At 36.3% G+C, this 72,089-nt stretch overlaps 2 protein-coding genes across 3 annotated transcripts in view; one reads left to right on the top strand and one right to left on the bottom strand.

Annotated features, from left to right (window-relative positions):
• Nucleotides 1–16,828: 16,828 nt before the first annotated feature.
• On the bottom strand, nucleotides 16,829–46,049 carry LOC136035016 (interferon-induced very large GTPase 1-like). The gene is made up of 5 exons (XM_065716598.1): nucleotides 45,927–46,049; nucleotides 35,377–35,490; nucleotides 25,971–30,825; nucleotides 22,504–22,666; nucleotides 16,829–17,309 (listed from the first exon to the last, which is right to left on the bottom strand). The coding sequence occupies exons 2-5, from the start codon at nucleotides 35,470–35,472 to the stop codon at nucleotides 16,970–16,972; spliced, it is 5,454 nt and encodes a 1,817-aa protein (XP_065572670.1). The 5' UTR covers nucleotides 35,473–35,490; nucleotides 45,927–46,049; the 3' UTR covers nucleotides 16,829–16,969.
• Nucleotides 46,050–58,198: 12,149 nt separating this feature from the next.
• The window catches only part of LOC136035012 (cystathionine gamma-lyase-like), a 46,503-nt gene continuing 32,612 nt past the window's right edge, over nucleotides 58,199–72,089 (top strand). Inside the window, exon 1 of one of the 2 annotated variants that reach the window (XM_065716592.1) lies at nucleotides 58,199–58,290. The gene's annotated coding sequence lies outside the window, so the exon portion shown is untranslated. Of the gene's footprint in view, nucleotides 58,291–69,756; nucleotides 69,836–72,089 lie in introns of those variants that run through there. The other variant, XM_065716591.1, reaches the window with a different exon arrangement.

Raw genomic sequence — 72,089 nt, 5'->3', positions numbered from 1 at the left:
AGATACCACGATAGGAAGACTCTACACCGTTCACCCCAATCAACATGAATGCTTCTTTCTACGCCTGCTTTTGGTGAATGTACCCGGTCCGACATCCTTTGAGTATTTGAGAACTGTAAACGGTACTATACATGACACTTACCGTAGTGCATGCCAAGCTCTGAATTTATTGGAGAATGACCAACACTGGGATAACTGCATCAATGACGCGTGCGAAACGTCAACCCCAAGTCAAATTCGTGCATTGTTTAGCATCATTTTAACAACTTGTTCTCCATCAGCTCCTACAGAGTTATGGGAAAAATATAAGTCAAAAATGTCCGAAGATATACTCCATCGAAAACAGTTAGAGACGTCAGATATGACTTTTGATTTTACATCAGAAATTTATAACTACACTTTAGTTATCATAGAAGATTTGTGCGTACGTATGGCAAACAAACCTCTTCAGGATTTGGGAATGCCTTCACCTAACCGTATCGCTGCTGTTTCGACATATGTAGAATTGGATCATGAACAAAGTTACAGTACGAGTGATATATTGTCGTATGTACAAAATAACATTTCCAAGTTAACGTCGGAACAAAAAGACATTTATGATACGATAATGCATTGTGTCGATAACAACGTTGGAGAAATTTTCTTTTTGGATGCGCCAGGAGGTACTGGTAAAACGTTTGTGATAAAACTGATTCTGGCATCAATTCGATCAAAAAATGATATAGCGTTGGCAATGGCGTCGTCCGGAATAGCCACAACATTGCTGCCTGGTGGAAGAACTGCTCATTCCTTTTTGAAATTGCCTCTGAATTTGCATTCTACAGAAACTCCCACGTGCAATATTTCCAAATCATCTGGGATGGGTAAAGTATTGCAGCAATGCAAACTTATTATTTGGGATGAGTGCACAATGGCACACAAAAAATCGCTCGAGGCTCTGGATCAATGCTTGAAAGATTTGAGAGGCAAGTCGAAACCCTTTGGCAGCACATTAATATTGCTTGCGGGAGATTTCAGGCAAACATTACCTATAATACCTAGATCAAATCCTGCAGACGAAATAAATGCTTGCCTGAAAAATTCTAATTTATGGGCACACGTAAAAATATTAAAATTAACTACAAATATGCGTGTCCGATTGCAAAACGATGACTCTGGTCAAACATATTCAGATCAATTGCTGGCAATTGGAAACGGAAAGCTCCCAGTAGACTCAATTTCAGGACGTATACAACTACCTGCTGATTTCTGTAATTTAGTGACGTCGAAAAATGAATTGATTGAAAAAAAGGTATTTCCGAAATTCTAAAAAATTATAAAAATAATAAGTGGCTAAGTGAAAGAGCGATTCTCGCACCCAAAAATATAGACGTCCACGAAATCAACAATATTGTTTTGACCAAGATTCGAGACCAGGCAGTCCTTTACAAGTCAGTCGACACAGTTTTTGAACCAAATGAAGCGGTTAATTATCCATCTGAATTTTTAAATTCCATAGATCTTTCAGGGTTTCCACCACACGTGCTACAACTAAAAATAGGCGTACCAATAATACTTTTAAGAAATATCAACCCACCAAAGCTTTGCAATGGCACGCGACTTGCCGTAAAAAAAACAATGGAAAACCTAATAGAGGCCACAATCTTGACAGGGCCTTTTCAATATAAAAGATTGCAATTCCCAATTCGATTAGCATTTGCAATCACCATTAACAAAGCTCAAGGTCAATCATTAGAAAAATGTGGTATAGATCTTAATACTGATTGTTTTTCCCATGGACAATTGTACGTTGCATGTTCGAGGGTCGGTAAACCTGACAATCTATTTATATGTAGCGACAATTTGACAGCGAAGAATGTTGTATATTCGCAAGTTTTACGCAGTTAATTTGTATTGTATCTATCTATCTATCTATCTATCTATATAAAAACGAGTTGTGTGTATGCATGTTTGTTTGTTTGTAAAAAGAGCGTTTGCATATGACGTCATTATTAGTATATAAGGCTTTGTATATGCACAGACAATGGGAAAGCCAAGAATGTTGTATATTCGCAAGTTTTACGTAGTTTGAAACACATATATAAATCTATCTATATTCACAGGTGGGACACAGGGACACAACTACAATGGCACGTAACTAATAATGCGCGTAACGACTTACGCGCGCGGGGGGGCTTGGGGGGGCGCGAAGCGCCCCACTATGGACAATTGTACGTTGCATGTTCGAGGGTCGGTAAACTTGACAATCTATTTATATGCAGCGACAATTGGACAGCGAAGAATGTTGTATATTCGCAAGTTTTACGCAGTTAATTTGTATTGTATCTATCTATCTATCTATCTATATAAAAACTAGTTGTGTGTATGCATGTTTGTTTGTTTGTAAAAAGAGCGTTTGCATATGACGTCATTATTAGTACATACGGCTTTGTATATGCACAGATAATGGGAAAGCCAAGAATGTTGTATATTCGCAATTTTTACGTAGCTTGAAACACATATATAAATCTATCTATATTCACAGGTGGGACATAGGGACACAACTACAATGGCGCGTAACTAATATGGCGCGTAACGACTTACGCGCGCGGGGGGGCTTGGGGGGGCGCGAAGCGCCCCACCAACTAGGTGTTGGGATGGCGCGAAGCGCCACCCCAACAGCTAGTATATATATATATATATATATATATATATATATATGTTTTTAACTATGTAAAACTTGCGAATATACAACATTCTTCGCTGTCCCATCGTCTGTGCATATAAATAGATTGTCAGGTTTACCGACTCTTGAACATGCAACATATAATTGTCCATGGGAAAAACAATCCGTATTCAGATCTATACCTCATTATTCTAATGATTGCCCTTGAGTTTTGTTGATGGTGATTGCTAATCAAACATTCCCAGTGTCCCCTTCGTCATTTATATATCCCCCTGTGCCCCCCGGCGTCCCCGTTGTAGTTGTGTCCCTGTGTCCCGGTCGTCATTTATATTCCCTGTGTCCTGGTCGTCATTTGTCTTCCGGTGTCCCAGTCTGTAATTTCTCTTTGAGTGTCCCGGTCGTCATTTATATTCCCTGTGTCCAGGTGTCCCGGTCGTCATTTGTGTCCCGGTGTCCCGGTCTGTAATTTCTCTTTGAGTGTCCCGGTCGTCATTTATATTCCCTGTGTCCCGGTCGTCATGTGTGTCCCGGTGTCCCGGTCGTGTCATCTATGACCTGACGTCATATACAAAGCCTTATATACTTATAATGACGTCATATGCAAACCCACAAACAAACAAACATGCATACATACAACTTATTTTTATATATTTTATTTTATTATAGTTTTTTCTTAGTTTTTCTTTTTTAGTTTTTCTTTTTTTTAGTTTTGCAGCTTTTTTAGTTTTTTTTAGCTTTTTTTCTTTTTAGTTTCTTACCTTTTTTATTTTTTTCCTTTTTTAAGTTTTTTTCTTTTTAGGTGTTTTCTTTTTTTTAGCTTTTTTCGCGCCATATTAGTTACATGCCATTGTAGTTGTGTCCCTGTGTCCCACCTGTGAATATAGATAGATATATATATGTTTTTAACTACGTATAACTTGCGAATATACAACATTCTTCCATATTCAGATCTATACCTCATTATTCTAGTGATTCGTCATAACAAACATGACGTCAGTCGACAGACAACTTCATGACGACATACAGCTCAATCCTTATAATGACGTCAGTCGACAAACATGACGTCAGTGGACACACAAACATGACGTCAGTCGACACACAAACAACTTATTTTTATATATATAGATATCTGCCGATGCATAGTAAACAGTACGGCATAAAAGTCACTTACATAAAGCAATATTATAACAGGCTATAAAACATATTTAAACATACACGAATATATGATAAAACATCGCTAAAAGAAAAAAAAATCTAGATACTCCGATACAAAAGCAAATTTGATCGCGCAAAACTGTAAATTAGGCAAATTAAAAAAAAGTGTTTTGAATAGTGAGCCAGCCGATAAGGACCTTCTTTATAGTCTCTGCTAGTATTGGATCTGTCCTTGCTCCAATGATATATTCTTTCCCAGGAGACTCTAAGTTAACACCTGCATAGGTTTTCGAGACGACGTAGAGGAGGAGAGAGGTTTGTGGCAGCTTTTGTCTGCTGATGATTAATTGAGATAGTTCTGTTCTAGGATGCTGAGCTGGTTTATAAGTTTAAGACAATGTTTTTCATTCCCTGATGGGTCTCTGAGGACGGTCGACCTCGATTGTTCTTAGGCAGTCTCTTGCGTTTGCTCACAGCTAGTCTAATTTCCATAAAGACTTTTACCAAGAACAGATCCGAATCATCTTTTAAACAGGCCTCAGGTCCTCTGTGTACTCAACATTACTAGCTCCTGAAAACAAGAACTGGTAAATAGGTAAAAAATCTCTGGACATTCGAATCATAATGTATAAGGACTTATGCCTGAACAATGTATCGGTTACCACGATGTAGTCTGCTTGAGCAAGTTCGACCAGTCTACCTTTGTCTGCCCCTTGCTTCTCCTTGCAATTCGGCCAAACTCACCGTAAAAGCACCCGCTTCTTGTTTAGAAATGAACCTTGTTAGAGCTTAGACTGATGGTACTGTGATACTAAATATAGGATTCGGAATATAGTTGCAGCAAAGCGGGATTGTATTAATCCTCATTTGAAAATGACTTTGTTTGTAGTAGTATAAAAACGAAACCCAGCTCCTGCACTTCCATCGCCAAGTCATTCCCTGAATCTGAGGTCGTTCTCCGTTCTCTGAAGAAGGAGCTCTCCTTCTGAATCCGGCATTGTAAATGGCTGATTGTCAAGGATGCTATTTGTCATTCTCTTTTACTCGTAAAAGATGCCAAGCACTAGCTGACGGAATCAAGCAGCTCTGAACATCTGGGTGAAATACTGTAACATAATTGGCCTCACATTGATCAACTCTCTTCATAACATTTCATGGGATTATACATAACAGACAGGTCTCAGTCCGACCAACCCCCAACATTTTAGTTACTCTTTAACTGGGCGTATACCCATGTGGAGTATTCACCAACTTGAGGTAGTGATGACAATTTCCCGAGGGCAAACTGAAGACGAAGTTGAAACTTTAACGCACTAAAAGGCGTTAGCGACTGTCAATATTGTCAGTAAATCTGTTTGACAATTTGGCACACTGATAATAAGATATTTTGACAAAACAACGATTTAAATTTTGTCAAAAGAAGGAAAAAGCAAATTCTGTTGCTTTGGTTTTGAGCTTTAAACGTGTCATAGCATAATATATTTTCAAGGAACAAATGAACGCTTACAACTTGTTCCTATGCCTAGATAACTGTCAAATTTTGATTAAAAGACATTCCTACATAAGCGTACTATCAAGCAGTATTTAAACGTAAAATATATTTGGTTAACTCAACAGAAAATAGCTTAACTCGTTACCACGTGGGATACCCTTACATAATTTAACTTGTTTCTGTGGCCATAAATTAGTTTGCATTTAATTAGGAAAACAAATTCCATTTAAGTATGAGTAAAGAGAGATGAAATGAGAATAAGATAATAGACAAAAATACCATGAAACAATTTAGAGGGGGAAATAAGGAATTTCGTCATTTATTGTCAAATGTTTTACATAATTTGACTTGTTTTTACGTGAGAGTGAATTTTACCTTCATTTTCGAAAAAAACAAATCTTCTCGGATGTTACCAAGGACAGATGATAAACTTGAAAGAACAGACGGTACAATTATTTAATTAACTAAGGAGAACAAAGGAGAATGAATTGTTGGATTCAGTTATATCTTCTTCAGAGAGCTTAAGATGTTAGATTTAAAAGAATCAAAATACGCAGGAGGGAACAGCAGTTTGAAGCAGGGAAAGGCCATTTTAGGATCCAATATTCGAAGTTTTATGCATTTCACTATGATTTTCCTGGAGGCGTAAAACTTATATCGTACAGTAGACAACAAGGTTTTACGCGAGTTTCATGCACTTTTTCTTCCACGCCATCAGTTAAAGTTAATTTTTAGTTAGAGGTGGGCATAGCTAGGGTTTTCAGCTCCCCACCCCTCCACCCACAAAATATCAGAAGATCATAGAATTCAAAAAACCCTCTGTTTCGCACCTCCTTAGAGGCTTCGACCTTGGACCCTCCTTAACTCCTCCGCTAACTCCCCCCTGTTATGACACTGTTTAAGAACTTTCCTATTGCTAATCTTCAAAAAGGCACTAATCTGTTGTAGCCACCACACTCAAGAAGTGAGATAGGCGAATCCAAATGAAATACACCTAAGTATGATGAAAATGAAATACTTTAGTAATAAAATTATAGAAACTACAATAGAAAACTATGGAAATTAGGCCCCTAGAACACATTATATTCAATGGTTTCTAACATAACCAGACCTAAACAAAATATCAACTAAAACATTTAGTTAAAATAAACCTATATTGTCGTGTATGTCGTCTACTCTCTCACGGTAATCTGATTATCACCGAGTACAAATGCAGAAAGAAACTGGTCTTGTCAGACCAAGAGCTTGAGTGTGTGAAATAAAAACACATGACTTGAAATAAAGATTGTTTTCAGTAAAGTGCAAATTATTTTCTGGTCTTTAAAAGGAAAGGTTGGGGGGGCATCTATCCAACTCCTCTTAGTTTCTGCTGATCGTTCTGAGTTTGACTTGATTATTTATTGTAATTGTGTTGCGAGAGCAATACTTTGGTTTTGTCCCGTTTTTTTTTTTTTTTGTTCTTTTTCCTATGTCGCCGATCTCAGTTTAATCTTGGAAACTGGTAAGGGTCTAACCTTTGCGGTTTTTACGGAAAGTTTCCACGAGCCAGAGCCTATGATGTGCGAAGTGAAGTGGATTTATATAGCCTATGTCGGAGAGGAGTGTCTGAAGTTGTGCAGCCAAGCTTTCGTTTCATCAAAGCATGTTTCTGCTTTCGAGTGGGAAGCTCCGTTCTAGCAGGCAAGCAGGCAGGCATCACTTTCAAATTGAAGATGGACTAAAATCTGTAAGTGTTAAATATATGCGGCAGTTACCCGGCCCCACGGCCAATATATCTTCTTTGAGTGATAAATAGAAAAAATTACAGAAGCAAAAATGTGGCATTTTCCTACGGGTCCGAAAGTGCTGCCATCTATCTTTTCTATCCATTTCTGTTCGTGATTTCAGCTGAGTTTATCGTTCAGTTTTTCGGACTTGGGATTGTGGTAGAGAAATGGTATCACATGTGCCTACTAAACTTTAAAAGTTCTCTCATTGCTAAAGAAATTGGAGCTTATCCGTTGCTCCTTTCTAAGTGGTGACGTTAGAAACTTTTGAACTAAGACAGATAGAATTTTTTTTTCGACGGCAATCGATAGCTCTTAATGAGCTGATTAAAGTATATGACATCCATTTTTTGGTACAAAAATTCCTTCATGAGGTATACCTGTTTGAAAGTTTCAAGGGGTTGACAACTTCAGTAGTAAGGTACACACTGAAACTAAATCTAGGCTGATACAAATTGTGAGACATATGGAGGACTTGTTAGCTATTAGGTAATAATCACCTAAGACAATGAGGGGTTAGCAACTTTTGCTAGTTGGTGTATTTATTATTTGTTTCCAGTGTATTTGATGGTAAAACCAATTTGGTTCCAGTGGTAAGACATGTAGGGGACCTGTAAATGCTAATCTGCTGTTAGGCTACAGTGAACTTCAACGATGAGGCGTTTGCAACTAGGTTAGTTGGTGTACCCATTTATTTGTTTCCGGTGAACTTGATGCCTATCACGGGAGAGGGACTTATAAATAAGAATCGGTTCACTTTAGGCGAGAAACGGCTGTTAGCTCATAGTCATCTTCACAAAAAGGGGTTTGCCACTTTTGCTAGTTGGTACACCTATTATTTGTTTCCGGTGTATTTGATGGTTAAACCAATTTGGTTCCAGTGGTAAGACATGTAGGGGATTTGTAAGTAATAATCGGCTGTTGGGGTACAATCATCTTCAGCGATGAGGGGTTTGCAACTTTTGCTAGTTGGTGTACCCATTTATTTGTTTCCGGTGAACTTGATGCCTATCACGGGAGAGGGACTTGTAAGTAAGAATCTGTTGACTTTGGGTTGGAAATTTGTGCAAATTGGTGCACATTGTGCTCGATCTCTTTAAATCTGACAGAATTAAGTGTTTGCACAACGGGTACAAACGATAACGTAAAACAATGAGGCAGCTTCGTAATAATTAGTGTCACCTATTGTGTTTTAATCCTGAAAAGTTACGGATAGCTTTATAATACCAACTAGATTAAATAAGATACTGTTCCAAGTTTTCATCCGTCACGATGTCTACGATTGAAAAGAATAAAGTTCAACTGGCTGCAAAGTCAATTAAGTCCCTTCTTTCGATATTATTTTGTAGTTGTTGTTTTTTCAACGCTGAAGAATAGCCTTTGGTCATGTGATAACTGATTACATTCTTGTTAGAACATACCGTTTTAAGAACTTCGATAGGCTGACAACTTCATCATTTAACCGTGAAGAAAGAATAGTGAAGAAACAAGCACAAACGAGAATGTAAAACAATGAGATAGTTTCATAATAATTAATAGAATGTCATCTATGGTATTTTGATCCTGAAAAGTTGGGGAGAGCTTTATAATACCAACTAGATTATATAAGATATTGTTCCGAGTTTTCATCCGTCACGATGTCTACGATTGAAAAGGATAAAGTTCAACTGGCTGCAAAGTCAGTTTAGTCCCTTCTTTCGATACTATTTTGTTGTTGTTTTTTCAACGCTGAGGAATAGCCTTTGATCATGTGATTACTGATCGATAGCGAAGAAACAAAACCAAAGTGTTGCTCTCGCAACACTTTAGCCGACGAAGCCGGACAAAGGTTGCCGCAACACTTCACGTTGCCCGGGCAACGTAGGTATAGTTTCTGTTCGTTTTGAGTTTCATTATTTGTTGATTGTTGTTTGTGGTAGTTTTACGCTTGAAACATTATCTTTTAACTAGTTCTTCAAATTGTGAAAAAAAAATAGAATTCGATCTAATTTTCAGTTTCTACTTGCCCTATGGCGGGACAAAGAATTAATCTGTGCCTGCATATGCATGTTCCATGGTTCGATCCCAGCTTGCGCAAAGATCTTTGCTATCCAGAAGTGTCTCTAATCAATAGACATTCACTGTCAAAAACTTGCTGAAGAAGCACATCAAGCGAGAATTTTTAAACACACATTACCTAGTGAAATGCCAATGTAATAAGTTAAACACATCCTCTTTGAAAATATTCCCTAGAACAGCATTTTTAAAGTTATTGATTAAACTAAAAACTGAGTGATCGAACTGGTGATTGATTTTTGCCTTTTTGACTTAAACTTCTAGGATTTTATGGCCTATGGGAGTTGCGAAGGAAACAGATTCCAGTAAGATCGACAGTTTTCACAAAAAAGGGTAAATTTTTGTTTAGCAAGCCCAAAGATTACATGGCAAAGGTTCCTTCAAGTTATTGGTTGTAATTCACGTTGCATAGCTTAAAATTCCATAATTAAGTTTTAAACGCAGTTTTATTTGTATGGGGTTGTTGCTTTGTTTCTAAGCTCAATTTAAAATCAATCTTCAATCGAATACACATTTTCCGGATTTTTACACAAAATGAAAATGCACCTTCTTTACTTTCCCATCATATTAGTGTCATAAATTCAAAATGTCTGGCTCAACTTCTGCTGCATATCCTACATTTAATTATGTAGACATTCATAAAAATCTCGAACTTCGGTTAATCCGAGTGAAATCACCTAAAATGCTGCTTGCTTTTATTTTCCTAAAGAATGTCATTCCAGTACAAATGGGGATTCCAGAGGTAGTTTTGCTGTATCTGGACATAACCCCCCTCCTTTATTAAAGAAAGATGTTCTTTAATAAACACAGGGAATGTTCGATTAGTAATCACCATCAACAAAGCTCAAGGGCAATCATTAGAATCATGAGGTATAGATCTGAATACGGATTGTTTTTCCCAATTATATGTTGCATGTTCAAGAGTCGGTAAACCTGACAATCTATTTATATGCACAGACAATAGGACAGCGAAGAATGTTGTATATTCGCAAGTTTTACGTAGTTAAAAACATATATCTATCTATATTCACAGGTGGGACACAGGGACACAACCACAATGGCGCGTAACTAATATGGCGCGTAACGACTTACGCGCGCGGGGGGGCTGCGGGGTTGGGCGAAGCGCCCCCACCAACTAGGTGTTGGGGTGCGAAGCGCCCCACCCCAACAGTATATATATATATATATATATATATATATATATATATATATATATATATATATATATATATATATATATATATATATATATGTATATATATATATATATATATATATATATATATATATATATATATATATATATATATATATATATATATATATATATATATAGTGGGTGAGGCTCAATGCTTAACAGTTTGATCAAATGAGCTGGATCCAAAGCGCTATAAAAATAAGTCTTTGTAGTAGTTAATTTGAGTTGAGTATTCAGCTAGGATAAAAACGTTATGGAAAAACTCTTAGCATTCATTTAGTTTTGTGAGGTAGTTCTGTATAAAAAGTTAGCCCCTACTCTCAAAAAAGTCCTCTGTGACAGAGCCTCTCTTTCATCTCCAAAAAAAGATTGGAATTGTGCGTTAAATCAAGGCTTATTCTTGTCACCTATATAAAGAACAAAAATATTGCATAAGCAGAACTGAAGACGTTGCAAATACGCTGGTTTACGAGTTCTGAAATGACAGAGTTTATGGGGTTCTTAGAAGAGTGCTCCAAACAACATGTAATTGGATACTTGCATTTCAGCAAATGAAACTATATAGCAAATAAATTTTATTGTCTTTCTGGACAAGTCAGCAGATTTTAGTTGCTGTAGATCTTGATAGGTAAAGCATGAATTAGCCTTTCAAAAGTGAAATATACTTTTATGTCACATCCTGTGCGGGTTTAGTTGGAACTCAATTTGCTACAGGGCAGGGAGGGCAGCTACCCCCTCCAGACCAAAGTTTGTCCCACCTAATACATTATTTTACCCCCTAACCAAAGCTGAAATTTAGTTTCTGCAATCAATCTTGTCAAAATTAAGATAAGCCTGCATAATTCAAGTATCCAGAGAAACAGGTCAGCTTTCTTTAATACATCTTAGCCTTTGTGGTAATTAAATAAATAAAAAACACATTTTTTTAACAGAATGTAAGGAGCGAAATTAAAACTTGAATGTAAGGAGAATGAACAGAAATTATTCCGTACATGAAAGGGGCTGTCTCCTTGTCAACACCCCGCTCTTTATGCTAAAGTTTTTTATTCTTTAAGAAGTAGAGTTGTGAGAACTTTAGCGTAAAGAGCAGGGCGTGGAGAAGAGGACAGTTCCTTTCATATATTGAATAATTTCTGTTCGTTTTAAGTTTTAATGTCGCTCCTTACTTTCCGTGAAAAAACTTGTTTTTTTATTTAATTTCTGAACTTCTTTGAATTAGTCCAGATTTTGATTTTGGCTCCCATACAAGAATAGTGACAACATAATTTCCATATTAATTTTACTTTTTTGGCCAAATGGCTTTCTCAAAATTTTGATCGGACACTTTCGAGAAAAGAGGGGCAGTGGAGGGGGCCTAGTTGCCCTCCAATTTTTTTGATAACTTAAAAAGGCCACTAGGACTTTTGATTTTATTTATGAAAGTTTTCATTAGTAACAAATATACGTAACTTACGAATTAACTTGAGTAGCGAACTATATATTCGTATATTTTTATTGCGCATATGAGGGGGTTCACCTCCTCGTTAATGCCTCGCTCTTTCCGCTAAACTTCGAATTCGGTGTAATTTTTTAAGAATGATCCCTGAATCACTAAGGCTGTTTAATTAGAATAAATAGCTCTTTTGAAATTACTAAAAATACTTTAGCGCTAGAAGTGAGGTATTGAAGAGAGGACTAAACCCCTCATATGCGTAATAGTTCCTGTTTCTTTTAAGTTTTGATGTTGCTCCTTACCTTCAGTTTAAAGAAAAATATTTTTTAGGCTATGATAATATCTTTTTCATGGATCCCCTCGCGGTGGATTTAGTCGTCCTCAATGGCATAGTTCTTAGATTTTTCGACTATGCTGAATTGATCCGGTGACTTTGGGGAAAAAATTAGCAGGGGAGGGGGCCTAGTTGCCATCCAATTTTTTGATCACTTAAGAAGGGTAATTGAACCTTTAATTTCCGTTAGAAAGAGTCCTCTCGTGACGTTTTAGGACCACTGGGTCGATACGACAACCCCTGGGAAAAAGAACAAAAAACAAATATATACGCATCGTTGATCTTTCTTCTGGCGAAAAACACAAAATTCCACTTTTTTGCAGATAGGAGCTTGAAACCTCTACGGTAGGGTTATCTGATATGCTCAATGTGATGGTATGATTTACATTAAAAACCTGTAACTTTTAAGGGGTGTTTCCCCTTTTTTGAAAACAAGGCAAATTTTCTCAGGCTCGTAACTTTTGATGCGTAAGACAAAACTTGGTGAGACTTATAAACTTAAAATAACCACATAAATCCAATTTTTTGATGTATCAATTAGCATGAAAATTCCGTTTTTTCGAATTTCGGTTACTATCGAGCCGAGTCCCTCCTTACTTACAGTTCGTTACCACAAACTGTTTGATATATTACTCATTTTTCAGTTTCCCCTGCTATTTTCACTTGATTTGGGAAAATTGGCTTTAACATTGCCCCCTCCAGGATTTTGACAAAATTGCACCACTAGGTTTTAGCCCCAAAACCACTGATTAAATTAGTTTTATCCAAGAATCAGTAACTTCATAAAAAACTGCGGCGAGGGTGTCAGTATTACAATTGAATTAAGTCACAAGATATCACCAGAGGTTTTCTCTTTGGGACTGACGAATCACCTACGAAAGATTGGGTTGTTTATAGGAAAAAAAACATACAAATGATTTTTTTTATATTGAAAAATATTTTTCTGCAAGTAAGCTCGCTGGAATATGCTTCATGGGACGTGGCTAATATCGTCACATCAACCAAAATCATAGGACATCGTGGGAAAAAAAGCTCCAATTGAAACCACAAGACTCTTCCTACTGCATAAGGTCTCACAGTGAGTCACGTGAGCCATGAGCTTAGTGTAAACTAGTGATTGAAAAATCACTGGCAATTGGGAGGTGGGTATTCAACAAAAATAAAACACACTATGTGCATACTGGTTGTCAAAAGGGAGTATCTGCGATATTTCAGGGACACCTTAGCGTAAACTATTAAGCTGAAGCTTTCAGGGCATGTTGAAAGTGATCATAGTGCAGAAAGTCTCTCCCCCACTTACCCCGTTTGGATGCCCCTTCTCCAGCACTGAGTGTAATTTTGAAAAAAAAAGTGTTTGTTCAAAATAGTCAAGGGGTCTAATAACTATGCCTCTGGGGATGCCAAGTCCCTACAGCCTCCGGCTAAAGGGTTTTAAATTATGCAACTTACGCATAAACTATCACGTGGCGTGATGATTACAACTATTCTCATTTCTTGTAATTCCCTAATAACCGTTTATATTTCAGACCTTCTCAGTGTTTTTTTTTAGCTTGAGGTTAAACTTTGGTATTATCTTCTTAATTTCTTTCCGTTCCAATTCTGTTCCGTCTTCTCAAGGTTCCATCTTCTGATATTCTCTTTACGACATTTCTTAGAGTTGAGAAAATAAGATCCTGGTCTATAACAGGTCATGGATGTTTCAGTCTTAGCTACTGTATCTGTCATGAGCTACTTCAGTGTATGTATTAGTGTAACACTAATGTTACACTAAATCAGTGCAATAAAGATCAGATCAGTGTCTGATCTGATCTTCAGACCAGATCAGATACTTCTGATCTGAAATCAGTGTAATAAGATCAGAGTCGTTCCTAGGGTTGATGGCGTCGGGGTCAAAATTAATTACAGCGCCTCTCTCCCGACTCAAAAATAGGAGAAAAATTTGATCAAAATGAGTATCCCCCCAGCCACAGCACCCAGGGCAGCTGAACCCCTCCTTTGGACAGTTCTGAAAACAATCAGTGGGAGATACTCTGTTTAAGATTTTATGCATTACTCCAACTCACTTTTTTTTGTATACTCTTAAGATTCTCAATAGCCTTAAGGTATGATTGATTATCAGAAAATATGCCTATGCTCCAACCTGTCCTATTTCTACCCTAGCATTGTCATAGTCCTCCAACACTAACAAAATAAATATTATCATTACCATTTATCTTTTTTTAATTCAGCAGAAGCTGAAGAAAACAGAAATAAAACCCTATTACGAGAAAACATATATTTTTGAGCAATTAGTGTTAGGCACAAACATCTTCCTCACATATTAAAAACCAAATAGCAATTCAGATAAAAAAAAACTGTTTTAAGCTTCATTTATTAATAAAAATTCTCAATAATACAAACTTCTGTCAAATCTCTGGCGGACATCAATCAAATATATATGCAAGCCAAGACAAAAATACCAACAATGCACCTATGAAGTTAAAAAATACCAAATGAAATAGGTTAAAAACAGAAAAAATTACCTCCAAAGGCAATAAAACTGATATAATATTGATAAAACTGAACACTAAGGAAGCTCATTTAGTTTTTCGTTTATTGAGATTTACTTCAGGTTTTAGATTGGTTTTCAATGGGGTTTCTACGACTTGCAAGAAAAATAAAATTCTGAAAGAAGTGGGGAGAGGAAACTGTCCCCCATATATACATAAATGAACAAACAAGGGAGAAAAATAAGGGGAGACGGGAACTTTCCAAGCAATTTAAAAAGGGAAAATATGCTGCTAGTCAGTTTGTCTGAGGTAACTAAAAAGGCAGTATTTTACACAACACACATGTTACAGGTGAGCAAGAACACAGAAATATGTTTTGTCTTTTTTATGTGTTTTAATGCACCTATGAAACTAACAAAAACGAAATGCCAAGAATAGATTGAAAACAGAAAAAAGCATTTACCTTCAAAGGCAATAAAAACACATTTCGCCTAGTCTAAAAAAAAAAAAAAAGTTATCAACAGTCTCTAGAGTAATAAAAAAAACTAAACACTAAGGAATCTGATTTAGTTATTCGTTAACTGAGATTTACTTGGCATTTTAGATTTGAGTTGGGGTTTCCGCAAACTGCAAAATTAAACTAAATTAAAAATCATGAAACAAGAGAGGAAAATATTCGTTAAAAAGGGAAAACATCAAAAAGGGGAAAGCATCTAGGCAGTTTGTAACTCAAAAGGAGTATTTTACACAACACTTACGTTACAGTTGAGTGAGAACACAGAAAAAAGGTTCGTCTTTTTTTACTGCTTTTAATGATTTTTTTTACACAAGAAAACCTCTATCTAGATAAGATAAGAACAATTTTGAAAAAGATGTTCAAATTTTTGACTATTTTTGCATTTAAGAAAGGAAGATATACATCAATATAGATAATATCAGAATTTTACTTGTTTTAAGATATAAATCAGATACAGGAAACTAAACGATTGAGCGCGCAAAGAAACAAAGTCTGATACAACGAATTATGAATATCACTGACAAAAAGAGCTACAAACAGAAGGTTGCATACATATTAAAGAATAGAAAGTATACAATAAACAAAAGTTTAACACTGATCGCAAAAAGGTTCAAAAAGGGGTTATGACGTAACATATCCTAAATGACCTTGAATATTTAAATTTCAGATATAAAATAATGAAATCAAGCACAAAAGCTCACCTATAGACCTGAGAATGAAATGAAACCGAAATACCATAAACAATAACCTTACAGTTAAAAAAGAGCACAAAATTGCCCTTTGCCCAAAATCAGCAAGGGTTTAGACAATTCAGATTAGGATATCAAAGGAAGTGCAAACAAGTTCAAAAAGGACATGATACAATGTCTAGCCCAGATGAACTTTGAGCCTTAGCCTGGTAAAGAGATGCCTTTATACAGTCAAAACCAGCGGTGAATACACTTGAAGCCTCTATTTCTCCTCTAACAGATAATTGAGGCATAGCCTACAAATTTGACGTCTAAAAAACCTTGGTTAATGTAAACAAATAAAACTGAGTGACGTGCATCAATCTATGTTAGATTATTTTACTTGTCCCGTTGTGACTATATTCGTAATTTAGACTCAAATTTTTCTTATTTAGTAAATCTATAAACCAGGAATAATATTAGTCTGACTCATAACCGTGAATAAACGCTGAACATGGATTTTGATTTCAGAATGATCCCCCTTTTATACTTGGGAGGAAAATATAGAAAGAAGAAAACGTTATATCTCCAACTGTAGATTAAAATACAATGAGAAGCCTGAGATGGTTTATATTTCCCGTGATTAAACTTAGCATGATTGGCTATACAGGTATCCTAAGGTATTTCTCCTTTTCAGATTATATATAAGCAGGGGCATAATTTTTATGTCGCGGTAGTGGGCAACTACCCCCCCCCCCCCCCCGCCGATCCCAGTTTGCTCCCCCAGCTGAAATTTAGTTTCTTCTAAACTCTTGTCAATACTAAGACAAACCTACATAATTCAAGCATCAACAGAAAGAGATCAGTTTTTTGTACATATTTACCTTTATAGTACTATAAAGTACCTTTATATTACTAAATAGTACATTTATAGTACCAAATGGCTTGTTTTTTGTTGTTGTTTTTTACTGTAATATTCACTTGATTTGGGAAAATTGACTCCAAATTGCCTCCCCCCTACCTGATTTTGACGAAATTACGCCACTGTGTATAAGGTATAAACTCCTCCATAAAAAAAATACCAACGGTGACTACTTGAAAAAGCGGCATTCGGTATTTAGCATTCTAAAGTCTTTGGTAAGAATTGGCAAATCATTAGGTTTTTCACTGACTAAACATTTTAATATGAAATGAAAAATTATTCACTTTCTTCGCCTTCATCTTCACCAATTTTTTGTAGTTGGGACTCGAAGTCTCTCTCCACCGATTCCCATGTAATGTCTCGCCACTCTGTTGGGATACTATTTGAATTAAATCCATAGTAGAGTTCGAATTCACAAGCCTTTTCGACAAGGACCCACTTCCAGAAAATACCAGATTCTATGCTGAGACTAGGCATAATGTTCCAGTTTGGGTATATAGTTTTATAATCCTTGTAAGAAACAAATTGCCATCGAGAGTCTTGGTTTCGAAACGACGTTCCTTTTGCAAGATAGGCTGGGCAATTTTCAATCATGGCGTCATTGGATCCCTCATAGCTGCAATAAAAAATTTCATGAATATAGCCTACAACTTTCATCTTAAAGAAATCTACCACGCATGTGTAGGGCTGAGGCTAAGTGCAATCTTTCTTTAGAATTATTGCCTGAATGGATCCTAGATAATAAAGAAAAGCACTGCAATGCTTGAGCAGGTAAGCAGCAATCAAGCATCTACAAAGAATGGCGGAAATAGAGAACCTGTATAACCGGTTCTGCCTCATTCAAACCCATTAGGAAACCCTTGTTTGTGGCATTAGTTATTAATTATAAATTATTAATTATTAATTATTATTATTAATTAGTATAATATATAATTATAAATTATTAATTATTAATTAGTTATTAATTATAACAAAAAAAAACAAGTTTTTTAACTGAAAGTAAGGAGCGACATTAAAACTTAAAACGAACAGAAATTACTCCGTGTATGAAAGGGGCTGTTCCCTCCCTCAACGTCCCGCTCTTTACGCTAAAGTTTTACTCTTTCTCTCAATTCTACTTTATTACAGTAAATAACTTTAGTGTAAAGAGCGGGACGTTGAGGCAGGAACATCCTCTTTCATAAACGGAGTAATTTCTGAACATTTTTGAATTAATGCATGTTTTTTTGGCTCTCCGCAAATGAATAATTAAAATGAAATTTCCACTTTTTTTTTTTTTTTTTTTTTTTTTTTTTTTTTTTTTTTTTTTTTTTTTTTTTGCTAAATGGCTTTCTCTTAGTTTTGATCAGACGATTTTGAGAAAAGGAGTGGGAGTGGAGACATAGTTGCCCTCCAATTTTTCAGTTACTTAAAAAGGCAATTAGAATTTTTAATTCTTAACGAACGTTTTTATTAGTAAAAGATATACATAACTTACAAATTAACTTACGTAACGAACTTTTATATTCGTATATTTTTATTATGTATATGAGGGGGTTTGCCCCCTCGTTAATACCTCACTCTTTACTCTGAAGCTTTAATTTTGTCCCAATTCTTTAAGATTGACCCCTGAGTCACAAAGGCTGTATAATAAATAGTTGAAATTACTTAAGATACTTTAGCGTAAAGAGCGAGGTATTTCGAAAGAGATGAACCCTGCCATATGCGTAATAATCTCTGTTCGTTTTATGTTTTAATGCTGATACTTACTTTCAGTTGAAAAACTTTTTCATATTTATTTTTTCATTGTTTTTTTTTTATAATGCTAGAAAATCCTGCGCCCCCTTCATGCAATTTCTCTTCTCCCATGACAAATTCCTCCAAGGGAAGATCCTCCCGCGTAGCCACCTCCCCTCAACCCCCCAACCACAAAATCCCCCTGAAAAGGTCTGTACACTTCCAAATAATCATTACTGTATGTAAACACTGGTCAAAGTTTGTAACTTGCAGCTCATCCCCTGGGGACTGTGGGGGAATAAGTCAACCCCAAAGACATAATTATTATGTTTTTCGACTATGCTGAACAAAATGGCTATCTCAAAATTCTGTTTCGTTGACTTCGGGAAAAAAATGAGCGTGGGAGGGGGCATAGGTGCCCTCCAATTTTTTCGGTTACTTAAAAGGGCACTAGAACTTTTAATTTCCGTTAGAATGAGCCCTCTCGCGACATTCTAGAACCACTTGGTCGATAAGATACCCCGACTGATTTTTGGCTCCGACAATTTTCCGCGAATGGGAGTTTTTTGCAGGAGGAGGGGGTTCAGGTGGAGGAAATTTCCTCTCTTCTGGTACCAGAGAAACGCATGACGGTTGGGCTAGCTACAATATAAATATTATGTTGCAAAAGCAACTACTTCAAATATTAATGGCTAAATAACTGAAAGATACAAAAATAATTCATTTCACTGTAAGAAAAAACAAGAAAACATTGAAAAAAAAAGAGCACTGATTTCAATAATGAATGCGACTTTTAGGTTTTTATAGTTTAGTGAACTGGAAAAAGAGTGTAGTATCTTCAAATTTGGAGAGAAATTGTAGAAAAGAAAAGAAGTAAAAGAGAAATTGTAGAAAAGAAGATCAATATGTAAAATAGCCCCTTCACATAAACGACCAAGCTATAACGAGTTAATTGCAAATACACGATAACGAGTTAATCACAAATATACGATTCGCCACTACTTCCTTATCCCTGTTTATTATACGTAACATTATTTATAAAATATGAATTATTATTTATCTGATATGTATCAATTTTTTTATGCTATTACGTGCATACTTTCCTAAGACTCAAACCACATTTTTCTGAGTTACTCCCATAACAAAGGTCTTGCGCATCAACGCTGTCTTACTAAACGGTCTTTTTCAGCAGTTGACAATAGATTTCAATGTATGCCAAAAATTCTTCAGCGTAATCGGCAGATTGCTCTTCCTAAATATATGTGGAGGTTTCAGGCACACTATATCTGTGCCATAAATACTTCGTTTGTTGCAATAGTTGAATGTATTTTAGCATTGAGTCATTCCAATTAACCCACTTGCTTATCTACTTTTTCAGATTAAGGGGGAAATTTTAGCGTAAGATCAGTGTGCGAATACTTCATTCCTACAAAAAAGTAAATCTAATATTACAGATTTACCACAAGAATCCATCTCTTTACAAGCTGTCATGTGGGCAACAATTTACACATGATAATTAGAGCAACAGACTGCGAGTGCTTCCAGCACTTCTTATTTCAACTCGTGTTATGAATGTTCTGGAATGATTGGCTTCAAACATTATGTTAATAAACGAACAGTTAATACTGCTGTTTTCAAGTTGATATTTTATGATCAAGAAAATGGATTAATTAGCCAACCCCACTCTGATTGGGGTAAAAAGGTAAAGGTAAAGGATACGGCATTAGACTTTACGGTCCGTACCGGCGGTGCTGATCTCCGTTTCTTGGCCCTTCAGCCAGGAAGTGCAATGGGGGGTTGGGGGCCAGCCATCTTGTGCTTTCGCACACCCTTCCTGTTTACCTTCCCCAGGTTTCTCCAGGTACCCATTTAGAGCTGGGTTGACTCTGGCTAAGCTTACAGAGTCACGCCACTGACCTCCGTCCCAAACTGAAGAATTGGGTACACCGGGATTCGAACCCGCGTCCTCTCAGACAAAACTGGTAAAACTGGTATTGTTCCGAATATTTAAACTAACTAATTGTCATCGTTTTCCGTAAAAGTGTCAGATCAGGACAAGTACTTAGAAAACAAAAGGAAAGATGGGAAATTATGCTCTTTTTAAGCAACAAGACAGATCGGTGGGAATCTGGCCCCCACTGTGTGCCCTTTGTGCTCCCGTAATATCACAAGCCATCAGTTGTGTGCATTGGATTAACGACGCTTCTTGACTGCTAAGGTCCTTACCTCAGCCATGAAGTATGTTGCAGCAGCTGAATTCAAACTCTGGGTTCTTTATTACCACCTGAAGTCAAACCCACTGCGCCACTAAAGGACCAAGCCATCACTTAAAATTCCCAATTGACCATTTTAATCAAAGTAGTTGAAAAACCAATAGGAATACTTCCCCTAAACGACCTGATAATTTCGACCCTAGGGGGAAGGAATCAAATTATACAAATGACTCATTTCAAAACTGATTCATAGATCCATCTTAGAAGAAAGGTCGACATGTTAGATATTGTCTAGACTAGAATAATACAAGGATGTTTAGTTTGTATACTACTACTGCTACTACTCCTGAAGGTAGGAATACTCCGACCAGGACTGCTTCTAGTAATGGTAATTCTAATAGCGGTAGTAATTTACTCTATAATATCACATTCATTAGTTCTTCTTTGTTGGGCCTGCTACCACCGAGTAAAGCCATTTTTTATTATTCTTTCCACATATTCATTTTGGGAAAAGACGGAGTCTTTCTGAATAAAAAAATAAATAAAAAAAATACAATTCAACCTTCTTCATTTGAATGTCCATGTATTACAATTACGGTTCTTGCGGTAATAAAACAGTGCATAAAAATTAACCCATGGTAGTAGTATTTTCCAGTTTAAGGAAGATAAGGTTTCTACATTGGAGTTAGAATAATGCATTTCCGTTGGTATAATAGCTACTCGGATTCATACATATATATACATACATATATATATATATATATATATATATATATATATATATATATATATATATATATATATATATATATATATATATGCCCTCTAATCCATTATTGGAGTTAGAGTAGTGCAGCTGGATTAGTAAAACTCGTGGGTCATTTCCTGAGACATCAGGCTATCCAGCAGATGCAGTTCGTTTTTGATAGGAAGTTCCTCAATCATTAAATAGGGGGCATATTGAAATAGTCTATTGAGTCTACTACTACTACGAAAACTACAACAAAAAATATTGCTACTATAATATTACTACAAATAACATCACCGCTCCTACAACTGGTTTTACGGTAATACAGTGGGAGGTATACAATATAATATTCTCTATGAATGCTTCTAAGATAAAGAAAATAATATTTCAAACTGGCGCTTTAATACGAACAATGCTATAAAAAAAATTCTCAGATAAACGTTTGAGCATGTGCAAAAATACGTTTATCCCCCCCCCCCAAAAAAAAAATTCTCAACGTGACTTCTACTGGTGCTACTACTCTTAATGTGATTATCAATACGTCAGCTAAACCTCGTGTGTTTTAGCAGACGTACAACTATACACAAACCGAACCTAGTCATAGGAGTATTCTCAGTCGCAGTGTTCCTTCCGCAAATCCTTCTACCAGGATTATTTATATGTTAGCCTTATTTTATTTGAGGTAAATACCGTTCCTCCCCCTCCTTTTTGGCTGCAGAAATACGAAAATGCAAAATAAAACTTCCACCAGGACACCTACTGGTGTTACTACTCTTGGTCGTTGCTATGCCTAGCCTTAAGAGCATTCTTAGTCGCAGTGTTCCTTCCGCAAATCCTTCTACCAGGATTATTTATATGTTAGCCCTATTTTATTTTAGGTAAATACCGTTCCACCCCCTCCTTTTTGGCTGCAGAAATACGAAAATGCAAAATAAAACTTCCAACAGGACACCTATTGGACACCTACTACTCTTGGCCGTTGTTATGCCTAGCCTTTTGAGTATTCTTAGTCGCAGTACTCCTGCTGCAAATCCTCCAACTACGGTTACTAATATTTTTGCCTTACTTTGTTTGAGGTAAATGAAGGAAACACCCTTCCTTCCCCTCCCTTCATACTACAGAAAGAAGCGTACCTGTATCCAACAATGACTTGGGGCCGATGAAAATTGGTGGAGTGCTCATCATGTTGGCTTGAGCTTAGGCTGCACGGAGCTCCACAAAAAGGACAACAGGTGCCACAACCGATGAGGGACTCTATAAGGTACAGCACTGCACGGTCGATCCATTTTTTCTTTTCTAAAATTGAAAAACGATTCGTAAAAAGGAGCTAAAGGGGTATTAGATTGTATCTTATTATATGAATGTGTTTTTATAAATGTGAAGCAATTTTTTTCTTTTTAGACATGAGAGACATACTTGAAATGCAGCTAGTATACTTATCGTCATTTAAAAACCGAAAGGATGTATCTAACCCTATTATGACTCCACAAGCAATTGAAAATAACACTGATTTGGTCAAAAATGAGGAATCTTTTATTATTGACATATTGAGACAGACTTTTTTTTTAATTGCAATAGGCAACTTAAAAACTTCTTTATTGTATAAAACGAAATTATATCAGGAACCTTTGGAGCTACAGACACGGGTATTGTCCCAGTCTTGACTGGTCTCTAAAAAAATATATATGAATGAACAAATGAATTTAGTGAAAACTGGCGAAGCTGAAACAAGAGCTAAGAGCTCGTATGGCACTTGTGACGAGGCAAGAAGAGCTAAGAGCCAAGAGATCATATGGCATGAGCTCTAGCAAAATTCTATAAATCAATAGATTGATTTAAAAGGAAAATAAGAGGCTTAATGCCGGCCAGGATTTAAAATAAGAGCTCTGAGTCACGATGTCCTTCTAAATATCAAAATTCATTAAGATCCGATCACCCACTCGTATGATATAAAAACCTAATTTTTTCTAAGTTTTCCTCTCCCTTTAGCCCCCCCCCCCCGATGGTAGAATCTGGGAAAACGACTTTATCAAGTCAATTTGTGCAGTTCCCTGACACGCCTACCCGTTTTCATCGTCCTAGCACGTCCAGAAGCACCAAACTCGCCAAATCATTGAACACCTCCCCCCCCAACTCAACCAAAGAGAGCGAATCCAGTACGCTTCCGTCAATCACGTGTAAAGGACATTTGCTTATTCTATCCACCAAGCTTCATCCCGATTCCTCCACTCCAAGCGTTTTCCAAAATTTCCCCCTTCAACTCCCCCCAATGTCAAAAGATCGGATCGGGATTTGAAATAAGAGCTCTGAGATATAAATTCCTTCTAAATGTCAAATTTCATTAACATCCGACCACCTATTCGTAAAATAAAAATACCCTAATTTTCACGTTTTCAAAGAATTCCGGTTTCTCCCTCCAACTCCCCCCCCCCCAAGTAACAGGATCTGGTCAGAATTTAAAGTCAGAGCCTTAAAGCGCAAGACCCTTCTAAATATCAAATTTCATCAAGATCTGGTCACCCTTTCGTAAGTTACAAATACCTCAATTTTCAAAATTAACCCCCCCCCCCCCTACTCCACCAAAGACAGCAGATCCAGTCTGATTATGTCAGTCACGTGTCTTCGACAGGTTTTTATTCTTCCCATCCAGTTTTATCCTGATACCACCGCTTTAAGTATTTTCTAAGATTTCCGGTTCCCCTAAACTGCCGCCTCCCCAATTACGCTGGATCCGGTTGGGATTTAAAATAAGAGATCTGAGTCACTTCTAAATATGAAGTTTCATGAAGATCCGATCACTCCTTCGTAAGTTAAAAATACGTCATTTTTTCTAATTTTTCAGAGTTAACCCCCCCCCCCCAATAGAGCGGATTTGTTCCATTATGTAAATCACGTATCTAAGACTTCTGCTTATTTTCCCCACCAAGTTTCATCCCGATCCCTCTAATCTAAGCGTTTCCCATGATTTTAGGTTCCCCCTCTCCAAACTCCCCACAATGTCACCAGATCTGGTCAGGACTTAAAATAAGAGCTTTGAGACACGATATCCTTCTAAATATCAAATTTCATTGAGATCCGATCACCCGTTCTTAAGTTAAAAATACCTCATTTTTTTAATTTTTCAGAATTAACCCTCCCGCCCCAACTACCCCAAAGAGAGCGGATCTGTTCCGGTTATGTCAATCATGTATCTAGGACTTGTGCTTATTTTTACCAACAAGTTTCATCCCGATCCCTCCACTCTAAGTGTTTTCCAAGTTATAGGTTTCCCCCTCCAAACTCCTCCCCCAATGTCACCAGATAAGGTCGGGATTTAAAATAAGAGCTCTGAGACACGATATCCTTCTAAACATCAAATTTCATTGAGATCCGATAACCCGTTCTTAAGTTAAAAATACTTCATTTTTTCTAATTCTTTAGAATTAACCCCCCCCCCCCCAACTACCCCAAAGAGAGCGGATCCGTTACGGTTATCTCAATCATGTATCTAGGACTTGTGCTTATTTTTCCCGCCAAGTTTCAACCCGATCCCTCCACTCTAAGTGTTTTCCAAGTTTTAGGTTTCCCCCTCCCAACTCTCCCCCCCCCCAACGTCACCAGATCTGTTCAGGATTTAAAAAAAGTGCTGAGACACGATATCCTTCTAAATATCAAATTTCTTCGAGATCCGATCACCCGTCCGTAAGTTAAAAATACCTATTTTTTCTATTTTTTCAGAATTAACCCCCCCCCCCCCCAGCTACCCCAAAGAGAGCGGTTCCGGTTATGTCAATCATGTATTTAGGACTTGTACTTATATTTCCCACCAAGTTTCATTCCGATCCCTCTACTCTAAGTGTTTTCCAAGTTTTAGGTTCCCCCCCCAACTCCCCTCCTCAGTGTCACCAGATCCGGTTGGGATTTAAAATAAGAGCTCTGAGACACGATATCCTTCTAAATATCAAATTTCCTTGAGATCCGATCGCCCGTCCGTAAGTTAAAAATACCTCATTTTTTCTGTTTTTCAGAATTAACCTCCCCCCTTAACTACCCCAAAGAGAGCGGATCCGTTCCGGTTATGTCAATCATGTATCTAAGACTTTTGATTATTTTTCCCACCAAGTTTTATCCCGATCCCTCCACTCTTAAGTGTCTTCTAAGTTTTAGGTTTCTCCCTCCCCCCCCCCACAATGTCACCAGATCTGTGATGAAAATTATGTAATTGCCGATATTTACTGACAAATTTCCTAGATATAAAAAAATCCAATGGCAAAAGTGGAACTTTACTAGAATATCGTTTCACAGCCCTTTTAAGAATAATAACCCATAAGAAAATGGATTAAAATTTAACAACTATCCCTACATTCACTAGCAAAGAGGTCAAGGGATTAAAAAAAAATAAGGAGATACTTTTTGTATCTAGTATGTTCCCTTTTTTATATAATTCCTTTTCAAGGAATTGAAAATGATGTTTACTTTATGCATTCTTCTATAGATCCTGAACTCAGGACTAAAATTCCAACACTTCGAGGAAAATCCTAAGGAGTTACAACAGTGCACTAGGAAAGACAGTTTACATAACTTTAGACTGGATTGTCTCCAAGAAACAAGAATGTCTTACCTGTGAAGTTATCATCCTGGAATCTTTCCAACTCTTTCATCAGAATTAGAGCAAATTCATGTCCAGTGGTCAGGTTCAAATATGGTTTCATCGTCTCCATTTTAAGAATCACGTTCTGCTTAGATGCATCAGAAATTTTTTGTAAGACTTCTAAAACGTTGATGTCAGATTTCGGGCCACCAACAATGTCCTCAAGGGCTATCCATATAGATTGGTTGAGACTGTCCGTTCTTTCAAATATGACATGAGAAAAAATATTTCGGTTATACCTGGAACAAGTTTCACATGGGCATGGCTTCTTGAAATACTTGGTCATCTTAAAATGAAGCCAATCTTCTAAATGCTTTTTATACTGATGAATAAGCTTCAAGTAGAAGTTAAAATCCCCAGTATCATGCGTATCACGCAACAGAGCAATTTCGCATGTTTTCCTATTTGTAAATTCTGTGTTGGCACTTTTGAACTGGGCAGCAAGAACACGATCGATACTGATTTCAATTGTTTCCGTAATTCCAGGAATATAGCAGTCCTCAATAAACCTGCCAGCCGCGGTTGAAGCTAAACTACGACTGGCACAAAGGTCTAAAAAAAAATTCCTAAAATGATCTTTTCTTCGAGCTATCTTACGCACAGGATCATTATTTTCCAAAAAAGTCTCTCGAAATTTATCTAAATACTGAACAAAAGCACCAAATATATGCAGAGTAATCTTCGCACGGGCCACCATGTTGTTATTGAATAAATGATACATAGGGTTCTCAAAAGAAATATTCAGGTCATGATGAAGTTGAACCATAACACTATACCAGTTTTCAAAGCATAGATCTTTGTTTCCAAGTGCTCTTTCTATGTCATTTTCAAAACTTTTGATGAGATTAACAGCTAGTCGATTGGTGGTGTGATAATGATCTATATGATCTACTGGTAATTGCTGTCGGCTACTAAAGTAACTTGCTCCAAAGTTTTTTAGACGCGTCCAATAAGATTTTTCATCATATAAGGAAGATATATCAATCTGCTCCCTTGCAAACTCTGCAAGACTTTCCTTATTTTTTAGTTCAGATTTCAAACACTTTCCGTATCTTTTGCTATATTTTTGCATGAGATATTCTCGCACTTGCATCTCAAAGTTAGTTCGCTCTATCCTTCTGAACGAATGGTCTCCGATGTCGCTTAACAGATGATCCCAAAGCTTATCAAATTCAGCCGTCGCTTCGTTTTCATCTAAGCTTTTTCCTTCAGACCTAAATCGCTCACCGAGTGACGCAATTCTCCCTTTAAAAAACATTTCAAAACCTAATTCCTTTGAAGCAACTACGCGTTTGCTCTTTTCCCTTTCTATAGAATCTTTTAGTGATTCTAGTAATTCAGTTTTGGTTTTTATCATAAGATGATCCACTGAAGATTTTACTTCTTCGAAAAACAGGCGTTTCGATACTGGATCATCTTTAAGATACTCTTCCATTTCATGGAGCATTCTTTCGGGAATATCATCAAATACTCCTTCAAGTCTTTGCACGTACACCTGCAGAGAGAGCAGTTCTTTACTGTTTGAAATTTCTGTTTGGTAAATTTCAAGATGCTTCTTTAATTCCTGTCGAAATTCCCATTCAAGCTCTGCAAATTTGTCATCCAGAGCACCCCTCTTAAAGGCTATGAAAGAATTCTTGAAGCTGTATAAGAAATCCTCAGATAAAACGGCGTCCCAAATTTGAAGAACCTTTTTAGAAAAGCTTGAAGGGGTTTGTCTTTGATTTTTGCTCAGTGATAAAAGAATTGACTCCTTTACGCTCATGACTTTCTCAGCATATCCTTGATTTATTGCAGCCATCGGTGGTGTGCCATCATACAGACAACAGAAATATTCATGACTCTTGTCTTCATCGTAATCCAATATATCTTTGAAGCAAACTTGAGTAGTGCCTATTTCAGACTTCGCAGCTATTTCTGTTAACTCTTTCAGAGTTTTTTCAAAAAGTTTCCGTTCATTTGTTAATTTCTGATGATTGGAAGGATCACCAGTATTTTGATGAACAAAAAGACATTTGGTTTTTTGATAATTAACGTCTTTCATTCGAAGGAATGCGTGAATTGTAATTTGTATAATATCTTTCAGGGCATCCATACTTTCAGATGCAACATTCAAAACAACAATGTCACTAAGTCCAACAACAAATGTAGCAAGCTCAGAATCATGTTCATCATTACCCATAAGGTCTTGTCTTTCTGGAGATTTTAGGCCTTCTGTATCTAAAACAAGAATGTAGTCTATGTTAAACTTTGCAGCATATTGTTTTTGGACTGTGATTAACTGCAGGTTAACACCCTTGGTGCAACGGCCAGATGAAACAGTAAATTTGCAACCAAACATTGCATTCAGTAATGTTGACTTTCCACTACTTTGAACACCCAAAACACTTACTACCCCTATAGAATTTCTTTTTCCCATTCGGTCTTCCAAGGCACGCATAAAATCCACAAAAAATAAATCTGGAATCCCTTGAGCATCCCCGTCAAAAAGCTCAATTGGGTGTCCTGCAAGAAGAACGTCAATCATTGTATGTTGAAAGGACACTTCAATATTTGCATCGTTTTGCTTTAGAATCCTAGCCAAACTGGATTTATTGGACGGACTATCGTTTGATATATGAAGCATATAAATCTGACAAAGTTCTCTCATTAGGTGTTCTATGCCAATTTCCTTGCTACTGGCAGGATCTCTTGAAAACCTTTCAAGGTATTGAGACAACCAGAATAAAAAATATCTTCTTTCTTTCTGATTAAGGATCAACCTCTCAGCAAAATGCTCAAAAAATTTTGCTGGCATCAAGGTACCCTGCTGTGTTCGGATTTTTCTCTTATTCTGTTCTAATAATTCAGTGTATTTTTTTACTGATATGTCAGTTGGTTTTTCCGTTACACGCTTTTGTCTCTTATGAATAGCATTGTAGTCCTTCCACAATTTTCCAGATAGAGGCAGACTAGAAAGTTTATTTCTTCCTATTTCCTTCGCTAGAGTTAGAGCAGCTTCTTTAGCAACTTGCATACATTCATTTGAATCTTCCAATAGAAAGTCAAAAGCTTTAGCTCCTTCTTCCCATTCTGAGAAGTTCTTTTTCTTCAATTTTTTATTTAAAACTAGAGGCTTCAATTTCTGGATTATACGAGACTCGGTGTCTCTGATATACACGAAGTTCGTTTTTTTTGGAAGCCCTTTGACTAGATCATCCGCATTTAGCTTCTTGTCAGAGATAACAATCATCATCGAACAGAATTTAGCTAAAGATATTAAAAGACGCTCGGTTTCAACTGAAGTATTACCAATAAATACACACAGAACACTTGATTGTTTAGCGACGTACATTGCCAAATCGATATTGTTCTTAGAGTCTCCACGTAGATTAACAGTGGCTAAGGGTTCAAAATTTTCATCCCTAACGGGAAGTAGCCAAGATAGTTCCAAGGATCCACTAGAAAAAGTTCTCGGAACATCGTCTTCATCATAGTTTTGGAAAGGCTCATTTCCTTTTGGGAACAATTTATTGATAACCTTCGACTTTGAGAATGAAAGATCTCCAATTCTTACAAACGAGCAATAGACAAAATTTCCTGAATGGACATCACTTTCAATAAAGGATTTGCCGTTCAAAGTTTTCCACCGTTTGGTGATATTCACTAGGGACCAGTTTAATAAAAGGTATTTTGTAGATGGATCTTTAATGAGAAACGGAACTGAAAACTGTAAAACTGCCAACCGTGAAAAAATTTCTTGTCTTAGGAAATCGTCAGCAATAAGAAGGAAACAATACATCAAGTCCATTGAGTTATGCTCCATATTTGATTTTTCAAACATAATCTCATTCCTAGCTTCTACGGAGTTGTGCATTAGTTTATGGAAGAATTTCGACACAGCTTCTGAAGACCCTTTTGCACCAGAGGGTTTGCACATGCTAAACTCTTTTACTTTCTCAAGGGTTAACTTTTGTTTCCTGTAGGGGGACAATTGGAGCTTGTCAAGAATGGAACATATTTCTCTTTCTGTGGGCCAAGAAGTTTCGTATGGGTCTTCGTTTTCATGTAAAATACTGATAGGTATTTTGTCAGTCTTGTCATTAAAATTCAATGAAGGTGAAAGATCAGAATTCTGGTTTCTACCTGTCCCGTTAATTTTAACAGCGTTTTCATACGCAGGTTTAATGCTCACAAAATTCTGCATATGACCTGAAAAACTTGTTTCATTCATAGCTGCGAAAGCTGAACTTTCTCCTTGATAGCGCTTCCCATTAGAATCAGTATTTACGAAAGAAGTGGCCACGGATGCATGCGGTCTTTTAATTTCGGGAGAGATATTTTCACTTTTATCTGAAGGCACTGAAGGTGCATTATCTTTTGGACTAATCGGTTCAATTGTAACTGATTTTATATTTTTTTCGGTAGATATATTGCTGTCCGAATCTTGCTCCTTTGGCGCGCCTTCTTTGAAGCTCTCTTCGATTATTCCAATTTTCTCCAAACTTCTCACAGAGGCGACGAAGGCAGAAGCAGATGATGTGTCAATTTTGGCAGATTTATTTTCGCTTTTATTGGCAAGTTTAGCAGAATCATTTGCACTGATTTGTCTAGGTAACGGTGATGAAATATTTGTCTGGGTAAGTGTACCATAGTTGGAAGTTGATTCAACTATTGTATCTTCTTTGCAGTTCTCTTTGGTTAATCCATTTTCCTCCAAACTTCTCATGGAAGTGACGAATGCAGATGATGATGAAGAGTCAATTTTGGTAAATTTGTTTTCGATTTTGTCTACATGCGTCGACAGACCTTTCTCACAGACTGCTGCATAGGTAAGTAAAGGATCCTAAAACAGAAACAAATGGCTACAAAAAATGCAATAAAAGTAAACAACACAAACTACAAAAGTCAACAGTATAAAAAGGTAACCAAAAGCAAAAAAAATTAATAGCGAACTCAGGCCATAAAAAAACAACTTTGAGTGAAATGATTGCAACTAGCCTTTATCTTACTGCAGTTTTGTTTAAATAGAGAAGTACATACTTTTGACAAAAGAATTATTTCAGACAAGAGAAAGTATTCAGGCTACCAAACCGACTTCAACAGTTGTGCCATTCAAGACAAATGTATTGAATTTATAGCTTTAGAATGTAGAATATGTATCTCCAAGGTCACCTGTTGATACAAAAAAAACTCCAGTGAAAAAGAGGGGACAGGAATTATCTCTCCCAGTTACATCGTGGTCCCTGATATACAAACCAATCAGAAACAGCATCAAAATACGATATTGCAGATCCATTCTCAGGGATTTGTGTAAGATTAAGTAGGCTGTAAAACTAGCAATCGGTTCCAGTTTAATTTTATAGTGTTTTGCATAAAGGCGTATGTTCCACTTTTTGGAGGAAATGAGAAGGATGCGTTTAATGGGTCACACTCGTCAAATTTTCAGAGACACATCCATTGAGCAAACGTACTTACTGCAGCGTCTATAACCTTAAGACCACCTGACAGAACTTTAGGAAGCATAGGATGTCTAACAGTAAGTTCGAGGACTCATTTGCTGTGAGCACCATTGTATCACACGTGGTTCGGTAGCAGCAAAGTATTGTTTATTTACATTTCACATCGTGCAGTCCTTAGTCAGCCTTTTCAACAGCACCGTACTTAGCATAGCCTAGTTTCTTGTACACGTGAGCTTTCATATTTTGGTTTCGATAACCATTTTTAATTTTAAAGAACAACGAGCTAGGATTTGATCTTTTTGTGACGCCAGGGAAAATGAAATTGAAAGGATATAGGATGAAATAAGTGGGGATTCATGAGGATGAGTTTTTTTTTTTTTTTTTTTTTTTTACTGCCTTTTAAAGCAAAGTTGATTTTTCAAATAGCTTGCAAAACATCAGAGTTGAGCTAATGGAAACATGTTTGTGTCTTTCCAAAGATTAATGAAACAAAATATGTAAAAAAGTTTTCAAAGAAGAGTAAAGAGCTACATTAAAACAAAAATGAGCAGGAACTATGTCATATAATTTTTCCAGCGCAAAATTATCATAAACAGTCATGAATCAAAAAACTAAATCTAAAATGAACAGAAATTACAGTAAATAACACATTCAAAATTCAAAACAGGCAGAAACTACCACAGAAAGGAGTAGAAGTAACAGCACCCCTTCCCTTCTGAGGACCAGAGCATAATTTGAGCTTTACTGAAAAACAATCCTTATTTTGAGCAGTGTTTTTTATTTCACATAACATCATTAACAGAAGAAAAAATCACCATCATAACCAAAAAACAAAACAAAAACAAATGATAGTCGATTGACAGTTTAATACTCAAATTAATTTTTGAAAGTCTTGATAATTTTAGATTAATTAAAGTTTAAAAAAAAGGGAAACGTTTCAAATGTGCTTGTTATCAGTAAAGTGCAGATTATGCTCTGGTCTTTAAAAGAGATGGGAGGCTGTTACTATGCTTTGATTTAGTTCAAATTTCTCTGAAATTTTCGCCTTCATGCCCTTAGCCTTTGTAGTAGGAGTCACAATGATTGTAGCAGGAGATATCAAGTTGAAACTTTCAGTACATGTTGAAGGGGGTGTTAAACAAACTAAAGGCAAACTAAGCGCATGTTATAACTGTTACTATTAGTATTACTACTACGACCACTACTTCTATTGAGGCTAAGAGTATTAAAATCAACTTTCAGGGAATATTTAGGGTGATGTTAAACTAAATCAAAATTCACTATGTGAATTAAGGTTACTATAAGGATGTGTGAGCAATTCTTCAGGAGCAGCTTAGTCATTTAAGTTGATAATTTCAGGGCACCTTGATGGGTATGTTGAACTAACGAAGAGAAATTACGTGCATGTTACCACTATTCCTATTTTTACCGCTCCTATGACTACTATCTCTACTGAGGCTAAGGGTATTTAGGTGCAACATTCATGGATTATTTAGGGTGATGTTGAACTAAATCAAAACACGCAATGCACATGAACGTTACCAAAAGGGTGTATGAGCAATTTCTTATGAACAGCTTAGAGCATTAAGTTGAAACTTCCAGGGCGTGTTGAGGGTGATGTTGAATTAGCAAAAGAGCTTCCGTGCATATTGCTACTCCTAAAGCTACTACTTTTTAACAACTACTACTATAATTACTACCAGAAGTACCGCTGAAGCTAAGGGTATTATCGCAAAACTTTCAATGTATAATGAGGAGGATGTTGAATAAAATCAAAAAACAGCGTACTGATGTAGTTTATTAAATAGGTGTAACAGTTATACCCAAGGAAAGTTATACCAAAGAAGGTGGTACCTCACCATCGTTAATTCTATAAGTTTTACCAGAAACTGAAGGAATCAGTGAGTTGTTACTAGAAGCATTTAGTAATTGGAGAATTCCATTGAAATACTAGATCTTTGGTTCCAAAATCTCGTGGAGTGTTACAGCAACTGTGGCACATGGGTCACAGTTGTTGAGTTATAAATTTGTTTGCTCCCATATCACTTCTGCAGAAGCATTATGATTATCGAGTTATGATCTGTAAGGTCAATATGCAATTAGAGAACTTCTGAAATGAGTTATATGTGTGCCAAGTAATCGTCAAGCCCTAAATCTACAATTTTATGGTTTTTACCTGTATTAAGACAATGTATTATATGACTGGGTGACGCATTTCAAAAAATTTCCACCACCTGCTTGTTGAACATACCTGCTGACTCCCTAGAAGTACCGAATAAGCCATTTCTAGACCTATCCATCCATATTGACCCAAAGTCTGGTGGATTGCGGATGGATACCAAGTCCGGGAAGTCCCTCGGGGAAGACCAGATTCCCGCAGAAATGATGAAATTCGCAACAGCTGCACGTAAAACTGTATGAACAGCATTATTTGCGCTAATTTCGGAGAACGAAAGAGGTTCCTGAGAGTGAACAAAAATTACCATCGTAAAACTAGTGAAACTACCATCGCAAAATTACCATCAAAAAACAATGCAACAAAATTCAAAACCAAAGAGGTATTAGCATTGTTTCAATACCTGGCAAACTAATAGCGACTATCCTGTTTAAAAGGGTCCAACCAGGACTGAACGACTCCCTTCAGGAAGAGCAGAACGGATTCCAGCCGAAACGATCATGCATTTATCTTGTATTCACTCTCAGAATGATTTTTATAAGAAACAAGTGAATTGCGAAATAAGCTATAATTGGTCTTCATATATTTTGAGAAAGCTTTTGACTCCGTAGATCGCCAAAGAGTTTGGAGGGTCTTCCGATGCTATGTCATTCTGGATATGCTCGTCCGAACAGTTCAAGCACTCGTTCAAGACGCAGAATGTTATGTGAGGACATGTGACGGGAATATCTAATACTTCTGCATCATGACAAGGTGAAGCATGGTTTTGTGCAGTCATCGTTTTCAGTGATCCTCATCATTATTCTCAGCACCTACAAGGGAATGAAATGCAGTAAAACAGTAAGAGACACCGAGATTTTCATTTTGCAGACGATATCAGTCTTCAAGAGTCCTGCAAGCATAAGCTCCAACGATAGAGACGTCAGAGAAGCTGCTGAATCTTTCGGTCTAAAGACAAACTCAAACAAAAAAAAGGTATGACCAACATTTTATCTCCCCTCCACCTAAGATGCGGCAACCAGACGATAGAGCAAGGTGTAGAGTTCAAATATTCAGGATGTACAATCCAAAATAATAGATTGTGAGACTGTGAACTTTATGACACTGCCTTAAATCTGGCGCAGCCAGTAGTACTCTCTCCGCTCAGGCTGTTCAGCAGCCACATCCTCTTGACGCTTTACTATGGTTCCGAAACCAACCAGTTAAATCAGTGTTAAATAGTGTCCTCAAATCCGTGAATTAACCGTTTTAAGCAATAGCCTCTGCCACAGGCTCAGAAACTCTTCCAGATACTATTGCATAGGTAATCGAATAAGAAACTTGTTGGATAAAAAAAACATACAAAAAGCAGTCTTCAGTGCATCCATCTAATAGCTGATTTATGCACATAAAACTGATTTCTAGTGTTTTTTAATTCCACTATAAAATGCAAACATATAACTGAATACAAGTATTTTTAATAAGGCATTGTCACTAGGTTGCTTCGCAACCACGTTCCATAGGTTGCATATACTGCAATAATTTAAAGTGCTTTAGATTCGGAGATACTCATTTTTAGTGTTGCGGAAAGGTAAAAAGGATGTCAAGCACTGCTATAAAAACACAACTTGTAAGAAGTAAAACAAAGCGCTGGCTAACGAAAAACACTAAAGCTGTGCTATTAAAAAGCAAAAAATAATTAAAAAGGCAATTAAAAAGTTAATTAAAAGTTAATTTGTCATAAAGGGCAAGATGGATAGACTTGAGAAAACTTGATTACCTTCATCTCCGTCACACTAGGTATCTCTTCGTCCTCTGAGAGCATGCTATCTTGATCCCCAATGCTCTTCTTCCTTTTTTCACAATTTTCCTCCATCCTCAACTGGCCTTTAATCTAAAAACATGAAGTCTACTTTGAAGATACTTCAACATAACTCAAGTTCAGGAGAATTATGTTCAAATAGTTCGTGGTAACGAACTATAAGTAACAAGCGACTGAGCCCAATATTAACCGAAACTCCAAATAAAGACAGTTTTCATAACAATTATTACATCATTATGTTTAATGTTAACCATCAAATGCTACTAACGTGTGAAAATTAGCCTGATTTCTTTTAAATGGGAGAAACACCCCCGAAAAGTCAAGGAATGTTAGTCAGAATCACACTGTCAGATTCAGCATATCAGAGAACTCAACTTTAAAGGTTTCCAGCTCCTATCTACAAAAATGTGAATTTTTTGCTAGAAGAAATGGCTGAAGCGTGTTTGTTCGATAATTTCCCCCTCAAGGATGACTGTATCGAGTAAATGGTCCTAGAAAACAGGAAGAAGCCTCATTGGAACGAATATTAAAAGTTCTACGGCATTTCTTAAGTGACTAAAAAAATTGGTGGGCAACTGTTCTCATATGTTCTTTTTTTCCTCAAAGATATTCAATAAAAATTCTCAGATAAACATTTGGTTTAGCCTAGTTGTAAGGTCAAATAACTATATCACTACGGATGACCTCCTCCCCATTACCCATGAGGAAAGGGCTATAGGTTATGCAGTTTTTCCAGTGTTTACGCATAGTTTTTGTTATTGGGACTTATTTTTTGTAAGAGGGGTAAGGAAAGGAAAGGGAGGAATTTTCCGCTTCAGTTAAAAAGTAATCATAAGTTAAACAAAATAAGTAAGTTTTTTCAATTGGAAATAAGGAGCAACGTTGAAACCTAAACGAACAGAAATTATTGTTCCTTATATGTAAGGGGGCTGTTCCCTCCTCAATCCTTACTTTTACTCTAAAGTTTGACTTTAACATGAAGAACAAGTGATCAAGGAGGGGGCAGTCCCCTCGTATTCGAAAAAAATTCTGTTTGTTTTAGTTTTAACTTGGCCCCGATTGTAGACTGATTGTTGTAGGCGTAATACTAACTAAAATGTGTGTGTGCTTAAGTTGCCAATGCCTTTCATCCCTGAATATGTTCACATCTCTTTTCTTTTGAATGCGTCTGTGAATCTGCATCTAGCTTATCGGGCCCCCTTTAGCGCAAAAAAAGTAGCCAGATCTGCAAACAGGCATGAATACCATAATTTATTTCGAGAGGGGGAGGCATTCTCAGTCCGAACAGAAGGCAATTCCTCTGTTTTATTTAGAGGCACAAACGAAACTGATCTCTCGTCTCACTTAATTTAGACGAAGCCTGAAACAGTGCTGCGGGGTGATACTTACCTAATTCCTTATGATTCCAAAAATTTTATTCCATCCCTTTATTTTTCGTGCTAGAGGAGGGGGTGAGGTATTGTGCCCGTCCCATTGTGACAATCATTTTTAAGCAGCATGAAACATAGCATTTACACGCCTAATGGAACGGAGGTGGAAAAGAGGACGCGAGGCATCTTAAGCCTTACTCAGACGATTTTTAGGGGGTAGGGATAAGCAATTGCTACCAGGAGTTTTGTTTTGAGCAATTTCAATGGTAACATTTGTCTTTTCCTGTTTGTATACAATATTTCAATGTATTTAAACATTTGTAAACATTGTATTTAAACATCAGGAAATGCTACTTTAGGGGTTGTGATGGCTTGAACCGCATAGAATGTCGAGTCACGCAAAACTTCAATCAATATGAACAATAATCCGCCTTTCCGTGCACCCAAAATTCTATAGTGAAAAACATTATTAAGGACTTATTAAAAAAAAATAGGGCTCATCGGAAATTTTGACTAAATATTCGAATTTTGTCCAAAATTTTAATTATAATCCAACATTTTAATTCTTAAGCAGAAACACTGAAAAGCCAGAACACAGCCGATCAATTTACAAGTATAAATACATACACTTTTAACAGCAGAAAATGTCAGCTGCTTACATTGTAAAAAATTTGATTTCTAATAAATGTTTTGCTGGATTTTAAACAAGCCAAAAAAAAAAAAAATCCAATTTTTCCGTTGAATTGTGATTTGCTATCTGAATTCCAATAAATTATTGAATGTACTAAGATTTATGTACCTTTCATTAAAAAAAAAACCTGTAATTTTCAAAGTAAATTCAATTCCTTTACATACACGTAAAGGAAGCAAGAGCCTCCAAAAACAGAGAATTTTCCAAAATAGCGCACATTTCAACTGGACTCAAAATACTACACTTTAATAGCTTTAATTTGCTACAAAATTAATTTAAATAAAGGGACATTTAGCAAACAAAGTTCTATCAAACAGTTCATGTTAACGAACTATGAGTTAGAAGGGAGTCGGCTCAATAATAACCGAAACGCTAAAAGACGGGAATTTGATAACAACTGATGTGGATTCCAAATATAATAATGTCATAAAGATTGAAACTAATCATCAAAAGCTATCTCCTGAGAAGATTTGCCATATTTGAGAAAAAGGGTCAAAGACCCCCAAAACGTCTAACAATCTTGATGTAAACTACACCATCAAGTTCAGCATGTCAAAAAACTGAATTGTAGAGTTTTTGCTCGTATCTACAAGATATAGAACTTTTTGTTTTTTGTTTTCGCCTGAAAAAAGATCAAGGATGCGTTTTTTTCTAGTGCTATTTTTAGGTAGGCATAAAGATTGGAGGTACGATACCCCCCTCACCCCATTTTTGCCCAAAAGACATATGTGAATTTTTTTAGATAACGATAAAATTGAACATTGTTAAAAGTTCCAATAACTCTTCCCTTGAAGATGGCATAGTCTTCCACAAACCCTGGGAAAGGGTTGTTAGTTATGCAATTTGCCCATTGTTTAAATTTAGCATTTTTATCGGGATATATATGGAAACTTTTCGTGATGAATGTTCTGGGAGGGAGGAGGGTCCCCAGGGAGAATTTTCTAAGAGGAAAAAAGTTTCTAGCCCATGGTAAACTATATGCAGGGGTGAAGAGGGTATCTCTTGTCATGATATAAAACGGTCATGCTTTTAAATGTTAATATATTAGTTACTATTAATAAAATATAAGTTTAAATATAAGTTAAAATTATAAGTTATTAAAAAATATAAGTTTTTCCAAGTGAAAGTAAAAGCAGAATAAAAGTGAAAATTAACTTAACGGTTATTGGGCATATGAGGGTATATATATATATATATATATATATATATATATATATATATATATATATATATATATATATATATATATATATATATATATATATATATATATATATATATATATATATATATATATATATATATATATATATATATATATATATATATATATATATATATATATATATATATATATATATATATATATATATATATATATATATATATATATATATATATATATATATATATATATATATATATATATATATATATATATATATATATATATATATATATATATATATATATATATATATATATACACTAGCTGTTGGGGTGGCGCTTCGCGCCACCCCAACACCTAGTTGGTGGGGCGCTTAAGCGCCATTGTAGTTGTGTCCCTGTGTCCCACCTGTGAATATAGATAGATTTATATATGTGCTTCAAACTACGTAAAAATTGCGAATATACAACATTTTTGGCTTTCCCACTACTGGGAGCTTTCCGTTTCCAATTGCCAGCAATTGATCTGAAAATGTTTGACCAGAGTCATCGTTTTGCAATCGGACACGCATATTTGTAGTTAATTTTAATATTTTTACGTGTGCCCAAGAATTTTTCAGGCAAGCATTCATTTCGTCTGCAGGAGTTAAACTACGTAAAAATTGCGAATATACAACATTCTTGGCTTTCCCATTGTCTGTGCATATACAAAGCCGTATGTACTAATAATGACGTCATATGCAAACGCTCTTTTTACAAACAAACAAACATGCATACACACAACTCGTTTTTATATAGATAGATAGATAGATAGATACAATACAAATTAACTGCGTAAAACTTGCGAATATACAACATTTTTCGCTGTCCAATTGTCGCTGCATATAAATAGATTGTCAGGTTTACCGACCCTCGAACATGCAACGCACAATTGTCCATGGGAAAAACAATCAGTATTAAGATCTATACCACATTTTTCTAATGATTGACCTTGAGCTTTGTTAATGGTGATTGCAAATGCTAATCGAATTGGGAATCGCAATCTTTTAAATTGAAAAGGCAGATCCGTTGGAATCATGGGAATGGGAGGAATAAGAACAGCCTCACCCTCAAAAGGCCCTGTCAAGATTGTGGCCTCTATTAGGTTTTTCATTGTTTTTTTTTGTTTTTTACGGCAAGTCGCGTGCCATTGCAAAGCTTTGGTGGGTTGATATTTCTTAAAAGTATTATTGGTACGCCTATTTTTAGTTGTAGCACGTGTGGTGGAAACCCTGAAAGATCTATGGAATTTAAAAATTCAGATGGATAATTAACCGCTTCATTTGGTTCCAAAACTGTGTCGACTGACTTGTAAAGGACTGCCTGGTCTCGAATCTTGGTCAAAACAATATTGTTGATTTCGCGGACGTCTATATTTTTGGGGGCGAGAATCGCTCTTTCACTTAGCCATTTATTATTTTTATAATTTTTTAGAATATTCGGAAATACTTTTTCAATCAATTCATTTTTGGACGTCACTAAATTACAGAAATCAGCAGGTAGTTGTATACGTCCTGAAATTGAGTCTATCGTATCATAAATGTCTTTTTGTTCCGACGTTAACTTGGAAATGTTATTTTGTACATACGACAATAGATCATTCGTACTGTAACTTTTTTCACGATCCAATTCTACACATGTCGAAACAGCAGCGATACGGTTAGGTGAAGGCATTCCCAAATCCTGAAGAGGTTTGTTTGCCATACGTACGCACAAATCTTCTATAATAACTAAAGTGTATTTATAAATTTCTGATGTAAAATCAAAAGTCATATCTGACGTCTCTAACTGTTTTCAATTGAGTATATCTTCGGACATTTTTGACTTATATTTTTCCCATAACTCTGTAGGAGCTGATGGAGAGCAAGTTGTTAAAATGATGCCAAACAATGCACGAATTTGACTTGGGGTTGACGTTTCGCACTAATGGGGAATATGGAACAACCCACTGGTTATCTACTTCGATGGTGGTACCGTTGCCATTGTAGGTTCTTCAGTCATTTTACAATTAGAAATTTCTCTTTCAACGGTCTTCTTACAATTAAAAATTTGTCTTTGAACGATATTCTTAAATACCTGTGTCCTGGTCGTCATTTATATTCCCTGTGTCCCGGTCGTCATTTGTGTCCCGGTATCCCAGTCTGTAATTTCTCTTTGAGTGTCCCGGTCGTTATTTATATTCCCTCTGTCCCGGTCGTCATTTGTGTCCCGGTCTGTAGTTTCTCTTTGAGTGTTTTTTCTTTTTAGTATTTTTTAGTTTTTTACATTTTTTCTTTTTTCAGTTTTCTTTTTCTTCTTTATTTTTCAGCTTCACTGTGAAATACATATCGCCGAACCTTTGTTTTTTTAACTAAAATCTGGTAGGCATTGATGACCTTATCCAAGTCAAAATCCCAAACCCAATCATCATCGCTATCATTTTCAGTTTTGATATGTTTTGACTCTCGCTGTCCAGGTGGATCTTCATCTAACTGCGCGGTTTTGCGTTCTTTAGCCTCAAGCCTGTTTCCTTGCTGTTCTTTTGATTCCTCGGCACGCTTTCTTTTCTGACTTTCTCTATCAGCAGCAAGTTTTTTGGCATAGACTCTTTGAGCATCTTCATCGGCTTTTGCCATTGTAAGTTCATCAGTCATTTTAAACTTAAACATTAATAGATTTCTACGTGAACATATTTGTCTTAAATATCTTTAATGACGTCACCGTCATAGCAAAAATGACGACAACTAACTTCATGACGTCAGACGACACAGAAACATGACGTCACCTGATCCACAGACAGACACACAGACAGACAACTTATTTTTATATAGATAGATATACAAGTGTCCCTGACACACCTACCAATTTTTATCGTCCTAGCACGTCCAGAAGCACCTAACTCGCCAAAGCACTGGACCCCCTAACTACCCCAAAGAGAGCGGATACAGTCTGGTTACGTCAATCACGCATCTACGACATTCGCATATTCTACCCACCAAGTTTTATCCTAATCTCTCCACTTTAAGCGTTTTCCATGATTTCTGGTTTCCCCCTCCAACTCCCCCCAATGTAACCAGATCTGGTCGGAACTTAAAATAAGAGCTCTGAGACATAAATTCCTTCTAAATATCAAATTTCAATAAGATCTAATCAGACGTTCGTTAAAATACCTCAATTTTTCAGAATAGCATCCCCCTCCGCAACTCCCACAAAGAGAGCAGATTCAGTCTGGTTATGTCAATCACGTATCAAGGACTTGTGCTTATTCTTCCCACCATGTTTCATCCTGATCTCTCCACTCTAAGTGTTTTCCAAAATTTCCCGTTTTCCCCTCAACTCTCTCAAATACCACCGGATACGGTCGGGATAAAAAAGGACTTCTGAGACCTGATGTCCTTCATTTTCAAGTTTCATCCCAATCTCTCAGCTCTAAGCGTTTTCCAAGATTTCCGGTTTCTAGGAATTGTTTCCCCCTCCATCACCCTATGTCCCCGGATCCCATTCAAATTGAAAACGGAGCATCTGAGACATAAGATCTTTCTATATATCGAATTTCATTAAGATCTGATTATCCATTCTTAAGATAAAGATACCTCAATTTTCACGTTTTCCAAAATTTGGAGTTTCCCCCTCCAACTCCCCCCAATGTCACCGGATCTGGTAGAGATTTTAAGTAAGAGCTCTGAAGCATAAGACTCTTCTAGATATCGAATTTCATTCAAATCTGAATACATGTTCGTAAGTTAAAAATACCTCATTTTTTCTAGTTTTTCCGAATTAACCCCCCCCCCCCCCACCCAACTACCACAAAGAGAGCCAATCCGGTCTGGTTATTTAAGTCACGTATCTAGGACTTTTGCTTATTGTTCCCACCAAGTATCATTACGATCTATCCACTCTAAGCGTTTTCCAGGATTTCCGGTTTCTTCCTCCAACTCCCCCCCCCAAATGTCTCCAGATCCGATCAGGATTTAAAATAAGAGCTCTGAGACATGATGTTCTTCCAAAATTCAAATTTCATTAGGACCCAATAGCCTGTTCGAAAGTTAAAATCCCTCATTTTTTCTGATTTTTTCCAAATTACCGAATTAGGTCCCAATTCCCTCAAAGAGAGCGGATCCTGTTCGGTTATGTCAATCACGTATCTAGGACTTGTGCTTATTCTTCCCACCAGGTTTCATCCCGATCTCTCCACTCTAAGCGTCTTCCAAGATTTGCGCCCCCCCCCCCCCAATGACACTAGAACCGGTCGCGATTTGAAATAATAGGCCTGAGTTCCGAGGTCCTTCTAAATATCAAATTTCATTAAGATCCAATCACCCGTTCGTAAGTTAAAAATTCCTCGTTTTTTCTAATCATTCCTAATTACTGAATTAGGTCCCCTCCAACACCCCCAAAGAGAACGAATCTGGTCCGGTTATGTCAATCACGTATCTAGGACTTATGCTTGTTCTTCCCACCAAGTTTCATCCCGACCTCTCCACTCTAAGCGTTTTCCAAGATTTTCGCCCCCCCCCAACTCCCTTCAATCACACTAGATCCGGTCGGGATTTAAAATAAAAGGTCTGAGTTACGAGGTCCTTCTAAATATCAGATTTCCTTAAGATCCAATCACTCCTGCGTAAGTTAAAAATAACTCATTTTTTCTAAATTTTCAGATTTAACCCCCCCCCCCAACTCCCCCAAAGATAGCAGATCCGTTCCAGTTATGTCAATCACGTATCTAGGACTTGTGTTTATTTTCCCCACCAAGTTTCATCCCGATCCCTCCACTATAAGCGTTTTCCAAGACTTCAGGTTTCCTCCTCCAACTCCCCCCAATGTCACCAGATCCGGTCGAAATTTCAAATAAGAGCTGTAAGACACGATACCCTTCTAAATATCAAATTTCATTAAGATCCGATCACCCGTTCGTAAGTTAAAATACCTCCTTTTTTATAATTTTTCAAATTATCCGTCCTCCCACTCTCCCCCCCCCCTAGAAGGTTGAATCGGGGAAACAACTATTTCTAATTTAATCTGGTCTGGTCCCTGATACGCCAGCCAAATTTTATCGTCCTAGTTTATCTGGAAGTGCCCAAACTAGCAAAACCGGGACAGACAGACCGACAGAAATTTTCATAGCTACATGTCACTTGGTAAATACCAAGTGCCATAAAAAAAATTCTGTTATCGCCTACACAGTGCCAGAAGCATTTTCAAGCGCTATCAGATGCGGAGACACTGTTAATTACAAACGGACTCTCAAACTCAAAGTGTCAAATCAGTTAATAGTTCATACCACAGCTTATGAAAAACAAAGCTTTCAAAAAGCTCAAATTGAAAATTCAAATTCGGGCAGGGAATCCCAATAAGGTCTTTAATATTCAATCCGCCAATTTTCACGTGTTAAAATTCCAATTGTATTGTTGATAAATATTACAAACAATTTTCGTTGAATCTCAAACAATTTTTTTTTTTTTTTACAGTGTAATGCAACGCAGCTACCAACCCTTTTTCCTTTTGCAGACCCAACTGCAAACCCAAGTTTTCGTAGAGAATCAAGAACAAAATAAACTAACCAAAGGAGCCACCGAATTTCAAAAATCCCGTAGCCTACACGTGGTGGCACGTACCAAGCGTAGTAAAAGGGTAACGATTCTTGAGGAACGTACCCAGCAATCCAGAGAAAGAGACACCCTAGCAAAGACACATTTTTAGATTGCTAATTCTACCAATATTTTTATGGTTTGGTTCGCGTTTTTGAGAATTCATCCCCAGCTCCCCTCCCCCCCGTCTAATGCTCTCATGTAGCCTTAGGTTACATAGAGAGAAGTAACGTAATATTTGATGAAAACTAATTCAAAAGCAGATAAAAACTGTGGAAAAAACTAGGCAACATGATTTATGAATGCTTGGTGCATATTATAACGTAAGAATTCCGTATTTTTCGGGGTTACTTTCTTTGTATAGCCTAAGGCTACATGAATCGAATTCCATATGAAATGAATATGAATTCCAAAAAACACGAGCCAAACAATAGCAATAGGCACAAAATTAGCAATTAAAAAATGTCTTTTTTTCGACCATGTCTCCTTCTGAAGAGGCTCAATTTTGGACCTTTGCCCCATGAGCGGATGAACAGTATAAAGTATGCGCAACCACTCGAGCTAACTTTGTTTAATTTGGAGTTTGGCTATTTATTTCTGGTCAACAGCTGGTTCGAAATACCAAACACCTACTAGAAAAAATAGGGTATAGTCTAGCGCTATATAGCCTACAATAAACACGGCAAATCAAAATTTGTCTCCACTTTATACCAATAACTTAATAGGGTATGTTTCCTTCTCCCCAGTGAGCTCTCTAGGCAAAGAGGCTATCAAAAAAAAGAAATAGCTAAATCTATTTCCCTATTCAATACTCTGTCCGAATACGATTATTATTGCTTTTGCAACTGTGTCTCCACCCCCCCCCCCCGTGATAGTACCAGTTATAGTCATAGGCTATATGCGAAAGTTTAGTGGTTTATTCGTATAACCATTACTGTTTTTGGTGTGTATTTCTCATCAACAGTTGCCTCATAATGCCAAGTAAAGTCAATTTAAAAACAGCAAACTTTGGCACAGGCATATAGCCTATGCCAACATGGTCTCATTAGGCCTAGTCCTAAATCTAGCCTATAGTCTTAAATCCCACAGGAAATTATTGAACAAATCGGCTTATGCTGTGGTTTTTAGATGCCTTTCCTTAGGCTGGAGGTTTTATAGGCTACAATAGTTCAAATGATCTCAGCAGAATTTTAAGCCATACCAGAACTATTTTTCCCCATTAAAAAAAAAGGATTGCAAGTCTTTAAAACCAAAAAATCAGGATTTAGAAAATGTAAGAGGCTCAAAACACTTTCCTTCAGTCCCATATGAACTGTAGATCGATTTATGAAAGTTTCACTTTAATACCATGAAAATTTTCTAAGATCATCAAAGGTCAGTGTCATTTGGAGAGGGACAGGGTCGAAGTAGATAGGCTAATTGTGAACAGCCCCTACTCTACACTTTAACCCATCAAAGCCCCAAATCTGCGGCGAAGCCTAGGAGCATGTCTATTTGTAATATAATTGCCATAAATGATTTTATAGGTCTTATTACCTTTCACAGCCTAGTTCAGATATCCTCTACCCCGTAATAAAGTCCACACCAGCCTACTGTATATTCGGTTTGCTACGCTTTATCTTTCAAATGCTAAAAAAAAATCTGAAAAAAGAAAAATTAAAAGTTTCAACTCACACAAAGAATTTCCAATTTCGTCTGTCTCTTCAAAAGCTCGGAATCACACTGAAACTGAAACCAACAACAATTTGAAATTTTTAACTGAACGTGAGCGAATGAAATTATTCATCTCGACACTCTCCTTTTACATATCATGAAATGGTAAGAACTATGTCAAATTTTACGTTTTACGTTTGAGAGGGGAAACTGATAGATAACAATTTCCTTTGTCTACTTTTTGATGGGTAGTAACAAAATTATTAAGGAAAACAATATGCCGATACTGCTAGTGTGAAATCAGAGTCAAGATATCGCATCTCAATTGATAAAGGTTTGGTGTTGGTATGACAATTAAATAAAAAAAACAAGTTTTTTCAACTGAAAGTAAGGAGCGACATTAAAACGAACAGAAATTACTTCGTATATGAAAGGGGCTGCTTCCTCATCAACGCCCCGCTCTTTACGCTAAAGTTTGACTCTTTCTCTCAACTCTTCTTTTTAAAACAGTAAAAAACTTTACTGTTTCTGTTCCCCCTATGCTTCCTTTTCTCCAAAGATATATAGAACTTTTCAGACATCCATTTGGTTCAACATAGTTAAAGGGACGAATAACTATGCCCCTAGTGATGGTATAGCCCCCCTAGCCCTTGGAGAAAAGATGAGCTATTTAATTTATCCATAGTTTACCTATAGTATTTGTTAATGGGAAATATACAGACTTTTGTTTGGGGGATGTACCACGGAGAGAATTTTCTATTGGAAGTCAAATTTCCAGGGGGAGTTTATGTTTCAAAATTTTCCACAAGGAGTGAGATGGATATCGTAGCATGATTTGGAAAACAATCAGAATCAAATATAAAAAAGCAAACTGTAACATTAAAAACGGGGGAATAATTTGCTATGGGGTGTGGGAGAGGACAACTACCCCTCCAAGACCTCAGTTTGCCCCCTCCAGACCCTAGTTTACCTCACCCCCTCCCTCCCCAGCTGAAATTTAATTTCTTCCAAAATCTTGTCAAAACTAAGATAAACCAGCATAATTCAAGAATCAACAGTAACAAATAATTTTTTAGTACATAATTTACCTTTATAGCACTAAAAGTACTTTTATAGTACTTTTATAGCACTAGATAGTATGTTTATGGTACCAAATGGCTTATTTTTAGTTTTTACTGTCATTTTCCCTTGATTTGAGAAAATTGGCTCCAACTTTCCCCCCCCCAGGATTTTGGCGAAATTACGCCAGTAATAAAAAATTCAAAGCAATAGAAACTATTCCATATAATGGGGGAGACTGCCTCCTCCTTAAACCCTTGCTCGTTGCACTGAAGTTTTTAAGTGTTTTAAAAAAACTTTTTATTCCAGTTCAACGGCCCTTGTGTTTCAGCAGTCGTTATTAAAGAATCAGTATAATGGTCAAACTTTACGAAATTGAGTGAGAGATTGAGGAGGGGGTAGCCCCGTCATATACGGAACAATCTTTGTCTGTTTTAAGTTTCAGTGTTACTTGTTACTAACAGCTGAAAAAAAACTTATTTTTTATATTTAACTTCTGATCGCTTTTCAAATCATGCCCAGGGCTAACCAAGATATAATGTGGGCTACCGGCCCTATAAAACCCATCCTCAGATTTCTTGCTCTGAAAGTGTATATATTTATGCTTTTATATTGATTTGTAGTGTTTTAAGAATTAAATGTTGGGTTATAACTAAAATTTTTGACAAAATTAATGGATGCAAGGTTCCTTATTGTTTTTTGTTGGTTATCCCCCCCCCCCCACGGAAAGTCCCATGAAAGCAAGTCCCAGAATATTGGAATAGGGTTCGTTCAAACCTAAATTAAAAGGTTCGAATACTCTTTACAGCTGACCAAAGAGATTGTAGGGCACCTATCCCCCTCCTACCCTTTTTTCTGCAAACACATATAGAAATTTGAGACAGCTATTTGGTTCAATTTAGTTAAAGGGTCCAATAAATATGCCTCTAGTGATGACATAACCCACAGCCCTTGGAGAAAAGGCGAAAGCTATGTAATTAGCCCATAGTTTACATATAGTATTTGTTACTGGGAAATATACAGACGTTTGTTGGGGGACGTTCCACGGAGAGAATTTTCTATTGGAATGCATTTTTCCAGGGGATTATATGTTTCAAAACTTTCCACAGGGGCGAGGGGGATTTCGTTGCATGATTTGGAAGACAATCAGAAATCAAATATAAAAAGAAACTTTTTCAACTGAAAGTAAACACTAACATTAAAACTAGGAGCGTAATTTGCTAAAGGGTAGGGGGTTAAATGCTCCTCCAAGACATCAGCTTTTCTGCCTCCATACCCCAGTTTGCCTCCTTCACCTGAAATTTAGTTTCTTCCAAGATCTTATCAAAACTAAGAAAAACCTGGATAATTCGAGCATCAGCAGTAACAAATAATTTTTTAAGTGTATATTTACCTTTATAGTACTTTTATTGTACTAAATAGTATCTATATGGTACCAAATAGCTTATTTTTTAGTTTTTACTGTTATTTTCGCTTGATTTGGAAAAATATGCTCCAAATTTGCCCCCCCCCTCCACTCCCCCCAAGATTTTGACGAAATTACGCCTCTGGTTAAAACTTCACACCAACAGAAGTTATTCCTTATAATGGAGGAGGCTGCCTCCTCCTTAAGCCCTTGATCGCTTACACGAAAGTTTTTAAGTGTTTGAAAAAAGCTTCTTATTCCAGTTCAACAGCCCTTGTGTTTGAGCAGTCATTCTTAAAGAATCGGGATAAAAAGTCGAACTTTACCATATAGAGTGAGGGATTGAGGAGGGAGTAGCCCCTTCATATACAGAATAATCTTTGTCTGTTTTAAGTTTCAATGTAGCTTCTTACTGTCGGCTGAAAAAAAATGCTTTTATATTTAACTTCTGATCACTTTTCAAATCATACCCTGGGTTAATCAGGATAGGATGTGGGCTACCGGCCCTAGAAACTCCATCCTCAGATTTCTTGATGTGAAAGTCTATATATTTATTGTTGTAAATTGATTTGTAGTGCTTTAGGAATTCAGAAGTTGGACTATAACTAAAATCTTAGAGAGAGTTTGAATATTTAGTCGAAATTTCAGATTAACTCTTTTTTTCTTTTTTTTAAGTCCCTAATAACTTTTACACTAAAGAATTTTGGGTGGACAAAAATGACTACTATTGTTCGCATGGATGGAAATTCTGCGGAATGTTGATCGTTTATGCAGCAGAAGCCATCACAACCATCAAAACCAGTATGTAAGGGGTTGAAATTTCCAGGGATAATTTTGCGCAGAGAGGAAGGGGATTTCCCAACCTTATTTTAAAAACGATTGAAATTTAATGAAAAGAAGTTTTTCAACTGAAAGTAAGGAGAAATATTAAAACTTAAAACAACAGAATTATTCCATTATGAAGGGGTTACTCCCTTCTCAATCCCTCGCCCTTTCAGACAGTTCGTGGTAAGAAACTGTAAGTAAGGAGCGATAGGGCTCAATAGTAACCGAAACTGTAAGAAACAGAGTCTTGATAACAATAGATACATGAAAAGAATCGAATTTTAATTCCTATTCAAAATGTTTGAAATTCATCAAATGTAATGGTTCCCATCAAAAGTTACGAGTCTGAGAAGATTTACCCAATTATGGAAAAAGGGGGAGAGCACCCCCAAAACATTAAGGGATCTTAATAAAAAATTACTCCATCGTATTCAGCATACTAGAGAACTCTACTGTTGAGGTTTCAAGCTCCTACGTGCAAAAATATGGAATTTTGCATTGTTCGCCAGAAGAAGGATGACGGATGCGTATTTATTTGTTGTTTTTTTTCCTAAGGGTGATCATATTGAACTAGTGATCGTGGAAGATAGGGAGATGGCTCATTTGATCGGAACTCAAAAGTTCTAGCCTCCCTCTTGAGTAACCAAAAAAATGGAGAGCAGCTAGCCCCCCTCCCAGGCTCATTTTTCCCCAAAGTCACCTAAACCAAATTTTGAGATACCCATTTTGTTCAGCATAATCGAAAATCTAGTGTCTATGTCTTTGAGCATGAATTAACCACCCACAGTCCCCAGGGGAAGGGCTTCAAGCTATGAACTTGGCCCATTGTTTACATATGGTATTGGTTATTGAGAAGTATACAGACGTTTTCAGGAGAATTTCCCTAGTGGGGCGTAGGTAGGATCTTTCCATGGCGGAATTTTTATTATGGAAGGGATTTTTACATGGAGGGGGAGCCGGATTTCCCAGCATTATTTAAAAAACAATCATAAATTAAATACAAAACAAGTTTTTTCAATCAAACAGTTCGTGGTAACGAACTGTAGTAAGGAGCGACCCGACTCAATAGTAACCGAAACTCTATAAAATGGAATTTTGATACCAATAGTTACATCAAAAGAATCGCATTTTAATGCTGATTTATCAATTATACTCATCAAAAGTTACGAGCCTGAGAAAATTTGCCTCATTTCAGAAAATAGGGGGATACGCCCCCTAAAAGTCATAAAATCTTACCAAAAATCACACCATCAGATTCAGCGTATCAGAGAACCGTATTGTAGAAGTTTCAAGCTCCTATCTACAAAAATGTGGAATTTCGCTTTTTTTTGCCAGAAGACAGATCACGGATGCGTGTTTATTTGTTTTTTTGTTTTTTTTTCCCAGGGGTGATCGTATCGACTGCGTGGTCCTAGAATGCCGGGAGAGGGCTCATTCTAACGGAAATTACTGTGTTAAAAATAGAGTTAAGAGAAAGAGTCTCACTTTAGCGTAAAGAGCGGGGTGTTGAGGAGAAAAAGCTTCTTTCATATACGAAGTAATTTCTGTTCGTTTTAAGTTTTAATGTTGCTCCTTACTTTCATTTAAAAAGACTTGTTTTTTTAATTTAATTGGAAGGAAGGAGCGATATTAAAACAGTTTTGTATTGATGCTAAACTGACTGGCTATAAATAACGACGAAAAAATAAAGGGCGATCTAAATGAAGAGAATGAACAAAGCCAAATAAGGAGACAAAAAAAATCCTCGCTTGGAACTTCTTGGTTTTTTCTTTTTTTTTCTATTTTTATTCTTTGTTTCTTAAGTAGTTCTTCTATACATTTTAAAGGATTAAAAAGGAAAGGAAAGAGTGGCAATACAAAAACTTTTGTTTCTACAAAAACTTCTAAGCATCCATTTTAATCAGGACAGTAGAGAGATCGAAGAAATGCGCCTGTAAAGATGGCATGATAAGTAGTAAAGTTTACCCCAGGATTAATGAAGCGAAACTATACAAAAAAAACTCGTATAAGACAAATCCTTGAAAAAAATATTTTAAGAGTTAACGCAATAGCGTTTACTAAGGAAAGAGCGTTGTCTCTCACCAGGATTATTTTTCCCCATGTGATTTTGTACAGAATTGATAGTCGTAGAACTCTAATACGCGCTCATTCAATCTGAAATTCAGAAATGCAGTACCCTTTTCAAAGGACTGAGTGTTATGGGTTGGCAGCCAGCCCCCCTGCAGTGGAGACTGTATCTTCGGGCATCCTCTTATCACTCAAAATCATCGGAACAGAAAATTTTAGCTTGCCATTTCAATAGGAAGGATCAGAAGGTCCAAAAATTTCCTTTAAAGAATGACAAAAAGGTGAGCATTTTACAAATTTTTAAATTGGAGTCATTCACAAATTTTTACAAGGAGGGGTCCCTGATGCTAGACCGAAGACCCTTCCACCTCTATCGCTCGGCGTTTTGTACTTTTTGCACGTTTTATACGTTTGGCGTTTTGTACTTTTTGCACGTTTTATAAGTTTGGTGTTTTGCACTTTTGGCACGTTTTATACGTTTGGCGTTTTGCACCTTGTTTAGATCGAGAACATGAAAAAATTCTCAATTTTGAGGTTCGAATGAAAAGCAAAACTATATATATTTGGGTGGGACGGCCGACACCACCTAGAGATGCTGCTGCCCTAGCTGTCTCTCCTACAGGGATAGTCTAGTCTCTGTGATTTGTGAACAAAGAATGTTCATGATATTTTCTTTAATGTTGTCAAATGTCCACTCTTTACGATAAAGTTTGACTCTTATCTCAACTCTACTTTTTGATACAGTAAAAAACTTTAGCGTAAAGAGTGGGGCGTTGAGGAGGGAACAGCCCCTTTCATATACGGAGTAATTTCTGTTCGTTTTAAGTTTTAATATTGCTCCTTACTTTCAGTTAAAAAAACTTGTTTTTTTATTTAATTTCTGAACGCTGTTTTGATTTTGGCTCTCCGCACATAAATAATTAAAACGAAATTTGCATATTAATTTTTTCTTTTTTGCTAAATGGCTTTCTCATAGTTTTGATCGGACAATTTTGAGAAAAAAAGAGCGGGGGAGTAGGCCTAGTTACCCTCCAATTTTTTGGTTACTTAAAAAGGCAACTAGAACTGTTTATTTTACGAACGTTTTTATTAGTAAAAATATGAGTAACTTAGGAATTAACTTACATAACGAACTTCTAAATTCGTTTGTTTTTATTAAGCATATGAGGAGGTTCGCCCCCTCGTCAATACCTCGCTCTTTACACTAAAGTTTAAATTTTGTCCCAATCGCTTAAGAATGACCCCTGAATCACAAAGGCCGTAGTATAAATAGTTCACATTAATAAAATTACTTTAGCGTAAAGAGAGAGGTATTCGAAGGAGGTGAACCCCTCATGTGCGTAACAATTTCTGTTCGCTTTAAGTTTTAATGCTGCTCCTTACTTTCAGTTGAAGAAACTTTTTCAAATTTATTTTTTCATTGCTCTTTAAGAGAATGCTGCAAAATCCTGCACCCCCTTCATGGAAATTCTCTTCCCCAATGACAGAGTCCTCCATGGAAAGTTCCCCCCGCATAACCTCCTCACCCACCCTCTCCCCAAATCAAAAATATCCCCCTGAAAGTGTCTGCACACTTCCCAATAACCATTACTATGAGTAAACACTGGTCAAAGTTTGTAACTTGCAGCCCCTTCCACGGGGACTGTGGGGAAGTAAATCGTCCCCATAGACATAGTTTTATTTATTATTTTTTACTATGCTGAATAAAATGGCTATCTCAGAATTTTGATCCGGTGACTTTGGGAAAAAAGAGCGTGGGGGGGCCTAGGTGCCCTCCGATTTTTTTGGCCACTTAAAAAGGGCACTAGAATTTTCAATTTCCGTTAGAATAAGCCCTCTCGTGACATTCTAGGACCACTGGCTCGATACAATCACCCTTGGGAGAAAAAAAAACAAAAAAAAACCAGATAAACACGCATCCATGATCTGTCTTGTGGCAAAAAATACAAAATTCAACATTTCTGTAGATAGGAGCTTAAAGCTTCTACTATAGGGTTCTCTGATACGCTGAATCTGGTGGTTTCATTTTATTAGGATTTTATTACTTTAATGGGGTATTTCCCCCTATTTTCCAAAATAATGCAACTTTTCTCAGGCTCGTAACTTTTGATAGGTAAGACTAAACTTGATGAAACTTATATATTTAAAATCAGTATTAAAAAAGCGATTCTTTTGATGGAACTATTGGTATAAAAAATCCATTTTCTAAGGTTTCTGTTACTATTGAGCCGGGCTGCTCCTTACTACAATTCGGTACCACGAACTGTTTGAAAAGACAATGGATGAACCCAGTTAATAAATTCTCGTAGACAAATCTAATGAATGGACCGTAGAACTATTTGTGGACCGGAAGTTATTATTTTGTTCTGTTTAAATATGTTAGTTGTAATTTTAATGTTTCAGTATTTCTACTGATGACAATCGCTGTACATGTGATCGAAAGAATTGCATATCTGTTTTCACTGTCTAATTAATGGACTTATCCCCATTTGAATATCTATTTTTTCGGCCACAATGGACAAATACCACCTACCCACGATGTTGATTTTGGTTCCCTCCTGGAATTAAAAGACGTGTACGGCAGAGAGTAAAGCCAGGACTTCTCAAGAAGGGTGCCGTGCTGTTGAGCTAGTTCCTAAAATATGCTCGGTCAAAAACACTTTAGAGGTTCGCGGGGAGACAACGTTGCCACCGTGCGTGCTAGCCTGTGTAGGGTGACTTAATTTCAAGATAGTAAGCACCAAAGGAAAATGTTTACTTGCCGTATTCAATGGATGGTTAAATATTTGGTATTTGCTCTGCTTTTTACTATTATTAGTGCCTCATGAAATCAGCAATATGTAGATATAAAAAACTTTTTGATTCTTAAGGCTTAGACATTTATTCATGTTGGCCAGACTGAAGCACAGATTTTTTTTACAGAACCCTTCCCCTCCCCCCCCCAAAAAAAGGACATAAAATCCACATACTGGTTAGAACGGGAATTGCATAAAAGAAATGATCTAAATATATGTGAAAGAATACAAAACAGAAGCCTTAAAAAAGGATGGAATGAAAGAAGAGTTTTGAAAAGGGCACTATTTGTAGCATAAGCGCTTTATAATAGTCTTTGGGTTAATAAAAACTACCAACGGACTTGATTGATCAGGAATGATATTTTCATCGACAAATGTCGTAGTTTTGCTCATGCATCACCAGTAGCCGAGGTTAAGTTCCCTACCTTGGGCCATGTTCCAGTGTTCCTGTCCAAAGATAAAAATTGTAAGAGTCACTCATCTCCTTCCGCCGTCCTTTTTCAGGGCACCACATCCAAGCAAAAATCTCTCATCGAAATGTAGCACACTCAGCTGTCACGCAATGTCGCGCACGCAACACAGCTCAACAATTAATAAACCTTTCCCGATTACGAACTCCCCTCCCTTACCCTTTGTTAACTTCTCCCCTTCCCTACATACAAAAATCCTATTTCCTCCCCCTTACAGTATGCTTCCCTACACCCTCCCTACTCTACCACAAACCAGCAATATCTTGACGGACCTGTATCATCATTCCCATCATGGCAATTACCAGGTAACAGCCGTTTAACAAATCATCTCCATTCCACTGCGATTCCCAGCCAAGCTAATAATATCCCCATTCAAAAAGAGTGCTCTCCTTCCCTAGACCCACACTCCTCTTACACCCTTCTGGCTCCTACAATTAGCAAACAAACAACTGCTTGCTTCAGTAACCGTTTTACTTTTCCTAAGTTCCTTGTTACGAACGCTGAAGGCCTGAATTTCGACAAAATGACCGAACTAGAGGCCCTCTCTCAATTACACAAAATTGGTGTAATTGTTGTAACAGAGGTCCAGACAGAGAACCTTGACCTTTTAAAAAATCAATATCTACTCCCAGTTCATAAAACCTCGTGCTCATGGCCACCCACAAGGTAAAAAGGGAGGCGGAATATTATTATTTATAGGTTACGATCTCTTCCCTAAATTAATTCATTTCAGATTATGATGAAATCCTTTGGGTAAGTGTGAGACCCAAAGGTCTAGCTTTTATTATTCCCCGAATCAAAGCGCTGCACAAAGACAGCGGTTCTATCAGCAACTACATGATAGTGCCGACTTTGTCCTCTGCAAATTCCCAAACACCGGTATTTTCCCAGTGGCTGATGCTAGTCACCTAAAGTTAAATTCCCTTTGTTAAAACAGATAAAATTAAGTTCCCTTAATTTAAAGTACATGTTAAAAATACCAACAGCCAAAGGAAATACAACTCTTGATCTGATTTGCACGAATGTGCACACTCTCTATGGTCCTTTGTCCTTGGTCCTTGGTCCTTTTTCCCCTTTAGGAGGAAGCTACCATTTTTGTTTATTAATGAAGCCTCTTTCCAGCTTTAATCATACATTTTCTGTTACCCAATTCTCTTATCGTCCAATTTCCAATGAAGCCCTTTTCGAGTTTGGATCTCGGATTACTAATGAAAACTAGGCAGCTCTTAAAGGGAAAAATGACGTTAATATTAAAGTGTCTTACTTCCCAAATCTAATTAAAACCAAATACTTAGAATCCTTCCCTGAGAAAAAAGTAAAATAGTGTTCTAATGACAAACCTTACATTACTAGTCAGTTAAAAAAGCTAATTAGGCTTAAAATTTATCTTTTTCAGAAAGGTAACATCTGAAGCTAATTCACTCAGTAAACATATAAAAAAAGAAATACGTAAATCCACTTCTGCGTATTACAAATGTAAAGTCAAGGATTTTTTTTCTACTAAGCCAAAACAGTGGTACAAAAGTATAAAAAAAATTGTGGGAAAACACATAATAATATAGATTTCCATTTACAAGAAGAGCCCCTTGTTACAGCCAATGATCTGAATAAATTACTTTCCTCCATAGTCCAGAGCTTCCCTCCCCTCTCTCTTAATGCTGCTACATAATCTACATAATCTACACTCTCTCAATCTCCCTATCATTTTGCCCTCAGATATTGAGGCAAAAGTTAAAACATTAAAAAATGCAGCACCTGTCCACTAGACATCCCAATTATACTAATCAAAGCCTTTGCAGACGCAGACATTCCTTCAGAAACTTTTGCCATACTTTTTAATGAAATTACCTCTACTGATAAGTTCCCTGATTGTTGAAAATTAGGTTTTATTAGTCCCGTAAAAAAAAGGTAGCAAACAAGATTTGCTGGTGTCCGACCCATTAATCTTACTCCGGTTTTTTCCAAGTTATATGAAGGCTCCTTAGCTGATTGGTTGAAATTAAAAATAATCTCAAATGTTGACCAAACGCAATTCGGAAATCTTCACTCTACTTCTACCACACACTATCAATATCAAATGAAGCAGTTGCTAGTGATATGAAAGTCAACCTTTTAAAGTCAACAGTTTTAACAATTATTTTTCTTAAAAAATATATAATATACATAAACTTATATATTTCTTGTTGACCTGCTATGAGGACCTCAATGTAGAATAATAAATAAAGCTGCAAGATCAGATGCACAATAAACCCAGGCAATTTTGAGTTCAGTCCTTTTGGGCTTGTGATAGCCGCTTTGTTAAAATAAATCTTATCTCTTATCTTGTATAGGAATTTGCTAGTGATATGAAAGTCAACCTTTTAAAGTCAACAGTTTTAACAATTATTTTTCTTAAAAAATATATAAAATATATAAACTTATATATTTCTTGTTGACCTGCTATGAGGACCCCAATGTAGAATAATAAATAAAGCTGCAAGATCAGATGCACAATAAACCCAGGCAATTTTGAGTTCGGTCCTTTTGGGCTTGTGATAGCCGCTTTGTTAAAATAAATCTTATCTCTTATCTTGTATAGGAATTTATTCTTTTGCATTTTATGGAATAATTTAATTGAAATTTAAATCAATTTTACCTATCAGAGTCAACTCTGTAGCGTTGTCTAAGTTAAAAGCTATGTACATTCATTGTCTTTTTCTTCTCTGACCACTTAGCATTAAAAGGTAATTACAAAATTGAAACTTTTTGTGACCTTTTTTAGGATTAAAGTAATAAGAGGGTAACTAGCCCCTTCCTGCATTTTTGTGTGCTACCAGTCCCTCTCTCAGGACATCCAACCAGAATTTTCAGATACCAAGCTTCTCACAGTAACCAAAAGATTAAATTAGTATACCTGGATCCAATTAATATACCTTCAAGATGACTTGGCTTCTACAGCCTATGGGGCAAGGGCCATAAATTATAAAAATTTGAAAGTGTGTACCATAAAATAAAAAAGAGCACATTTGATCTTGGGTGCCTGATCAGCTGAGGCTCCTCAAAGATCATTTCTAGAGCCAAGAGGGACACCCATCTAGTTGGAAAGTAAATAATGTTAGGAACCTCTTCATTAAAAACTGTTGTTCCTAAATCAGTTTGAAACAAACAGCCGTAATTCCTTGGGCCGAGAAGATTCTAATGTAGAAAAAATGGATTGTCTGGGGGGTGCAAGCCCCCAAAAAGAATTCGCGTTTTTTTGGTTGGTCCGAAACTTATATATTTCTTGTTGACCTGCTAAGAGGACCCCAATGCAGAATAATAAATAAAGCTGCAAGATCAGATGCACAATAAACCCAGGCCAGTCAAAAGCCAAAAAGTGTTTCAAAAAAATACGAACATTCTGAATATGACATCTGCAAGTTGACGAGCCAAAGGGACCCAATGCCATGCGAAACAATAGTTTGGCAGAAAGTGGGGTCTGAAAAGAATAAAAGAAAGTTTTTTTTTGTACGGATTAAATCTTAAAACCGTAGGTCCTTGTGTCGAGAGGCCTTGATTTGGAAAACAGTTTAATATTTGAATTATGCCTATGAAAATTGAGGCCCTAAAAAGAGTCAGCAGTCTTATGAGTTTACAACACAAGCCAAACATTTTTCTGGACGGCAAAAACGTGCCCTTAGTTGAAATTTTGTTGTACTTGAGAAACGTCGTAATATCTTTCGTTTCAAATCGAAGAAGAAGTAGATTAGAGGTGTGATTTGTCACCCTTTTTGACTAGTTCTATTGTAAGTTATCTACTTATTTCAATTAGTTTAAACAATCTAATATCTTTTCAAATAAATGCTGAAAGTTTTTAAGGAAAGAATACCCTTAGACCAGGGGGACCTCTCTGTTAACCAAAGAATGTCAAATTTATGCATAGGCCTATTCACATAGCCTAAATTAGCTAGGGAAAAAGTGAATAGCCTGTATCATCTGATTCAACAACTGCTTTCTAAGTAAATTCCATTTAACTTTTTAAAGGGGCTTAAAACAGCTCATAGTGATTAAAACTTAAAATATGGTTTAAAAAATGTTGAGTTCTAGCCTCTTAGTATATAGAGTGCTATAGGAGTAGCTTAAATAGATCAATGGTCAATTTTCAGAGTGTCTAAACTGTACATAACTACAGATCAGCCCTAAAAGCAGTTATGAGATCAGAAACTCTCCAACAGCCTAGGCTTTTCTCAAACAGTGGTGTAATTTTGTTAAATCCCTGGGGGGGGGGGGGGCAAAGTTGGAATCAATTATCTCAAATGAAGTTGAAGTGACAATGAAATCTGAAAATGAGTCAGGTATTATCATAAAGGCAAAGATATACTGAAGAAATCTGTCTTGTTCTGAGGATTCTATAAAAGCCTGTAAAAGAACTCTTCTTTGGCATTTCAGAAGAATATGGATAGGTTTCTGGACTGCCCCCGTTTTACTATGGCATGATGCAATGTTGGGGTAGTAACAAGAGCCCTGCATTCTTAATTAAATTTCCACCAATAATTTTCCAGCCTAAATTGAAAATGTGGTCTCTGTTTTGACAAGCAATGGAAAAGAAAAATTATGTTTAATATTTGTGATTTATAGAATAAATATCAAGTGATAAAAATTAGATTTTAGAATCAGAAGGAAATCAACTTTCTGTTAATATGCGAGTAAAATGGAATTACTGAAAGGATATTACCTTAAATTGTAGCCTTGAGCAATCTAAGGATTTCTCCTTGTGGAGCTCCAGAGTTGGCATTTTTAGTTGTATTCAGGATTCTTTAGTGACCAGGTGCACTATGGTGATCAATAGCTTCCCAATTGAGTTCATATTCTCTAGAGGACCACTCAGCATCCAGTCTTCATTTGAAGATATCCATAGATTCAGCAGTAACAGTTTCTTCATTGAGTTTATTCCACATGATTATGATTCTTGAGGAAAAGAATTGAGTGCAGACTCTGGATAGGGTAGGCTGTTAGAATCAATTATCCATAATCAAGTTAAAGTGACAATGACAATTAAATCTCAAAAATTAGTAATATATTATCATAAAGGCAAAGATATACTATAGAAAACTGACCTGTTCTGAGGATTCTATGAAAGCTTCTAAAAGATCTCTTCTTTAGCATTCCAGAAAAATAGAGATATGTTTTTGGATCACTCCCATTTTGCTACTGTATGATGCAATGTAAAAGGTAGTAGCCCTGCATTCTGGGTGAAATTTTTACCAATAACTTTTCAGCATAGGCCTAAAATAAAAATGTGGTTTGTGTTTTGACAAGCAATTGAAAAGAAAAAATATATTGAATACTTGTGATTTATATAATAAATATCAAGCAATAAAAATTAATTTTTACAATCAGAAGAAAATCAACTTTATGTTAGCAGAGTATATGAATAAAACTGAAATACTGAAAGGATACTTGGCTACCTTGTATTGTAGCTTAGAGCAATTTAAGGATTTCTCCTTGTAGAGCTCCAGAGTTGACAATTTGAGTTGTATTCAGGATTCTTTAGTGAACAGGTGCATTATGGTGATCAATAGCTTCCCAGTGAGTTTACACTCTCTAGAGGCCTCTCAGCATCCAGTCTTCATTTGAAGATATCCATAAATTCAGCAGTTATTTTTTTTCAGAGAAGGTATTCTAACTGTTGATGATTATTGAGGGAAAGAATTGATTGTAGACTCTGGATAGGGTAGGCTGCTTAACAAGTTTCAACTGATGACCTCTAGCTCTTGAGCTAGGACCAACAGTGAGGAATAATCCTGGGAGTATTTTAGCCCTCATTAACTTATAGGTTAAAATGGCATCACCTCACCCATATGGTGATGAGCCTCCTGTGGAACATCTTGCTGGTGGTGTGACATGACTATGGTTTTGCATCCCAAGTTAGCCTGCACTTTGCACCAGCCCTGGTGCAACACCTGTTGGTGCAACCTCTATTACAGCACCTGATCAACTCTTGTCTTGAATGCATCTATGATTTGGGACTGAATAGTGGCTTTAGAGGGGCTGTTCCAGTAATAATAATAATAATTTAATAATTTATTTTTGACCTGCTACAAAAAAAATCAAAGTGGAGTATCAATAAAAGAAACAAAACAAACACTTCACAAAACAGAAAAAACAAGAAACTAAAGCAAACAAGTAAGGCCTCTGTGGGTGGGCAGATACTTATAAGTAGACTGGGGTATTTTGCCAGCAAGCTCTGTGAGGTGCATAAGCACATTTGAAACAGAAGTTGTAAATGTTGGACTAGAGCTGGACAATCAACATTTAGGTGTTTGGCACTTATAACATCACAATCAATAGAGCTAGACTTAAGCTTCTTTATAGCTTGTGCCACCAACACTAAATTAATTGGGAGGATCTGGTTCTGGCAGAGTGACATAGGAAGTGCAGAAATAAGAAACCTCATAAAAGTAGCATGAACAAAATGGTTTATAGTGTTGAAAATCTGGTCATAATATTTGCACCAAGCAGCAGGACTAATTGGGCTACTTGTTGACAAAGAATCATCAATTTTATTTGAATTTACCACATTTTTCCAATCTAAATTACTTGGTGGGAATTTGCAAATTTTAGATTTTGCAGACCATAAATACTTTTTATACTCTAATTTAGTTTTCTGTTTAAGCTGAAATACTACACCGCTACGTGGTCGTTCACAGGAAACCCAAATACGTAGCCAAAATTTGGCTTTATTTTTCACTGATTTTAGACCCAGATCCCATGACCATTCAGGCTTCCGCGTATTAAATTTAACACGTTCTTTGGGAACAGCCACCCTCTCAGCTTCCTTCATGCATGATATGATATCAAAATAATATTTATTCAGAAAATTCTAAAAAATCAGAGAAAGAAAACCTCAAATAAGTTTTCTCCAAACTTAGTGACCAAACTGAAAACCAAACTGAAAGTAAGGGACAGCACATTCAGAGAAAAATACTGGTGCTCACATTGAGCACAACAGGAAACTTGCAGCTTCTTTGTGTCACCTCTTGTTTTACTTGCAATGGACAAGGAGAAAACTTTCTTCAAACATACTAGTTTCAATAAACTAGTAATTTCAAATGTTTTATCTTAAATAATTTTAATAATAACCATATTGATGTATAGCTTATATTTTTAGTTATTCATTGATATGTACAAGTCTCTTCAATTCATCTTGTGCAACAAGGTGTGAGGGTTTTAATTTTAAATATTTTTTTGGATACTGTCTTTTTTACTCTACATTCTAGAAGACAAGTAACATTTTTGCAAAATTTTAAGGCAAGGGCTAGTTTTTTTTAATACTCATGTCCATGGCCTCTGACAAAAAAGCACTGCTGCAGCAAAAGAGTTACATTATTTGATTCCTCATGTGACTATGTATCTATATATAATTGTGGTTACAATGACAACTTTATCCCAGTTTTTACCCCCCCCCCCGTGATGGAATCAGTACAAAATGTCAGTATTTTTTTCAGTTTGGCAATAATTGTGATATGAGCCAACTATTAATAAGAAATAAGGAAAAATAGCCTAGTGCAAACCAACACAATCAGCAAAGATTTGTATATTGTCTATGAATGTAGCTGACCTTATTAAGGGGAAGAGGCTTAGACACAATTATCTTTGTAAAAAAAAAAATCATGTTTAGAAACAGTGTTGCATTAGTGCATTTTTTTGGGGGGCGTTGGCAATATTTTTTCCTATGAGCCAACTATTAACAAGAAATAAGGAAAAATAATTCAAACCAATACAATCAGCAAAGATCTGTATATTGTCGACGGATGTAGCTGACCTTATTAAGGAGAAGAGGCTAAGATACAATTGTGTTTGTAAAAAAAAAACAAAAAAAAACATTATATTTAGAAACAGTGTTGCTTGGGAATCAAATGTAAACATAATGTTAATTTTAGAAGAAGCAATGCACCTATAATTATCAGATTTTCTTTTAAGCTAATAACCTAGGACAGTGGTTCTTATAAAAGAAACTAAATAGGATAAAAATCTGTAATATACTATATTTTATATATATATATATATACATATATATATATATATATATATATATATATATATATATATATATATATATATATATATATATATATATATATATATATAATATAAGTTGTTTGTCTGTGGGTCTGTTGAGTGACGTCATGTCATCATGTCGTCATGAAGTTAGTTGTCGTCATGTTTGTTATTACAATGACGTCATTAAAAGTATTTAAGAAAATCCTTCAAAGACCAATTTTTAATTATAAGAAGATCGTGGATGGAGAAATGTTTAATTGTAAAATGACTGAAGAACCTACAATGGCAACAGCCAAGGAAGCTGCTGAAAGAGTCTATGCCAAAAAACTTGCAGCTGATAGAGAAAGTAAGAAAAGAAAGCATGCCGAGGAATTACAAGAACAGCAAGAAAACAGGCTTGCGGCTAAAGAACACAAAACCGCGCAAAGTGATCACACTTGTGCCTGTGATGTATTTGTCAATCAGATAAAATTATTGTTGTGGTTGTAGTACCCATCTTCAAATGGTATGCTCCTAATGATTTTATTCATCTTGCTCAACAACTTTCCTACATTCTCTTAAGTCTCTAAATGGTACTTTTATCTAATTAAATAGGAAAAGTACTGAGCTCAAAATAATCTTAAGCAGCAAGGTAGAATGTAAAAATTATGAGGGTTATATTGCCATTACTTAATTTTGCATGATAGTACCTGCCCTGTTTGCCCAAGTTCTTATTAACTTAAGGAAGCTGTTTTTAAGCTATTAAAATGCCTCTATTTTTTGCTTTTACCATTTCAGACGTTCTCTTCAATATATCTTTATGTTTGAGTAAAATTCTAGATGACAGAAATTCTTAATTTTGGGCAAAAATTCTTTTTTGCCCAATCTTTGCTTAATCTTTAGGCAAAAATTTTTGCCAATTTTTTTGCTTAATCTTTGGGCAAAAAATTCTGTAAAATTCTTAATCTTGGAAATTAGTTGACTAATTTCAATTTGTCAATAATGTTACCTAAATGGATCTAGAGCCTAAATTATGAGGGAAGGCTCTTGAAGTTGTAACCTCTACTACTTCCTTAGGGGGGGGGGTCTCCTCTATTTTTACCCCAGATAGATTTTGATTTTTTTTTTTTTAAATGACCTTCTCCTTCAAATACTTCTCCTTCAAATAGACACTGATCTCTCATAAACTTTAGTTATAGAAGCGAGTAAGCCAAAAAAAAGTTGTTTGTTCAGTAGTAATGAGCAACATTAAATTTATAATTTGTTAGAGAGGCTGCCCCCTCCTCAATGTCATGCTCTTTATGAAAAAGGTTGACTTTTTTTCAAGCTTTGTCAGACTTCTTATCAATTCTTAAAGAACAACTGCTGAAACACAAGGGCCATTGAATCGGATTAATAAACTTTTTAAAGCACTTGAAAACTTCAGTGTAACCAGCGAGGATTTAGAAAGATGCAGTCTCCCTCATATAGAGAATAATTTCTGTTTATTTCAAGTTTTAATGTTCCTTCTTGCTTTGAGCTGAAATTTTTTTTTTTATTTTACTTCTGATTGTTTTTCAAATCTTGGGGGAAATCCCCCTCCCCCTCTGTGAAAAAGTTTTAAACGTAAATTCCCCCTAGAAACTTTTCTCCCACCATAAAATTCATCCCATGGAATGTCCCCCTTAAAAGTGTCTGTATACAATAACAAACCCTAGAGGCATAGTCCTTCAACTATGCCAAACCAAATGGCTATCTCAGAATTTTGATTGGATATCTTCGGAGAAAAGTATAGGAGGGTAGGATAGTTGTCCTCCAATCTTTTTTGGTCAGTCGTAAACGGTACTAGAACTTTTAATTTCTGTTTGAATGAGCCCTTGTCTGGTCTTCTAAGACTAATGGATTAATACAATTATCCCTGCAAAAAAAAAAAAAAAAATTACAACTGTGATCTTTTTTTCGGGCAAAAATACAAAACTACAAATTTTTGTAGATAGGAGGTTGAAACCTCTACAGTAGAGTTTATTGATATGCAGAATCTGATGACTTGATTTTCTTTAACATTACTTCACTTTTTGGGGATATTTACCCACTTATTTGAAAATCAGGCAAATTTTCTCTGGCTCGTACCTTTCAATGAGTTAAATTAAAATTATAAAATGTTATATGTTTGGAATCAGCATAAAAGCCAATCCTTTTAAAGTAGCAGATATCATAAAAATTTATTGTTTTAGAGTTAAGGTTACTTTTTGGCAACGCTGCTCCTTATTTACGATATGTTACCACAAACTGTTTTAAACTTACAGAAAAAGAAAATCCACAGTAAAAACAAGGACTGCGGAAAGGATCTTGAGCTTCAAGCCTTTACTAGCTTTTGATATTTAAGGTTTTATCGAATTTGAAACAAGAAAAAAAATGTCATAGATAAAAAAAAATCATGTCCAACTTACATCATTAGAATTTTTGCGCATTAGAATGAAAATAGACAATTTATTTGGAGAATACACGATATTAAAAGAAAATTCCAGAAGAGTCAACATTCCAGTTGCTGCCTGCCTGAATATCCACTATATATATATATATATATATATATATATATATATATATATATATATATATATATATATATATATATATATATAGAGGGCTCTTTCTAACTGAAATTAAGTGACCAAAAAATTCAAGGGCGACTACGCCCCCTCATACACTCATTTTTTACCAGTCACCGGGTCAAAACTTTGAGATAGCCATTTTGTTCAGTATAGTCGAAAAAATCTAATAACTGACTTTGAGGACGACTTAATCCCCCACAGTCCCTAGGGGAAGTGCTGCAAGTTATGAACTTTACCCATTGTTTACATTTAGTATTGGTTATTTGGAAGCATACAGACGTTTTCAGGAGAGAGGGTTCTGATGGGGGTCGGGGGTGGGAGTTAGGTCGGAGGGTCTTTCCATTGAGGAAGTGAATTTCCATGAAGGGGGCACTAGATTTTCCAGCATTATTCAAAAAAGGAATGAGAAATTAAATAAAAAACAAAACAAGTTTTTTCAACTGAAAGTAAGGAGCAACAATAAAACTTCAAACAAACATAAATTATTACCTAAATGAGGGGGTTCGTCCCCTCCTCAATACCTCGCTGTTTACGATAGTATTTTGTAGTAATTCCAAAAGAACTACATATTCTAATTAAACGGCCTTTGTGATTCAGGGGTCATTCTTAAAGAATTCGAACAGAATGTGAATTTAGCGTAAAGAGCGAAGTATTGACGAGGGGGCGAAACCCATCATATTCATAATAAAAATACACGAATTTCGTTACGTAAGCTAATCCGTAAGTTACGTATATTTATTACTAATAAAAACGTTCGTATATAAAATTTAAAGTTCTAGTGGGCTTTTTACCAAAAAAACTGGAGGGTAAATAGGTTCCCTCCCCCGTCCCTTTTTTCTCAAACTCGTCCTAAATAAATTAAATTTAAATTAAAATTAAATTTCTTAAATTAAATTAAAAAAATTAAATTAAATTAAATTTTTAAATTAAAATTCTAGTGGGCTTTTTACTATCCAAAAAAACTGGAGGGTAAATAGGTTCCCTCCCCCGTCCCTTTTTTCTCAAACTCGTCCAGTCAAAACTTTGAGCTATATAGCCAAAAAAAGTAAAATTAATGTGCAAATTTCGTTTAATTATTCATTAATTATTCATTCGTTCATAATTATTCATTTAATTATTCATTGTAATTTAATTATTCATGGGCCAAAATCAAAACTGCTTTAATTCAAAAATGTTCAGAAATCAAATATAAAAAAACACGTTTTTTTAACTGAAAGTAAGGAGCGTCATACGAATAGAAATTATTACGTATATGAAAGGGGCTGTCCCCTCCTTAACGCCCCGCTCTTTATGCTCGACTCTTTCTCACAGCTCTACTTTTTAAAACGATAAATAACTTTAGTATAAATAGTGGGGTGTTGAGGAGGGGACAGCCCCTTTCAAATACAGGATAATTTCTGCTCGTTTTACGTTTTAATGTCGCTCCTTGGTTTCAATTAAAAACAAAAATTGTTTTTTTTTATTTAATTCTAAATTTAGTAACATTTTGTTTCTAATTGGAAGAAGAAGAAGTTTGGGCCGCCTCCATTAAAAATTCAGGTTACATTTAGGCAATAGGCTATTAAAGAACTCAAGACTTTCAATAAATAATCTTAGCCAATGAACCGGAAACTATCTGTGATCCGGAAGTAATTATTTATGGGATTTGATCCCCCGCCCCCATGGAAAATTTACCCTGAAGAACTTCAAGATAATCCCCCCTTGGAAAATTCCCCCACACGCAAAATGGAGCAGTCACAGTTAAGGTGCAAAATAGGCACCTAATAAGGTCATTCAAATGTCCTAAGGGGTTACAAAAGGATCAGATATCAAAATAATTTTAGGACAGTGGATGGTTGGTTAACAACCTATTCCAACTTATAAAAAGAACTAGAACTATTAATTTACGATCGAAGGAGCATCCTCCCAAGTTTCTGTGACCACGAGGTGGAGAATGGGGATGGAGAAGGGGTGGCCCGTCTCCTCTACGGAATACATTCTGCCTATTTTAGGGTTTTAATGCTACTGTTTACTTTCACATTAACAGTGTAGTCGAGAAATATTCCTGGAAATCAAGAGGGATTATATATGAATTTCTTCCTCCACCCTCTTCCTTAGAACTAATTCGGTATTTATATGAAGGCTCAATGAAAGTTAGGATTTTTTGGCATTAAAATATGCCCTTTGAGGCATCTGACCCCCCCCCCCCCCTATCTAGAAAATAATAAGAGAACCCTATTGTAGAGGTTTAAACCTCTCATCTACAAATGTTTAGAATTGTGAATTTTTTACCAAAGAAAGATCATGGATGTGTAATCGCTTTCTGGATATAAAAAAGGACCAGATATCAAGAACGGTTCTAGGATAGGGGCTGGTTGGTCTCCAATCACTTTCGACTTAAAGGACTAGAATTCTCAATTTTTGTTGGAATGAGCGCCTCCAAAGTGTTTGTGACCATGAGCGGGAGGCTGGGTGTGAGGAAGAGGAGATTGGGGATAAATAAACCCTTCTGATATACCGAATAATTCTTGCTCATATTTGGGGTTTAATGCTACTCTTTTCTTTTATAATAACAGTATAGATTAGAAATATTCCCAGAAATCAAGAGGGATTATGTATCAATTTCTACATCTACCATCCTCGCCCCTTGCTTAGGAATAATCCTCTAAGGATCGATAAGAATTAGGACGTTTCGGTTTTAAAATGCACCCTTTGATGCATCTCTCTCCCTCCCTAACTAAAAAACAATCACAGAATCCTTAGGCAAAGATTTCAAGCTTTCATCTACAAATATTTGGAATTGTATGTATTTTGCCAAAGAATGACCATGGATAAACAACAGTAACAAGTAAAACGACAGGGAATTTACCTAAAACTGAAGATACTTTTTCCCCAAACAAATCCGAAGGAAATTTTGAGATAACCATTTGGTTTATCATGATTGAAAGATCCCATAAATATGTCTCTGGGGATGATCTGACCCCCCACAGCCCCTAGGGAAAGGGCTGTAATTCTTGCTCCATGGCTTATAGATAATATTTGTATTTGGGAAACATACGAATATTTTTCGTTTGGAAGAATTTCTCTGAGTTCGTCTACGAATTCTTTTTTGTCTTTCTTTCTCTTTGAATGCACAGTTTTGCGTATGGAGAGAATGTTACAGTGGAATTGCCAGGGGGAAATATTCAGCGGGGATCAAATTGTCTGTCTGGATTTTTTCGTGGACAATTTTGGGTAATAACTGCAATGGTGTTGCAGGGTGACATCTCCCTTCTTATTGCACCAAAATATTTTTGGCGTTTATTTTAGTGTTTTATTTAACTGAAGGGGTTTACTTCAAAATACAATGATGCATTATTGAGGAGGGCGGTAAGTCTGTGTGTGTGCGTGGGGGGGGGGTAAGATGCTTGAAGGAGTACGTTTCAATGTCCTTATTTTCTAAGCTTCATTGACCCATCAGAAATTGAATGAGTCTTCCGGACTTGTCGTCCAATCCTTATCGATCCCCATGTATATTTATGGCATATCGTTTTATTGGTGGTGGTTAGGGAGGAGGAAGAGGAATAGCAGTGTCTTAGTGTCCTAACTGATTCAGTTTATGTTTCTCAATGATAAATCCTGCATGTTAAGAATGGACAAATGGTATACTTTCAATTCTTCCCTTGGGGCTGTTTGTTCCTTTATTTTTACTTCCCTCTCAATATGGTTTTAAAATTCCAACTTAATACCCTTAGCCATCCTTAGATATTACTATTGTACATTTTGACAACCCTCCTTCTTATGGTGTGTTTTGATTTTGTTTTAAATCCCTCTCAACATTTTATGAAGGTTTTACCTTTAAATCCTTAACCTTTTTGAAGACTCCTTTTCAAACATGCCCCATCTCCCAATAATCAACCTCATATATAAAACAATGGTCAACTTCCGTAATATACAATACCTGCCCCAGGAGTTTTTGGACTTTTGAACTTCTTTGAATAAGATGAACACAGAACATATAAACAATGGTAACTTATATAACACACAATACGTGCCTCAGGGGCTAGGGAGAGAGGGGGGGTGGTCAGCCCCTGAGGCATGGTGATTTTCCTTTTCGATTATTTTGAACAAAATGGCTATCTCGAAATTTTGGTTAGATCTATTTGAGGAAAAGAGGGAGTAGGGGAGAGGGGTTTGCCCTCCGGTCACTTTTGACTCTTAAAAGGTCACTAAAAATCTTTACAATCGAATGAGCCCACTCCAAAATGTATACGACCACCCCTTCCGTAAAAACCTTATGTATGTCAACAGTGAGCAACTTACATAATTTATGGCCCTTGCCCTGGAAGATGTGGGGAGGGGGGTTAAAACCAGAAGTACAGTGATTTGAAATTTTGATTATTGTATATTATATTTTAGACTTTTTCACCAGATAAATGTCCTTTTTTCTCCTGTATGTAAATTGCTTTCACCTGGACTTTTTAAAGGCAAAGATTTTTTTTTTCTTAATCTAATGGTAAAAATAACTCGGTTTGTATTAAATTGTTCAGGATGCCAGAGCGTGATGGTCAAAGCTAGCAAATTGGTAATGAGGTTAAAAATTGCCCATTCATTTCCCCTTTTCCCTGATTGGTTGGTCTGCCCCTGACCCGCGAAAGAGGCGACTTTACTTCTCTTATGTTTACAAGTTTTGCAGTTAGTACACAATGAGTTCTTAGTAAGTTTAAGTTCCGGTCAAGTTTTAATCTTGTGAATAAAAGTGAGTTATAATTTACGACCCCGCTTTTGATCATTCTGTAGCCCGTTTAGAGTGGGGAAGGGAATTTTAGCAATTCCATAGTAGCCTAAATTTCAAGTGGGGTAGGCTACCTTCGTGTACCAATCTTAGTAGATAGTGGCACTAAGCCTCTAAAAAGGATGCAGTTTGGAGAAAAATCATTAGCAAAATCTTATATTTTGAATCATGAAATATATATTTTTAATTGTCGGGGGGGGGGGAGGGCACTACCAGAATCATATGCGACTTTCGTATGAGCTTCTTGTGCGATGAAATAAAATTTTTCTGAACAATTTCAATCATAACATTTTTCGTCGTAATCAATATTCTTAGATAGGGTCAAATAGGCTACAGTTGTTTTATCTAAACAAGTTTAAATTCCCCAAAAACTTGTCAAAGTCTGAAGGGACCCCAGGTGTGTTTATTGCAGCTGATTGCTGCTGGGTTACTCCACGTGCATTACTAACCCAGGCGGCAGATGTTAATGCTATTCAGGAAAAATTTCATAAAACTCCTCCTTCCCCTACACCTGCTTTGCTCATTAGTAAAACTAGAATAAAATTCTTCTTTTTTCGTTTTTGCTGTCCATTATTTTAGCTTATAATTCTTGCATCTGCTATCCACTCGTAGAATTCATAGTTAAGGCCAAGTTGAGACCTTACAGCGGCTCTTCAGCTAATGAATTATCGAGGAGTAAATTTTGCACCGGTCAACCAGTAGCTTTTTTTTCTTGATTTGTTTGATCCGTCAAGACGCAAGTAGAGACGTCGTCGAGCATAAACCCTCGTTCTTCTGATCTGCAAAATCTGATCTACCCATAACTCTGAAATCTGATTTACCCACAATAGTCATATTCAGGGCCAGATTACCACCTTACAGGAGTCTTCTGCTAATGAAACGTTGGGGGAGATATGGATCAGTGGACCATACCACTGCAAATTATTTATGTATAGCATGTGCCGCGACATATATCGCTTTGTTGCCGAACAAAAATACTGCTTTCGCACCTTCTGATACGCAAGCATCCCTAGCAGTATTTTTCTCGTGATCAGCAGTTTGTAGCTCCGAAGTGATAGGAGATTCGAACTCAAAATTTTTCTTGGTGACGGGGATCGTGAAATACGATAGAAGAGTTCTCAAGCTCTTTTTATTATGTTCTCAAAATTCCTAGAAGTTTTCCAGAAAAATATGAGATTCTGTTTTTTTCTCTTTGTTCTACATGATGTTAAAACTAAATTATCCTAGCCGTATAGACTTTTTCAGAACTCCTGCAGAACATTAAAACATTTTCTGAGAACTGGAGAACAAACTTCTGCGTTTCTTTTAGATATCTTGGAAATAATTCTAGAAAAGTTGATCTCTAATACCAAATTCTGATTTTTGTGGCACTTGGTATTTACCAAGTGACATATAGCGATCGCGATTTCTGTCGGTCTGTCGGTCCTTGTTTTGCTAGTTTGGGCACTTACAGATAAGGTAGGACGATGAAATTTGGCAGGCATATCAGGGACCAGACCAGATTAAATTAGAAATAGTCGTTTCCAGATTCAAACATCTGGGGAGAGTGGGAGACGGTTAAATCGGAAAAATTAAAAAAAGGAGGTGTTTTTAACTTACGAATGGGTGATCGGAACTTAATGAAATTTGTTATTTAGAAGGATATCGTGCCAGAGCTCTCATTTTAAATCCTGACCGGATCTGCTGACATTTGGGGGGAGTTGGGGGGAGAATGGAAATATTGGAAAACACTTAGAATGGAGAGATCGTGATGAAACTTGGTTGGAAAATAAGCACAAGTCCAAGATACGTGAATGAAATAACCGGACCAGATATGTTCTCTTTGGGGGAGTGGGGGAGAAGGACCTAATTCGGAAAAATTCGAAAAAATGAGGTATTTTTAACTTAAGAACGGGTGATTGGATCCCAATGAAATTTGATATTTAGAAGGACCTCGTTTCTCAGAACTCTTATTTTAAATCCTGACTGGATCCAGTGTCATTGGGGGGGGGGTTGAAGGAGGCTACCGGAAATCTTGGAAAACGCTTAGAGTGGAGAGGTTAGGATGAAACTTGGTGGGGAGAATAATCACAAGTCTTAGATACGTGATTGAAATAACCGGACCGGATCCGCTCTCTTTGGGGGAGTTGGGGAGGGGATCTAATTTGGTAATTTGGAAAAATCAGAAAAAATGAGGTATTTTTAACTTACGAGCTGGCGATTGGATCCTAATGAAATT

This window comes from Artemia franciscana, chromosome 13 (genome assembly GCF_032884065.1).
Source record: "Artemia franciscana chromosome 13, ASM3288406v1, whole genome shotgun sequence".
In the NCBI taxonomy this organism is placed as follows: domain Eukaryota; kingdom Metazoa; phylum Arthropoda; class Branchiopoda; order Anostraca; family Artemiidae; genus Artemia; species Artemia franciscana.
The sequence above is the reverse complement of the archived record's forward strand: the minus strand, read 5'-3'. Positions and strand labels throughout refer to the sequence as shown.

Excerpts from the sequence above, each read along its gene's own strand:
- LOC136035016 (XM_065716598.1), bottom strand. The coding sequence starts at position 35,472 with ATGGAGGAAAATTGTGAAAAAAGGAAGAAGAGCATTGGGGATCAAGAT. Across the intron at positions 30,826-35,376 it reads CTAGTGTGACGGAGATGAAG|GATCCTTTACTTACCTATGC; the intron begins GTAATCAAGTTT and ends TTTCTGTTTTAG. Across the intron at positions 22,667-25,970 it reads CCAGGATGATAACTTCACAG|AAAAGAAAAAATGGATCGAC; the intron begins GTAAGACATTCT and ends TTTCAATTTTAG.